This window comes from Castanea sativa, chromosome 3 (assembly GCF_040712315.1).
Source record: "Castanea sativa cultivar Marrone di Chiusa Pesio chromosome 3, ASM4071231v1".
Taxonomy (NCBI): domain Eukaryota; kingdom Viridiplantae; phylum Streptophyta; class Magnoliopsida; order Fagales; family Fagaceae; genus Castanea; species Castanea sativa.
Window position 1 is genome coordinate 8,890,317 of NC_134015.1, and position 72,089 is coordinate 8,962,405.

Below are 72,089 nucleotides of genomic sequence, written 5' to 3' on the forward strand. Positions count from 1 at the left end.
CCTTGTAATAAATTGCAATATTTAGTTATTTTATAGATAAAATAGAAATCACACTATATGTATGAATGTTCACAAATTGAAAATTGCATGATATAGTGGTTAATAGATAAGCATGTTTCATGCCTACTAAAAAAATGCATATATCCTTCAATTTTTTTTTTTTTTTTACATTCTTGATTATGTGTTACTAATTTTTTTCCCTTTCTGTTGGACATTGCTTCAATTGTTGCATGATATAGTGTTTCAATTGTTTCTCACATAAAATAAATTTTTTTCTCATATAAATCTTAGAAATATTATATTAAAATTTTATTATGCTATAACAAAATAAATATATTTATTTTATTGTACGTGCGTGCCACATACACACATATATTACATGTGACTGAAAGAAGTTATGAAATTTAAAGAACTAAGATTTATTTTAGTGAATTCACAAATATTTAATTTTTTATAGCTTTTGTGTCAATTGTTGTTAAAGCAACTAAACATGAATAAAAATGTTATATTCTAAATTTATTATTATTATTATTCCAACTAAAAATTATCTTATATAGAGTTTATAAAAATAATCATAAAAATTCATTTGATATAAATAATTAATGCACAACTATAGATAATTAATAAATGCATTTACTCTATTGGCTAATTTAATGAACTAATACTTTGATATAAATGCAAACTTTGTTAATTTAGAACCCTAAATAAAGAAAACTTCAAAAAATGTGTCACGTGTTACAATCTCATACTCTCTAACATGAGGCATTTGCTTTATATATATATATATATATATATATATATATATATATATATATATATATATATATATATATATATATATATTGATATTGCTTAGCTAGGAATGATGTTGAATGCACAATAGGCTTGTGGGATATTCTTCCTTTGATTTCAAGTCACCAAGACAGACTTCAACACTTCACAGAATCAAGTCAAGAAACTCCCCCAGACCAATCCTTCACCCTACAATTCCTTAATTGCATCTTTGAATTATTATACGCAGAATTGATACCTTCATGCCCCCATCCTAAACACTTCTACTATCTGCATATTATTTAACTTATTAATTTTTGTTTTGTAGGCAGGTAATTGATTGAAACAAATCTAAGAAACATTTAGAACACAAAATATCCTCACAAGGCATCCCAATACATATGGGAATCTTCTGGTTTCTTTTTTCCCTATTGGATATTTTTTTTTTATCTGCGTTGAACATCTTGCTAAGTACAGGTTCTGTTACAAAGCACAGTTTAATACACCAAGTTGCTGATCATATTTGCATTTTGGAGAATTGTGTGAGTGTGGTTTCTATGATAGGTTACTTTCCCTATATTAGTATATTGTCTTAGAAGGATATTGAGTACTTACCTTAAAGTTGACTTTAACGGAGTCCACTTCAAAGATGTATTCACGAAAACAGTACTCTTAAATGGCCATAAACATTTGGAGTCAAAACGTTTGCATCACCTTTGTGATTGTGGGATTAGAGTTTTCACTTTGTTGTTTGTCTCCACTTCTATCAAACGTTCTGTGTTAGTGTAGATTGGTACCCGCACGGTAATTGGATTAAAGTTTTTATTTTGTTGTCTATTAGCCCTAAGTAGCCATATGTCTCCATCAAAGTCCCTCAAACGGTGCCTTAAGCAGTAAACTGTCTGTCTTAGTCATTTTTAGCCTTGAGATGTATCCCAAATTATTTATTGAGTTGTTTTGAAAATTCTTTGGATCCTTTGTGATATTTTTTCTTAATGGGCACGTCCTAAACTATTGTAGGTGCGATATTTTCCTCAAATTAAGAACTTTTAATTAACTGCAGACTTTAAATCTATGCATCTTATGTCATGTCACTACTATTTAAGCACAATGAGCTAAGGACAAAGAAATCAACATTGAGATCAGTGTCTAGGACATTTTTCAACAACCATGTCGATGCCTTAGAACACGGTTAGTTAATTATTTCCTGAATGTAGCCTTATATACCTCATTAACTTCAATAATTTCGTTGATTCTCAAAAAAGTTCTGTAATTTAGTCTTCTTGTGAGGTCCAATCTGTGAAATAATTGCTTGCCAAGTTTCAAAACATGGTTATATACATAATACATTTCGAATTACCACCAAAAAAAAAAAAAAAACTAGTAATGCTTTGGGTTTTTTGTCTATTGATCTCATTCAAAAGGAAGGTGTTAACTGCAATTATAGCATTTGGAAAATCAAATGTGGAGCAATAAGTTATTTAATGAATTTTTGACCCAAATTCACATGCTTAAAAGGGAGATCAAAATAGGCCGTGGAAGGTTTTAACACAAAGTGAAAGAGTAAAAACAAAGGTAGCTTAAAAGCAAAAACGGAGGGAGATTAAAAACAATGAGGTTTGTCTAAAAAACTATTTTAGTTTAAGTTTTAGAGTTGGGTCTTACCTTGTGATATTTAATTTTTAACGGAACTGCATAAAAACAATAATTTCCAAATAGTCTTAGAAAAATAGTCTTCATGATACTTGTGTGAACTTACTTTCGAAGCAGGAAGACACTATAGATAGATGACGTAAAATATTATTATTTTTTTTTTTTTTTTTGAGTGTGTATTTGCATGTGAGTGTTTGTGTTCATTTATCAAAAAAAAAAAAAAAAAAAAAGGTCTTGGTGTTTAATGATATGGACACCTGTCACCGTTTTGATTACTATTTTAACCACCAGTTGCTCACAAGTTACCTGTTAATTTACATGTTTTTAAGCTGGATTGTTTGTTCAAGTATTTCTAACTTTTAATTATAAATAAAATGAGAAGGCTATGCTAAAATATTTTTTATATTTTTATTTGGTTGTGTAGGTTGTTCATATTTTCTAACAGTTGATTACGGTATATCTATTAAATTGCAAGTTCAACAGCTATAAAATGAAAAGGCTATGCTAAAATATTTTTTTATTTTTTCTTTTGGTTGTGTAGGTTGTTCATATTTTCTACCATTTGATTACGGATTATCTGTTAAATTACAAGTTCAACGGCTGGATTATTTCGTAAAGTATGTCCAATTTTCAATTAATGAAAATGCTATTTTAAAATTGAGATTATATTATCTTTTGGTGTGCTAAAATAATTTTTATATTATCTTTTGGTTTCTACCAAATTATAACGAATTATTTATTAAATTGCAAGTTCACACAAGCTGGAATATTTCTTTAGGTCTCTCCAAAATGAAATGCTTTGCTAAAATAGTCCTCATATTATTGGTAGGGTGTTCATATTATTCACCAATTATTTGAAATGATCTTTTACTATAATAGCGGTTAGTAAATGATGGTTGGTAGGTACTATAGAGTCACATCAGCAGCTAGGATGTCTATCTTTCAATATGAAATTTTATTGAATTATATTCCCACGGTTCAAAAGAATATAGAACCCAAACAAGTTGAAAAAATGGGGGAATTTTATAAATTAGAAATTTTCTAATTTCTTTACAACCACATGATATTCAAATTTTGAGATAACCATTAGATGAGATTGTAAATTAATTCAGTAAAAAATCCAAATTCTTTAGAACCACCTGATATTCAAATTTTGAGATAGCTGTCAAATAAGACTGTAATATTTTCACAAGTTAGATATTTTCTATTGAAAACATGACTAGTGCAAAAATATCACATAATTTTTATTTATTTTTTTATGTTTTGCAGCCACAATGCTTAATATTTTATTTGTATTCTCATTTTTAATGCAACTGTATAAAGGTAGGAATCTCCAAATAGTCTTAGAAAAATGTTCTTCATGTTACATGTGTGAACTTCCTTACCAACCAAGAAGACACTATAAATAGATGACAGCAAAATGAATGCACCCCAAAAAAAGAAGGCTAAAATATTTTTTATATTATCTTTTGGTTGTGTAGATTGTTCATATTTTCTACCAATTGATTACAGATTTTCTATTAAATTGCAAGTTCAAAAGCTGGGTTGTTTCGTCAAGTATGTCCAACTTTCAATTATAAATATAATGAAAAGGCTGTGGTAAAATCTTTTTATATTATCTTTTAGTATGCTAAAATCATTTTTATATTATTTTTTTGGTTGTGTAGGCTGTTCATACTGTCTACCAAATTATTGTGGATTATCTAATACTAATCTCTATCTTCAAAGGAATAGATCTTTTTTATTATTAATATTTATTTTTAAAAAAACTTGCAAGGACTTAATTACAGTCCTCTGAAGTTTTCACCTAGCATGACTCTAACTTGAAATTTATAAAATTCTTTCTATCTTATTTTAAGTTAATTAAATTTTACTAACTTGGGAAGAAGGTTGATCAGCTCTGGAGTGACTACAAGGCCAAGTATGGCAACTAAGTAAGGGCTACGGTTAAGAGCTTTCTGAATTGAAATGAGTAAATTATAGTTGTATCCTTTTCACATCTAATTCCAAGACCAATACCTCCTATCATCATGAATCCTACAATATATTGATCATACATATATAATGCAGCTTAAGTATAGTAATACATTAAAAAATATTCAAAATAATAGCACAATCATAAAATAAAATAAAATAAAATAATTTATTACACGCAACGCGTAGGTCCGCGACTAATTTATTTAAAAGAAGTGTGCATGTAACTTAAGCTAAAGTAGAAAAAAACTTTAAAAAAATAAGGATAAAGAAAAAAAAAACAAAGAGACACCAGTTCTATTAAAAAAAAAAAAGACATACAACAGTGAGAGAGAGGAGACATCACAGATTAAGAAATAAACTCAGATCTGCTATAATCCGATCAAATTGAATGGAAACAATTAGTCATATTCGAGGCAATAACCCTCCAAGAACAAGTAGAAAGGAAAGGATTTTTAGGAATAATATTTGCTTGCCTCTTATTTCACCGTTCATGGTTTAAATACATCAACAGGACTAATCCAAATGAAAAGATAACAATCAACCTTATCACTTATCCTACCCAGGAAACAGAATGAATCCTATCTCTAGGAAGTTTAATCCTATCACTTATCTTCAACTGCTACTAAGTTGTATTATTTGTTCCCTTGGTATGCACATGCTCTGCAAACATAGCATTCCCTTCCCTTAAATATTGAATCTTGTCCTCAAGATTCAGGTAAGGAAATTGACGTTGTAAATCTGTGTAGTGCTCCCACGTGGCATCCTCTTCAGCAAGGCCAGTCCACTGCACCAGCGCTTCCTGCAAAATCTTCTTGCCTGACTTAATCTAGCGAAAATCCATAATTCTTTTAGGTTCAAGCAGCACCCTACCATCCTCTTTGATTGGCGGTAACTCTGGCACAACATGATCAAAGCTTCCTGATTTCTTGTTCAGCTGGGACACATGAAAAACAGGATGTATCTGTGATTGCTGAGGCAAGGCCAACCTGCAAGCCACCTTCCCAAGCCGCTCCAACACCTGGTAAGGCCCGTAGAAACGAGGCAAAAGCTTCATATTACTCCTGGTGCGAATGGTGAGTTGACGAAAGGGTTTTAATCTGAGCTAAACAAAGTCACCTAGTTCAAACTCCAATTCACAACGATGTCGATCCTCATTAATCTTCATTTGATTTTGTGCCATCACCTAATTTTCCTTCAAGAGTTTCAATATTTCATCTCGTTCCTTCATGGATTGCTTAACCTGAGCTACTATAGTGAATCCGTGTTCATAACTGTGAACTATGGCAGGTGCTCTTCCATAAACCGCTTCGAACGGAGTCATGTGAGTGGCAGTGTGATAAGAAGTGTTGTACCAATACTCCGCCCATGGTAGCCATCTGAACCACCACTTTTGCTTGGTACCTACAAAACAACAAAGGTAAGTCTCAAGGCAACAGTTAAGTACCTCAATTTGCCCAACGCTTTGCGTATGGTACGTCGAGCTCATACGCAATTAAGACCCTTGCAACCAAAAGTACTCTACCGAGAATTGGCTCGTGAAACCAGGTCTATATCCGATACAATTGAGTGTTGCATGCCATGAAGGCGCACAACTTCCTTAATAAACACTGCAGCTATTGTTTTTGCCGAATCAGGATGCTTCAAGGTGATAAAGTGTCCATAGTTAGACAATCGGTCCACCACCACCAGAATAACTGAGAATCAATTGGACGTTGGCAAGCTGTCGATGAAGTCCATCGAAACATCCTCCCAAATACGGTCAGGTATTGGCAGTGGCTACAACAACCGTGCAGGAGAAAGTGTGTCGCTCTTATTCCGCTGGCAAGTATCACAACCCTGAATGTAATCTTGAATATCCTTTTTCATGCCAACCCAATAGAAATTGGATGCAATTCTCTTATAAGTTCTGAACATACCAGAGTGTCCTCCCATGGGTGTGTCATGAAACTCATGGATCACTACCATTTTCTAAGAAGAGTTTGGCAGCAAAACTAAACGGTCTTTGTTCCATAATAACCCATCTCTTTCTACCAACCCCAGCACACTGAGTCCCCTTTTGCATAGCCTCCTTAATGCTTGACAATTTGGGATCGTGGCATGCTTCATTGCCACGTTGGTTGTTAATAGGTGATAGCACCCACCTCTCCATGCATCCTGGAGAGAGCATCTGCTGCTTTATTCTCTCGCCCAGGTCAATATTTGATTTCATAATCGTATCCCATGAGCTTTGCAACCTACCTTTGCTGGTCCATAATGACAATCCGCTGTTCTAAGAGATATTTCAAGCTGCTATGATCAGTTCGAATGCCAAAGCGACGCCCCAACAAATAATTACGTCATTGATGGACTGAATGAACAATTTCCATGAGCTCTTTCTCGTATGTAGATCGTCCTAAGCCTTTACCCATGATGGCCTTACTGAAGTAAGCCACAGGTTTGTCTTCTTGCATGAGAACCGCACCTAAACCACTTCCTGACGCATCCTTTTCAACAATAAATTGCTTAGAGAAATCTGGTAAAGAGAGCACTAGAGCTTGTGTCATGGCGAACTTGAGATTGAGAAAAGACTCCTCTGCTTGTTTTCACCATCCTTCTTCAAGAGCTTGGCAAGAGGGACTGGAATGGTGCCGTGTCCTTGAATAAATTTCCGATAATAACCGGTCAATCCAAGACTCCACGTAAAGCGATGGTGTTTGTCGGAATAGGCCAAGCCTTCATACTGCTGATTTTTTTAGGATCTGCAAAGACTCCTGCTGTAGTAATGATATGGCCTAGGTACTCCACTTCCCGTTGCCCATTTAGGCACTTAGATTGGTTGACATACAATTGGTTATGCAACAAGATGGTAAAAACTTCCTCAAGATGAGATAAATGTTCAACCCAATCGTTACTATAAACCAAAATGTCATAAAAAAATACTAGCACATACCTCGGTAGTAAGGCTCGAAATCTATCATTCATCAATGATTGGAACATGGCTGGAGCATTGGTGAGTCCAAACGGCATGACAAGAAATTCGTAGTGACCGTCATGAGTGCGAAAAGCAATCTTGTGAACATCCTCAAGTTGAACCCGGATCTGGTGGTACCCGGTAGGGATGGCCATGGGTAGGGTATGGGTATACCCGATCCATACCCGACCCGAAAAACTTACCCATGGATACCCGAATATCAATATCCATTAATATCCATACCCGAATTTTACCCGAATTATTATCCATGGATATCCATACCCTACCCGAAACCCGAAACCCATTTATTTATTTTTTTTTTATAATAATATCCATACCCAAAACTTACCCGAATCTTACCCGAATCATTTTAACTTAAAAACTAACCAATAGCTTTATCTTAAAAAAGAAAAAACTAATCAATAAAAAATTGATACATCCAACAAATTGATTTCAAATCACAAACATATAATAGTAACTCCATATACTAGATATTTATTGAACCCATGACGGGTGTGCCTATTAAGTTACAGAAATCATTTCCAAATTCAATATGTAAAGACATCCATCATCAATGATAAAATAACTGGGAGAACCTAAAGGTATGAACTATACACATACCCACCACCATGTACCATATAATACTCTTTATCACCATCAATAGATATAATAATCTGGATTTTACTTGAATTTTGCAACTAATATTGTGTTGGGAATACGGTGCTAGTTACTTTTTCTAGCAATGTTTTTTCGGGCTATCCTCTTAAGTCTGAACGATGAATATATTCATACAAGTTTATATTGACCAAGTAATGGTGGCAAGATGAAAATTAATAACTTAAACTACCCTATCTTCCTCTAGATTTTAACTCGATGCGTATACGGATACGACGAATAAGCAAGGACCAGAATTCTTATTTGAGCTACACCTTCTTTATATTCATACTGGAAATCACATTCTTCCAAAAATGCATTTGGCAAGAGATCAAAGGTGAACAGAACATCATTAATTAAAGACACAAAATTCAATAAATAAGCCAAATAGACAATGATCAACTACGCAAAGCTTCTAATCCTCGTGTCCTACATTATCACTTCTCAAAACTCAAAAGCTTGAATTGATTCAGCTTTTCTTCTACATTTTCCCGGCAAACAAACAAACAACCTAAGAAAAACAACAACAACAACAACAACATTTACGAACTAATAAAAATGCATCCTAAAAAAAATACAATCATAATACTAACAAACAAACAAAAAAAAACTAGCAAAACACAAAATTAGATCTCATGAAAAAGAGAAAAAACACAAAAAACAAAAACAGAGAAGCGAGATCGTTGGCTCGAAACATGGCCGAGTCGAACAGAGAGAGAGAGAGAGAGTGACAATCCCAACAAAACCCATTTCGAAATTAATTGGGCTTGCTCGAAATTATGATTTTGGAATCGAAATGAAGATTTTGGTCGCCGATTTCGGCTCCACTCGCGAGTCGTAGAGTCGCGGATCGCGAGTTGCAGATCGCCGAGTCAGAACAGAGAGAGAGAGAGAGAGAGAGTGACTGTGAGGAGAGAAACCGTGAGAAGTTGGGTCTGAGTGTGAGTGAAACTGTGAGAGAGAGGGGTCTAGGGTTTTTTTTTTTTTTTAAATGCGGGTCGGGTATGGATATTATCCATACCCTACCCTAATCATTCGGATAATATCCATACCCTACCCAGTTAAGCTTTACCCATTAATGACCGGGTATTACCCGGAATATTTGGATCGGGTAGGATTGGATATCCATTACCCAATGGGTATGGCCATCCCTAGTACCCGGACTCAAGATCCAATTTGGTGAAATACGACGCACCATGCAGTTCATCAAATAACTCATCTATGGCAGGAATCGAATATCGGTCGTTAACAGTCACACGATTTAAATCTCTGTAATCGACACAAAATCGCCATGAGTCATCCTTCTTTTTCAATAATAGAACAGGGGAAGAGAATGGACTCGAGCTTGGTTGTATAATCCCAGTGGAAAGCATTTCCTTCACAGCCCTTTCGATCTCGTTCTTTTGAATGTGAGGGTAGCGGTATGACCGAACATTTAATAGGTCCCCTGCCTTGTTCCAAGATTATTTTATGGTCATGGCTTCGTGGTGGAGGCCAAGTGTTAGGAATGCAAAATATGGGCTAGAATTGTTTTAATAATACCTCAAGTTCTTTGGTTTGGGCTTGGGCCAAGTCCACCTTAGTATCATAGATAGGCCCATTGATAGTCATCACGTAGGTTTCCAATCCACTAGCTAGCAGCTTTTGGATGGATTGAATAGTGTCGTGTGTCACCTTCCGCGTATAGTCTCCTTGCAACACAAACTTTTTGTCTTCATTCCAAAACTCCATAGTAAGATTACTTCCAGTCATGCAAAACTTTTCCAAGGCTTTGTAGCCATTGCATTCCCAAAACAACATCTGAACCTTGATAAATCCAACAGATACATGTTGGTTTGAAACTGGAAGCCTTAGATTTCCACAAGTACTGCAAGGTAAACTTCTTCGCACTGTAGTTTCTCTCCATTAGCAACCATCACTGGAAAGCTGCCATCGGTGCCTTGCAACATTCCATTCGTCTAGTGAACTTCCGCCCTACAAAATTGTGAGTACTTCCACTATCGATGAGAATGTGCAATTGCCTCCCTCTAATTACGCCTGTCACTCGCATAGTTCGGGGTAGTTGCTTATTCTTCTTCCTCTTTAATTGCTTCCTCCACTTCAACAGATTCCTCCGCATCCACTACTGTTTCCCAAATAAACACTTGTTATGTCTTACACCTATGTCTCGATCCAAAATTTTCATCACAATTGTAACATGATCCCTTATTCCTTCGTGCCGGCATCTCTGTCCAAAAAAGCTTTTTAAATGAGGGGCTACTAGAGGACGGTGATGACCCTGCCTTGCTCCATCTAGATAGGGGACTTGGCAAAAGAACTGGCTTGGGTGTTGGTAGTAGTGCAAATTTTGAAGAAAATGATTCACATTTAAGCCTCTGCAACTTGTCTTCTTGCAAACGGGCTAAACTGGTGGCGTGGAGAAGGGTGGTTGATTGGAAAAGTTGGACTTCTGAACGAATTTCCTTCTTAAGTCCGCTGATGTAACTTCCAACCAACGCGCTTTGAGGCCAATCTTGTACCCTTGCAGCTAATTGTTCAAACTGCGTTTGATATTCTCGCGGTCCCAGTTTGTCACACTTTGGCTAGAGCTTCATCAAAATCTTCATAGTCAAATGGTCCAAAAAGGACACGTAAAGCTTGCTTAAATTCCTCCCATTGCACGTTAGGCTGTGTCTTTTCGTACCATTAATACCATTGCAAGGCATCATCTTGCAAGTGGAATGAAGCCAACACCACCCTCTCTTCGACTGGTGTTCTTTGATAGTGAAAAAAATTGTTCGGCCTTGTAAATCCACCCAGTCGAGTCTTCCCCATTGAAGTGAGGAAAATCTAACCGAGAGAATCGAGATTATATGCCTCCTATAGGTCCTCCAGTACTACCTTCTTCGCAATTTCAATTGACGGAACCAATGACAGAGCTAGGATTCTAGTTTAGAGGGGGGAAATGAAATAAAGAGTAAAAGGCAAAATCAATTTCAATTTTTTTAATTAGTATAATTAAAAAAATACTTAACTAATTAATCAAAAAATTTGATTAGCATATAAAATATAATGTAAGTGTTAAGTTGTTTCTTTTTTTTTTTCCTCATGTAGCATTAGATTTTTTATTTATAAATAGATTGTATGGCGTTTTTTATTTTTAAATCATAAAAGGATTGATGTTTATTAATTCTATGCTATATTGTGTTTATCATAAAAGCATTATAGAAGAATTAAAGAAAGCAACATTAAATTTTTGGCATATTGGTTGGAGATGTTGTGATAATATACCATTTTTTAATTTCAAGATTACATAGAGTACATATAAGAATTTTTCTCTTCATTATATTAGAAGAGTTTGAAATATTTTCAAAATAAAATTTCAAGTCAAAGCTATTATTACTAAAAATGATATTTTTAGGGGAATATAATGAGCTTCTTAATAATCATCAGCCAAGAAAAGTACATTACAAGTGAAGCCAAAAGTGACAGCCCCGTAGCACAATATTATATGCAGAATATAAGCTTAAAGCATACAGAAACATACACAAATAAAATATAGGAAGATATATATTAAGGGGGTGTGGGTTTGGGTGAGGTCAGGGGGGCAATTGCCCCCTCTCGACCCCCCCTAGCTCCGCCTCTAGACGGAACCATCCCCACGGTTGTCATTCTGGTTGGTTTCATTGGTCTGCTCACCCCTTGCTTCGAGCTGTCGACCCATCTTTGCTACAGCATTGGAGAGAGCATCTATACTCTCACGTATTCCAGTCAATTCTTCCCACCGGCCATCGACTTGCCTTCGAAGTGAATGGCTACTGACTTCTAGAGCAGACAGTCGATCATCGTTGGTAGTTGATCATGTGGATGGTGGTGGGTTGGGAGTCATCTGGCTCTGATACCAAATGCTATGACCAGATCAATTGAATGGAAACAATTAGTCGTATTCGAGGCGACAACCCTCCAAGAACAAGTAGAAAGGAAAGGATTTTTAGGAATAAAATTTGCTTGCCTCTTATTTCACCGCTCATGGTTTAAATACATCAGGACTAATCCAAATGAATAGATAACAATCAACCTTATCACTTATCCTACCTAGGAAACAGAATGAATCCTATCTCTAGGAAGTTTAAATGATAACAACAACCTAACAACATCCTAATCCAAATTATTCAAATACAAACTATCACTTAATTCCATACCTTAGCCAACTCAACTCATGTGTGAGTGTTAAAAGTAGACCAAGCTGAGAACCTGCAGCAGGGAGCTTGGTGACTAGTTTGTGGATCTGATGTCAAAGGCAGTGAGGAACGGAGGAAGATTGAGAGAAGCGAGACAAAGAGAGAGAAATTAAATGGGTAAAGTTGGGAATTTTTTATTGTTTTGTTTTTGTTTGGACTGGATTTGTGATTTATTTTGCAGTTAATTTTAGTTTGTCTAAAGGTTATTAATGTTGTTCTTGAGGCAATTTCTTTTGTTTAAACTAGAGGATTTTCTAGTTATTCTTGGATCAATATCCAACGGGCAAAAGGCTGGGCCAGATTTTTTTTTTGGTTTTCATGGGTTAATATGTAAATATTTTGGAGGGGGGCCAAAATATATATTTTGAGGTAAATTTTTATTTTTCTCGTTAAATATATATATATTATATACTATTCTATATTTTTTTTCATAATCTGGGGTGAGCGGGGGGCCCCCCTCAGCCCCAACGTAGGTCCGACTCTGATTAGTCCACCATAGTGTCTGCCTATGCCCTTTAGGGCAAACAGTACTAATGACAATTGACAACCAGCTTTCATGCATGAAATGATCAATGATGCATTGAGCAGTTAGAGAAGCCACTAAAATATATATCTCATAAGATGAGAAAGTTAATAAACAATGAAAACCTATACTTCACTCGAATAATACACTTACCTCACACGTACAAAGTACAAACTCCAAAATTTTGGTTACAAGAGCAATATTGCACTAACAGCCATATAGAACTAGATAATTGAATTTCAGTACATGTATTCATGAAACCCCAAGGGGTTTTCCTCCTGACCAACAAAAACCTGATATCTTATTTCTATCACAGGAAAGAATCGAGGGTGTTTTTATAGTATAAAATGGGAAAATATAGGGAAGGAACAAAAATATGTGAAACAAATATGGATCAAGGAAAACCAAATCTAAGTAATCACTATTCAACTAGGCCTTTGCAAATTTTCAGGCATCATCGGTGTTTTCACTTGAAGGCGTTCCAGCAAGCCAACCCCACATGCCGCCTGAGCCCTGCTTCTGTTTTGCATTCAAGGCAGCTTGTTCAGATGCAGCTTTTTGTCGCCGAAGGAGTTCCAGTTCCTTCTGCAATGTCTCCATTGTTTGGAGCTTCTGCCGTAGCTCTGCAACATCAACCTGTTGGTTCAAAGAGTAAATTAGCAGACGAACATATTCCCGAATTTGAACTGAACAATCATACTCCCTACCTTTTCACACTTATTATATCTATGACTTATTCCACTTAATAATTAAATGTCCATGCTAGAGGGGCTCAAACAACCAATCTGTTAATTGAAACATTATTTTTACTGTTTCATTTTTTTTCTAAAATAAAGCATGTCTGCATGTTCTGCTCATTTTTATATTTACAATTTCCAGTAATATAATATTCTTTCAGAAAAATTTATTTCCCTGAATAAATAGCAAATTAGATTAGGTAGAATGCCAATGCAACTAGCAAAGTGATCAAACTCCTAACAAACAAGTAAAAGACAATATTCTTTACAGGATTTATAGGGATAATCTAGTGCAACTGAAACAACTAAAGGCATGCATACCTCTAGTTTGAAACATCTAGACTGCTCAGCTGCAAGTTGACCACGCACAGATTGGAGCTCCTACAATGCAAACACAATGAATTGAAGGCATAATTAGGGAAGGGGCAAAAGATTACAACATTAAACTGACAACGGGAAATAGTATTGTAAAACAAATAGGAGCAATTTTTTTTTTTTTTTAGTAGGAAAACACAAGACGCGCACCCATACAGGCTTGAATCCAAGACCTTCCTTGCGGGCCAAATAGCATTAGCAAAAAGTTTTAGTTTATAGGTTTTTTTTTTTTTTTTTTTTTGTCTAAGATTCCTAGTAACCTGCGAAAGCCATGATTTGCCCTCCTTGATAAAAGACAAATTTCAGAAATATTTCCCGTTATAAAACTAAATGCCATGGTATAGTTGCTAGCTAGTGTTTCACGTGTTTTCTCTTGCCTTATCTTAGCAAAATGCGTAAAGTGAAAAGTATAATGAAATTCACTGGATTGCTACCACCATTAGAACCAAACAATTTGACTAAAAGCTCCAGCATTTTCAATACAATAATCCCCAATTATACGTTCATTTTGAAAGGATTTTCACCACAAAACACAGCTTGATTGTTAAATTCAGCATAACTAGTGCAACCATCCATCATCAAAGTGGAAACTAACTGGGTTCAAGCATTCTCCATGCTATCTTCTTCCATATTTAATAAAGGATAATGATTCCTGCCAGACAGCAATTAGAGCTGCAAGCTACAAGGAAAAGTGCACCACCCCCCAAAAAATCCTTTCCCTCAAAAAAAAATCTTTATATCACATACCAAAACGAAATTCATTATTGCTAATGGAATCCATTTCACACAGTCAGAGTCTCCAAATGCATTTCCACCAAAAGTCAAAAAAATGTATCATCTTGTTTCATAGAACACCATTCCTACACTACTCTTTCCTCTCATTTTCAAAGGGCAATTTTGAAAAAACAAATGATACTAAGTGTGCATCATACTGCATTAAAAAAATCTCCTTAAAGATTCTGCATTTGTCAAAGAAGAAACTTAATAATAGACAGAGTGAGAAATTATATAAGCAGTTAAGTGCTAGATACCTTGTATAGTTCAGTGCTACGATTCTCAGCCTCTGATAACTCTTGCTTTAATTGAAGAGAGTGCATATTCTCTTTGCTGAGCAATGATTCTAATTCCTCTTTCTCTGACTTGAGGGTTGCCACAAGATGTATATTGCTTTGCTCACCATTGGATTTCTGCATGAAAACACAAGTTTGTATCAAAAGTGGTAACATGAAAGCATTGCAAGCAATACACGGTTCCTAAGCTTCCCCCCCCCCCCCCTCCCCAAAGCCCCTTTCTATAAAAAAAAAGTTACTACAAGGTACACATAAATGAATATTAGGAATTGTTTGGAATTCAAGAGTGGCATATAATTATGTGTACTTTGCAGGATTAGAAAGGAAATGATAAGCCAGTGCTCATGAGAAATGTATCTAGCAAATTGTTTAAATATTCAAGATTGGATCTGCAGTATCATGGAGCAATTAATTTCAGCTCTTATTTGGATTTTTTTTTTTGATAAATCTTATTTGGAAAAATATACAATGCAATAATTTCACTATCTTTCAGAATTAGTTTGCCATATTCATTAGACTTATCCTGATTATAGTCAAGAAGCACTAATTGACAGAATGCATCATATCTAAATTCAGTGGAAACAGTGATATGTATAAGTGTGTATCTTTTATGCAAATTTGTAATCCCCATATCTAGCAGGATATATTCTCCATGTTGCCAAAAAACATGGCAGATAGCATACCAGCATATTTTCAATATACTAAAACAAAGGCCAAAAAATCAACATAATTTGCTAGATTACATACCACAGGCTCTGAATCAACATTGTCCATAACAATTTCCCTAATTTTCCCTTCTTGGCCTGCCTCAAACTCAGACTCCGGATCTCTTGTAGCATTTGTAGCATTATGCACAGCAACACTGTCTGGGACAGGAGTTTCTATTATCTTCGATTGCAAGGTTGATTTGTGGCTTGGTTTAAGAACATTAACCTAACAGAAAAAAGCAAAATCAAGAAAGAAAATTGAGCAAGCGCAGAAGAAGCGACAGCTACAACTTAAAAACTGCCTTCACCTCACTGTTGTAACGACCATTATATCCTCCAAAAGAAACAAGTACGTCTTCGCCATTGAAGGAGCTTACAGCCAAACTCAAACCCTGCAATAGAAGGCAATTATAAAGCAACAAGGGGTCAGGATGACTTCCCTCCAAACAGGCTAAGATTTTTGTCAAAACCCGTTCAAATTATTTAATGTCAACACATGTAGAACAACATGCTCTTCAGCTTAAGTAATGAGCGCAAAGCAAAGTACCTCACTAGCAACTGGAACTCGTCCTTGAACAGTTGTTACTACTGACCAAACAAGTGTAGACATGTTGAGGACAACAGTTTCAGAGACTCCTGCAAATAGCCAATTAAAGTGAATGGCAAATAAGGGGCACTTCCACAAAAACCACAGATTTTATTCTCTACTTTAATTAGAAACTAAAACATCGATACATTTCAGACCAACCAGATATAACATATAATCAATTTAAACCCATTTGCTCCCCATCCCCCCGCGGAAAAAAAAAAAGAAAAAAAAAAGGCAACCATCATTCAATGGAACAAGTAAAATCAGTAATTTTTCTGATGCTGGGGAAACAAATACAAACTATTATCAGGGACATGAAAGATTCAATGCTCAGATGCTCTTCCAAATTCTTCAATGCTTAGGCCATTAATTTAAAAATCTTATCCCACATTGAATGCTTGTCTAATTAGGCTGATAATTTTCAAGTATCTAAGTTAACTCATTCAAATTGTGCTCCATAACAATAAATCAGATTTCAATCAAGTTTTATGTCAAAATGTCAAACTCATAGAATGCATACCACTCTTATTGTCGCCACCACCAACAATGAACCAATTCTCCCCAACTGTCACACCTGCATGTCCAGCCCGTGGAGTAGGTATCTCACCCTGTTGTGTGGGTCTAGACCATTCCATCTACACAGTTGAAATATATGAAAGATATAGTCTCAGTAGACAACAAGATAGAGACAAGGGAAGGACAGCCATCTTACAGCTTGCAAATCAAGGACATGCAGATCATTGAAGCAAGTGGCATGTGAACCACCACCAAAGATCAGAAGGTAACGCTCAGCATGTACTGCAGCAGCATGATCAGACCTCGGAGAAGGAGGCACCCCCCTGCATAAAAATTAGATATTGATAAGCCCAAAATTTTATCTAAATAAATATATACTTTTATATTCTATTTCAATCTAGAGAACAGAAGATAAACTATGAAACAAGATGTATAATGCATGGGGAAAAAGATTTTTTTTTTTGATAGGTAAGAAAAATTATATTCAAGAAAACTGCTAGATGCAAAATAGCATCAGCATATCAGAAGATCAAAAAGGAAGGGAAAGCAAAAACATAAAAAACATAAATTACAAAGAAAGAGAGCTAAGGAAAAGAGGAAGAGAGTCACTAGATGTGAGTCTCCAAGCCCTAACCCAATCAAAACGGGAACCAAAAAGAGAGCAAGCATTTGGTCCTCGGATCTATCCAAATCCTCAAACGTCCGCCGATTGCGCTCCTTCCAAATACACCACATCAAACACAATGGAACTAAGTTCCAAATATAAGAATAATACTTCCCCAGCCAATTCCACCAACTAAAAAAAAATCTGACACCGTACGTGAGGGAATCCATGAAATCCCAAAATTCCTAAAGACAAAGCACCACAGCCGATGAGTTTTTCCACAATGTAACAACAAATGATCCACTGTCTCACCACAGCAATGACACATAATGCATCAGTCAATAAAGTCAAAACCCCAAAGCCGCAGGTTATCTCCTGTGAGGATCCTATCCCATGCAGCTGTCCAAACAAAGAAAGAGACACGACGCGGTGTCTTAACCTTCCAAATGCCTTTCCAAGGAAAAACAACAGAAGAATAACCATGTAACTTATGATAATATGAACGGATGGTAAAATCCCCGTTTTTTGTCAACCTCCATTTCACACAATCACCATCAGTCCCTGAAGGTAAATTGGATGCCAAGAGACGAAGGAACTCGTCCACCTCATCTACCTCCCAATCATTAGGACCACGATTGAAACGAACATCCCAAATTCTCCTATCCCCTGCCCCTTGCCCCTTGCCCCTTGCCAAATCAAAGATGACCCTGTGGAAGCCTCTCTGTTCGCAGCAAAATTGTACTGGACTGAAAAAGCCAATTTGAGAGGAAGATCTCCACACCACCTATCATTCCAAAATTTCACTCTATCCCCCACTCCAATCTTATACTGAACATTTTTGTTAAAAACTTCCCAACCCATTCGAATACTTCTCCACAAATCACACCTATGGCCACCCCTTCCCAACTTAGAGGTCCACCCCTCCCCCTCTTCCCCAAATTTCAAAGCTACCACCCTCCTCCAAAGCCTATTCCAAATGCCTTTTCAAGGAAAAACAACAGAAGAAGAACCATGTAACTTATGATAATATGAACGGATGGTAAAATCCCCGTTTTTTGTCAACCTCCATTTCACACAATCACCATCAGTCCCTGAAGGTAAATTGGATGCCAAGAGACGAAGGAACTCGTCCACCTCATCTGCCTCCCAATCATTAGGACCATGATTGAAACGAACATCTCAAATTCTCCTATCCCCTGCCCCTTGCCAAATCAAAGATGACTCTACGGAAGCCTCTCTGTTCGCAGCAAAATTGTACAGGACTGGAAAAGCCAATTTGAGAGGAAGATCTCCACAGCACCTATCATTCCAAAATTTTACTCTATCCCCCACTCCAATCTTATACTGAATATTTTTGTTAAAAACTTCCCAGCCCATTCGAATACTTCTCCACAAACCACACCCATGGCCACCCCTTCCCAACTTAGAGGTCCACCCCCCCCCCCCTCTTCCCCAAATTTCAAAGCTACCACCCTCCTCCAAAGCCTATTCTCCTCGACCCCAAAACGCCAAAGCCACTTCCCTAGTAATGCTTTATTGAAAGTGGTCAATTTCCTAATACCCAAGCCACCTTTAGCCATAGGCATGCACACCTTATCCCAACCCAATAAATGTGTCTTAGTGCCTCCCCACAAGAAGTCCCTTTGCAGCTTCTCAATTTTGTTTGGCACAGGTGTAGGGATGGTGAATAGAGATAAAAAAATAAGTGGGGAGGCTAGATAATGTGCTTTTAAGCAATGTTAGTCTACCACATTTCGATAAATACAATTTCTTCCACCCTGCTAGCTTCCGATCAATTTTTTCCAAAATAGGGTTCCAAATAGAGGGGGACCTATGGAACGCCCCCAACAGCATACCCAAATAAGTCATTGGCAAGGCCCCAACCTTACAACCCAAAATCTCTGCCAGAGCGTGCACATTATTTACCTCCCCTATAGGCACCATTTCGCTTTTAGCCACATTCACCTTCAAGCCAGTCACAGCCTGAAAACAAAGCAGCAGCAGTCGAACACGAAGGACTTGCTCCACCTCTACATCACAAAACAACATAGCATCATCTGCAAAAAGCAAATGTGAAACACATTCCCCTCCTACCATCCGCCCTAAAGCCACTAAGTAAACCTGCCCCCTCCATTCTCTTCACCATCCTATTAAACACCTCCATCATAACTAAAAAAAGTAAGGGAGACAATGGATCACCTTGCCTCAAACCTCTAGAGCTACCAAAGAAGTCAGTTGGGGACCCATTGACCAACACAGAAAACTGCACTGTAGAGATACAGGTTCGAATCCAGCTACACCATTTCTCCCCAAATCCCATTTTCTTCAACGACTTCAGAAGTGCCTCCCAATTCACATTGTCATAAGCTTTCTCAATATCTAACTTACAAATCACCCCTGGAATCTTACTCTTCGTTCTGCTATCAACACTCATTGGCAATAAGAACTGAATCGAGGATCTGCCTACCTCCCACAAAACTATTTTGAGATTCAAATATCAGTTGATCTAACACCACTTTCAATCTATTTGCCAGGACCTTGGCCAAAATTTTATATAAACTCCCCACCAAACTAATAGGTCTAAAATCACGAATGTCGGAGGCATCATTCTTCTTAGGGATCAAAGCTATAAAGGTAGCGTTAAGAGATTTCTCAAACTTACAGTGTTGATAGAACTCCTCTTCAAAGACTGCTAAAACATCTCTTTCTACTACTCTCCAGCAGTGATGAAAAAATGCCATAGAAAAGCCATCTGGACCAGGAGCTTTATCCCCTTCTATATTTCTGACCACTGATAGAATCTCATCCTTCTCAAAACTCCTCTCCAATTAGCCCCTCTCCACCTCCCCTATTTGATCAAACTCCAGTCCTTCCACAACAGGTCTCTACTCCTCAAACTCCTGATATAGGGTTTTATAAAATTGAATTACCTGAGCAGCCACTTTAGCTCCATCCTCATAAATCACCCCACCCACTTCTAAGATCCTCAAATGGTTATACCTTCTATGAGAATTGGTCATCTTGTGGAAGAACTTCGTATTATTAGCTCCCTCCTTAATGCATAGCATCCTTGATTTTTGTCTCCATGAAATCTCCTCAAGGGAAAGAAGATGCTCTACTTGCGATCTCACTTCAACCTTCTCATTTCTCTCCGTCTCAGTGAGTCCAAGAACCCCTTCCTTAGCGTCTAGTAACTCTAGAGCCCCCATTAATTCTTTCTTCCTGCGCCCAACATTGCCAAACTCTTGGCAATTCCACTGAATAATGTCTTCTTTCAAAGCTTTCAATTTTTTAGCAAACACATAACTAAGAGTACCTAAAAAGAATGGCGATTCCACCATGAATCTACTCTATCAACAAACCCGTCCGATTGAAAGAATTTAAGAAAATTTGAACTTTCGCACTTTAGACAATTCCACTTACCTAGTAGGTAAAATATATAACTATTTTGAGTTTTTATTTTATTTTTATTATATATTATGAATATTTCTATTAGAAGATGTTATATATTATATTTGAAACATGTTTGCTTCACTTCATTCAGGCAAATGCTTGTCCTTTAAGCTTTGTGCCTACAATTCAAGAGGCCTATGTGCTTAAGTGTGCTTGACTATTTAACCAACACTAGGAGTGTGTTTGTCTGAGAAAGGAACAGCTATCATTTTAATTGTTCTAAAATCAAATGATTATGATCACAATTTGCCTTTTGTATGGTTGCCATTAACAAACCAAAAAAAAAAAACCTCCACTGCCTTCTAGAAAACAAGGAAAAAATTGGTTATGAAATTTCCAGAAATTGAATCATCTTACACTGCATCTATTTCAACCCAGACAAAGAAAACAAAAAAACACCCTTCCACCCCTTTAAAAAAAATAAAAACTGGAAGGAAAAAATTGGTTATGCAATTGCCATAAATTGAATTGTCTTACACAGCATCTATTTCATCCCAGGTCAAAGTTTCTAGGTCAAGAATATGAAGATCATTTAAGAGAGTTCTCTTCGCATCTTGTCCACCAAAAATCACTAAGCTGGTCCCAAAAAGAGTCACTGACTGACCTCCACGTGATACCTGAAAAGCATAAATAGAAGTTAGACAATATTTACAACACATAAGAGAGCACCATAGTTTCAAAAACTTCCAAGCACATTCTTGTGATTTACAATAAGGAATTACAAGTACAATCCAACACTTCATCATACCAGTTTCAAAATGCCAACCAATCTTGTTAAAACCAAAATGAAGATTAGAAATTTTATTTTCATAGTTTCTTTATAAACAATCAATTCTGAAATGGACAAGAAGCCTTGAATTATTGAATTTCCAACTGGTTTGGGACTATCCAAAAACCATAAGCTGATTTTAATCCTTGAGGAGAAAACGAATAGCAAACAGCAGCCAATCAGCAACTCTCCGATTTGAGATTTTGAACTACAGCAAGTGATTTCATAATGTTGATTTTCAGAAAATTATCAAAGATTGGAAAAGAAAAACAGATACATACCGGAGCTTTGCCATAAGTCTTTAGTGGTGACCAAGTATTAGATTGCAGATCAAATGCCCTCACTGTCATGAGAACAAAGAATTGTTTAGAAATGGTATGATGAGGAGAACAATAGTGCATGTCTTCAGTATTATTGTACCGAATGGCTTGCATAAGTTTTGAGCTTTTTACATCATATACTATATAATAAAAGTTGCATTATTATGTTTTCTTTCTTTCTTTTTTCCTTGCAATGTGGCACATTTTGAGCACATCAAAACTATTAATATAGTTTCCTCTAAGTGAAACTTTATTTCCAAACTTATAAGAGGTTTAAAAGTACTACAGCAAATTAGAATTTTTTATTTTATTTAAAACTCACTTTTTGTGTTATATTATTTTAATAATCTACCATAATCTTTTTTAATAATAAAGTTGGGTTTTATACATTGTACTTTTACCATGTGTTTCAATGTAAGCATTACACACAGTACGAAGTGATTTTGGAACGTGAGACACTACAAGTATATAAAAACTATTAACATAGTTTACTACTCAATAAGGAGTTTCATTATTGACAAAGTTTTCAGAAATTTAAAATATTTTCATGAATAAAATTCAATAATTTAAGGCATCGAGAGATCTAAAAGGCGTTTTATTGTTTATTTTAATTTATTTTTAAAAAATTATTATAGTTTTTTGTTTTGACAAAAACTCAGTCTAACACTGTGCTTTCACCAAGTAACTTAAAGTTTATTTTATAATTTCATTTTTACTAATTATTTTATTGTGTAATTTAAATTATATTTTTGAAGTATTTTCTTTATCTACATATGACTTTTGATCAATCTGTGTATCACACATGCCAATGATTAAAAATTTTATATTACTTTAACCGTCATGAATCTCAGTAATCCATACCTCTTTTTAAAGGTGAATCATGCATCGCAATAGAATTAGGTCAGAAATGGCAGAATGTTCCATTTTCTGGCCATAAATGTTTCTCTAACTTAAAACTTTCCACAGTTTTTCCACTTTTATGAGTATGATATTTCCACAAAGTTCACAAACTCAAATGAATCAAAAGGCAGTAATTGATATTGACTTTTTTTGATAGGTAAATGATATTGACTTATACCTTGTATACTTTCAGCTGGATCCTTTGTATGTCCAGCAATAGACAGAAGCTTATTCTCCCATGGTATCTACAGAAATAACACAAGATGATAATTTCATCACCAGTTAAAAGAATTCATTACTGATACAAAATATGCTACAACTTACAACATATGCCAGTAGAAACAAATAGATAATATTACTGAGAAAAGCTTTCTTCAATAAGTCCACGTAATGAAAACATAAAACTGCTCTTTACTAACCAAGGAATGACCAGCACAAGGAGCAAACGTTACTGGAGACGGTGACTCCAGGGACTCAGCCCCAGCCTTTGCCTCAATCTTTGACCAAGTCCAACTTCTCAAATCCAGTACCTGCATTATTACTCAAGTTAGGGAAGGTGGAAAAATCTGTAACAAAATCAATGCAAAGGCAAAAAACAAAAGAGTTTAAATGTAAACCAAGATTCCATCTAAAAAATGAACACACAAGAAAATAAAGCTCAGAATCACAAAAGCACAAAGCTAAATATTCAAAATTGCCCAGAATAACTCTTTTACTTTTTCTTGCTATTTATTGTTCCTTTGTTTGTTGTGAATTAGTAGCAACTTATTGAACGTATTAAAAGAAAAACAGAGAACTAATGAAAGCAAAGGAGACCAATTCAAATACCAAGTAAACAGGAGACAACAACCAAAAAGGCAGTGCCTTAGCGATAGCCCAAGGAACAAAACAAAATGGGAGATGTTATTTCTATATCGCATGAGGCCATCAACATATGTATATGTAAAGAAAATTTTCTTACATGAATATCATTAAGGTAACGACCATTGTGGTTTCCGCCATATATGTACATCTTGTCTTGCACAACTGCTGCACCATGCTGAAAATATTTGACCAATGCTTTGTTCAGAGAAAAGAAGAAAAGGCCAGAAACAAATTCATACTATAAAAAAATAACAATACCTCATATCGGGCTTTTGGGCGCTGACCAGATATTGGAGGTGCAATCCATTGATCATACACGGCAACTGAGCCAAGGCCTTCCACGACAATATCTTTATCCTGAGTTTCTGTCAGGCTCCCATTTTCAGTGGAAATAGTCTTTGTCTCAGGAAAAGAATTCCCATTCTCAACCACTGGCTCAACTTTTGAATTATGCTATGAACCGTCCAAAAAATTACACAAAAAGACAAAGAAAAAGTGAAAAACACAATAATCATAGTAAGAACAAAGATGAAAAAGAGCTAGATTTATAGCCCATGCTATACTTGCAGAATTAAGGTATAATTACTACACCTATGGCTCTCAACAACACAATACTTTGATCACTTAGAGCTCCCTCTTTTCCAATCCCAATTGTAAAAACAGACCCATAGTGGAATATGAGAGCACTTTATTTTATTCTTTGGTAAGTAGTGGAGTGTGAGAGCATACAAGAACAGATACATTAGAGAACAAGAATATTTTCTTTTTTTAGTGGCATTTTCAAAAGCAGAAGAAACATGAATGTATTGAGTGATCCACTTAATGCATAGATAATTTACCAACAAAAAATAAGGCAGAGGATTAAAAATAGATGAAATGTGATGTTGGTTATGTAATTCAAGATAACTGTGTAGTGGTGGTGGTAGGAGGGTCGAAATCAGGGGATGCCAGTGCAACAGCAGTGATTGGATAGGCAGTGGTATCGTGACAGTGGTATGATAATGGAGGCTTAAGTGAGACATCATCACTTTGGTTGCAATGCTTTTTTGTAAATTTATGGTGCCTTGCTAGTAGCATCAGTGTAAAAAAGATGGTGTATTTGCCATAATACAGTGCCAGCAACAGCAGCAGATTAGAAGTAATAGTGATGGGTAACAGCAGTGGTAGTGATGAAGCATAAATGGTAATGGTGGAGCAGAAATCAGAGTGGTAATGGTAATGATGAAGCATATATGGTTATCGGCAGAGATATTTTTCACATTATTCTGTACAGTTATCTATTATGACAAAATATGAAGATGAAATTCTTAACTGACATTGATAAAGTCAATCAAAAAAACAGGAAGAAGAAGAAGGAACTACACAACATAAACAAGTTCCATGATACTCACATTCATTTGCACATCTACTACAGGCTCTGCAACAAAATTAGAAGCTCTTGAATACCAACTTGGATCATCTTCCTACCCAAAAGGAAAATTTAACAAAAATCAATTACCCAAGTTTCTACACGACATTACAAGAAAATGGCCCTAAAAATCTTAATTGCATGGACCTCCAATATTTTCACAAAGAGACGCATAGCTTCTGTGGGAGACGTGTTTCCAAGCCCGCTCCAGCTGCATAAATAATAAAACCCTTTAGAAAACCAAATCCAGCAAAGGTTGCAGATATCAAATAAAGTCCACAAGTATACCATGTGCCATATCACCAATGATGTAACAAGGATCCCATTCATTAATAACATCATCATCATCATATTTAACCAAATTCCTCCACATCCAGCAAACTCATATCCAACTCGCCACAGAAAATATAAAATGATTTGGTAACTGCACAATTTTTTTCTTTTTTTTTTGATAAGTGGTAACTTCACAATTTTTTAAATGCTAACATTTCAAACTTCTCCCTCAATCACTTTTCAGCTTTCCTCATCCCAAGGCTTCAAGACCACTTTTTTCCTAATAGCATGTGTTCATTATAAGAAGCTACACACAAAAAAAAAAAAAAATGGTGTTCAACAAGATAACTCTCAAAATTCCCATTCCCAAGCAACTAGATGACTAAAGCAATGAATTCCCTAAGCAAAGCTCAAAACCTAGGCTCATCAGCTCATGTATGTGTTCTAAGGTCTGACAATCCTTTATGCCATTTCCAAATATCACCAACTCATTTTAGAATACTCTAATCAAAATATTATGCTACAAGTGCAAAAATATGCACATATTTGTGTTTAACACATACACATTAGCATATGAAATGACAGTGCAGGAGAGCCTAAGAGCACAAACCTCTTCCATTTGGTATGCTCAAAAACTTTCCAAGAATTAGGTTCCGGTATGTTACAAGCTCCGACTGTCGCCTGCAACAGAAATGAATAGCAAATTCAGAAATGAAATTCTTTTTAACAAAAATCTCAAATCAAACAAGTACTCTCTACAAATAAATTCACGAATCAAATACTCCACACATAAATACTTAATTTGACATGTAGCTTAATCCCACTGATAAAGAAAACAACAAATTCATTTTTGAGCATCTCAAATCAAACTTAAAATTTCCCATTAAAACTAGAATTCATGATTCAAGTTTGTTCGCCAGAATTTCAAAGTCAAAAAATCAATTCCTCATAAATTAATTCCAAAGATTCACCAATCAAATACTCATCATACAGATACTTGAATTCACGAATCAAGTTTGTTCACCACAATTATGAATCAAATAAACAATTCCTCATTAAAAAAATTTTAAAAAAAAACTCTAAGAAGATTCACCAAGCAATCACTCTGACGCACACTGATACTCATCAAACAGATACTTGAATTCACGAATCAAGTTTGTTCGCCACAATTGCAAATCAAACAAACAATTCGTCATTAGAAAAAAAATAATAATAATAATAAAACACTAAGAATATTCACCAATCAAACATTCCACACACACTGATACTCAATTTGACATAAAGATTAACCTCAATTCACTACAACCAACTATTATTTGGTCACCAAGAAGCTCAATTCTAGTCCCCCCCCCCCCAAAAAAAAAAGGGAATTCTCATTCACAAAAGTCTAAAATTCTCATCCCACATTTTCCCAGCAACCAAACACAACCCCAGATCAACCATTCCCAACACCCCAAAACCCCAGATCTACCTAAATCAACACCCAAACCGCAACCATTTAACCACGAACTACCTACAACACATTGCACACAGCAACAGCAGTAACAATTTCCCATTGATCTCACTCAGCACAAATCAAATTCGCGCAATGCAAAAAAAAAGGAATTTGATTGGAAACGAAATAAAAACGCAGCGGATCGAAGAGAGAGTGGGAGGCAATACCTGTTGGTACAAGCCGTAAAGGAGAGCAGCGGACTCTTTAGAGAACTTAGAGGTGAGAGATTTTAAGGTGGAGTTGGTGTCGCCGTCAAAACCGGCGTATGAAGCCGCCGCATAGAACCGCTCCGGGTATTGCAGCCCAGAGCTCGCTCGAGCCATAGCCATCTCTCTCTCTCTCTCTCTCTCAATCAATCAATCAGATCGATCAGACTCTGATTCTCTTCGTTTCTGCAATTTTTGTAGACTCAGGTGATAGAATATGAAATATGTTTTTTTTTTTTTTGGTTTTTTAATTATGGGACGTGGGTTGGGGTATTGTTTTTGTTTATGTTGTTTTTTGTTTTGGTAAGTCGTAGCTGTCTGGTGCTTCTCTCTCTAAGATTGGATCTGTTTTTTTTTTTTTTTTAAAGGAAAACGGAGAAACGTGTCAAGTTTTGATTGGGTGGGATGGGAAACATGTTTTGCGGGTAAAACTACGTTAACTTTTCGTTACAGACCGACACGACAGTTTTATGTTGGGAATTTTTACTAGTATTTATAAATTTTTGTTTTACTTTTAGTAAGTTTTTTAATGTGTATATATATAATTTGTTTTTCGAGGAATGTGAGTCATATCTTCCTTCACAATTTCTTTCCTATGATTGTGATTGAGAATTGAGATCGATTTTAATATTGACTTACATTTCTTTAAGTCAAAATAAAAATTATATCCATCAAGTTTGGAGAATTGTTATTTTTCCGTCGTTGAAGTTATTATTATTTTAGTACTTTTTTTTAGAATGTTATTATTTTAGTACTTATATTTTAATATTTGTATTAAGTTCATCTTTTGTCTTTTGTAATCTATTAAAAATTACCATTAGCAGAGGTCAGTGGTAAGATGTTTTTGTGACTCATTACAATTGCAAGTCTAAAGGTTGTGAATTCGAGCAGTAATATGTTCTATAATCTTATATTTTATGCATAATTTTAAATTATAAAAACTTGCAATTTAAATAATTTATTTTTTGAGAGAGAGTTTCAACATATGGCGTCCGCTCCTGATGATAGCTCTTTATCATTAGACCAAGACACCAATCAGTTTTTGGGTGTAAGCGGGGATTGAACCTCAGATCTCTTATACAACTATCAGAGACTTTACCAGTTGAGCTAATTGGAACCTACGCAATTTAAACAATTTATTGATGGCATAGTTATTAATTTTTAATTTTCTAGAAATTTTGCACGTATGAAAGATATTTAAAAAAATGTAATCCAATTTTGTAACTAAACTTTATCCTTAAAAAAATCTATAAACTTACCATTAGGTCTAACAAAGGTGCAATGCACAACACTTTCCAATTAAGTTTAATTCAAAAGATAATGTTATACTTATTTGCTTTTTATTAATCAATACATTCATGCATTTAAATTTAATTGAAAAGTCTAATGCATACACCTAATGAATTAACTTAAATTTTACCCGTTCAACAAAACTACGACGTATTATGTATATAAATAGTAATGGATGAAATGGCCGATATGTAATGAACCAGACAAAGTATGTGATATAGATATTTGATTTTTATTAAAATAAATTTTTGTAAACCAAAAGTGCCAATGTTTCATTTACCCTTTATATTTCAAAACTTTCATCTTCATGATGAACGAAAATGAATGGTCAAAATAAAATTTTGAAATATAATAGCCAAACGGGGAACTAAATCAAATATGGAAACTTAAAATGAAAAAATGTATGAAACGTAAATAGTCAAAATAAAAATAAAAATAAAAATTTCAAAGGTTAAAAGTGTACTTTAGTGTAAAATTTTCAAACAAATTATTAAAAATTATCTTGAAATAACAATACGTAACCTTTCAACTTTTCATGATCTATCTAGAGTTTAGCACCATCTAAGTATCAATAGAGTTTTAACTTCTTCTTTTTTTTAAGTTACAGCGAGCATTGGGTAAATTGCAATAATAAAATGGTTTGAAATTATAACCCATGTATTTAATTCTCAAAAAAAATAAAATAAATAACCCATGTATTTAATACTTTTTTTAAAAATAATTCAATAGTTAAAAATAAGAAAATTTAAGCTATGAATATATCTGTTGAAAGCAATAGGATATGCTAACTAGCTAAACTACAAGCTCTTCGCCCTTGTATGTTATTACCTATTAAAGCAACCACCGACCACAACTACACCAAAATTCCACCAATTGCCACCCTAACTTCATCGTTGCCATTGTTACCGCCCTAAAAATTCTATTAACTATTTTTTTAATAGAATTTTATTCTAGTATAATCTAAGTGTATATATATATGTAAAACTTCCTCTTAGAGACTTGAATTTCGGTCTTTACCCCCCACACCCCACAAACACTTATACTCGTGAGTTGACTATCACGTCAAATATTCGTGATTTTTTTTTTTTGGAGAGAGTTTTGCCTTGTAGTGTCTACTCCTAATAATGATTATTTATTATCAAACTAAAACATCAATCAGTTTTTAGTGTGCAGTGGTTATTAACTAATGTTTTAAGGAATTCAGATCCTCTAGATTTCATAAAATACTCTACCAATAGATTTCTTTAAATTCTAACCACTCTTTAATGATTTAAGGGTCTAGATTTTACTATGTCAGTATTCCACTAACAGTACTCTTAAAATAATGTTGCAAACAAAATAATTAAGATTATTGTTAGTAAAATACTGACATGACAAAATCTAGACCATTACATCATTAAAAAATGGTTAAAATTTAAAAAAATTTATTTGGTAAGTACCCTAAGAAATCTAGAAAATCTCAATCCTGATTTAAGAGGCTTAAATTTTGTTAGCAGAAATTGTCAAAACATTTGCATTAAAGAGCTTTAAGAGATCATTTAAATTTGAAAACAATTTTTTTGATGAACGAAAGGGGGGGGGGGGGGGAAGCGGGGGCAACCATATGTGGCTTACCCCCTAGGGCGTGACCTTATAGGGGCACCTCCCGCTAGGGAATGTTGGATTGAGCCATAACTACTGTGACCGGGGTGCCACAGACCTTACCCGCCAACGGATAGGCGCAATGCATGCTAAGAACCCACCCCCCGCATGGTACCTATCACGACTTGAACGAGGGACCTCGTGCATGCATGCACGCGGAATCCTACACCAACTAGGCCACCCCTCCTAGACGCAAAAAAAAAAAAAAAAACGAAAATGATGTACAAAACCTTTCTTATATATAGTACTATATATGCAAAATATATATACATATATACATGAAATGAAAGAAAGGAATTGAGATTTCTATGTGCCCACAACGGAACACGAGCACCATCACAATGCGGCCGCCCTGCTCTCTCAAAGGCATCTAAATTGAAAACAATTTTAAGGGTAAGACTGAAGACATCTTCAATACAAAAGTTGAAATTCAGAGCTTTTATTAAAAAAAAAAAAAAAAAGGTCTTATATTCATTATTCATAATTCTTAACTTTTAAGCATTGTAATTTACCAAATATTCAAAATGCTAAAGGCCTTTTCAGTTAAATTTCTATATACAAAAAAGCTAATACTACTCGAGCTTTATCTTTAAGTAGGTTTCCAGTTTTTAAGGGTGTCCTTCTCTACTTAACAAAATTACCAAACATGTGGCATTTTTTTTGTAAGGTTGTGCTAACGCACTAGTAGACAAGCACTCAATAAATAGTTCTTATTATCCACTAAGAAAGCACCGTTTCAAGGTGGAAAATAAATTCAATTACAAGAAAATTATGTAGAGCCTGAAAATGAGGTTCCCTTTTCCTTTTATTTATCTTTATATGTTTATGATAGAAATCGAAACTGTTGATTGTTGTGCCAACACATTATTAAGTTAAGGTACTAATTAATTTTTATTTTATTTTTATGTAGCCATAATTCAAACATAAGTCTCTCACAATACAAGTTGAAGGTTTTTTTTTTTTTTTTTTTCTATACAAGATAGAATTTTTACTCTAACTTAATTTAAGTGTATATGTGTGTGAAACTCCCTTCTAGAGACTTGAACCCCGGCCTTTACTCCCCACATCTCACAAGCACTTATACCTATGGAATGACCATTGCACCAAAGGTAAGCGGTGGTTAGAAGATGCAAGTTAAGTTAATTGGAACCCACTAATAATTAGTTTTAACTCTCTCTCTCTCTCACATCAAGAGCCTTGTAGCTAAACTAGTTGATATTTCCTGATATTTTAAAGACATCTAGGTTCAAACTCTCCCTCCCTTCGTCATTACTATAAAATTATAATATTAAAAAAAAAAAAAACTCACTATCTGTCTCCCTCTCATTTCAATTTTATATTTAAGGAAGCTCAAGTCTCTCTTTCTCTCAAATATAAACACATTTTTCTCCTTTAACCGCATATCTATGACAGAAAAAATAAAGAATAAAAAGAAGAAGGAGAAGAAGGAATATAAATAAAATAGTATTTAACTCGTGTTGTGATTATGAAGATTGTACCACAAATATTTGAGAAGTTACACTAACCTCCACTTAGATTTATTTAAAAAAATATATATATATATATATATATATATATATCTGTAATTGGATTAATTAGATGTCTTAAAACTAAACATGATCCATGCACATTGTCGGTAGGATTGAGCTCTCTCTCTCTCTCGGACCTGTTTGATTTCAAAAGTAAAAATGACCCAGCAGACTAGGGAGGTGGGACTGGGACATAGTACCTGTCAAGGAAATAAGGTTATGTCTTTACACTTGGACAAAAAAAAAAAAACAACAAAAAACAAAGGGCGTGTCTTCACTCTTCACACTTCAAATTACTAGTCCCTTAAACTGATCCAGTAGTCCAACCCACCTGCCCAATCAATGACAATTTTTAGGGAAATATTCATTTTAAACTCTATACTTTATAAGGTATAACAAATTAATCCCTATAATTTCAAAGACAACAACTTGAATCTCAAGGTTTTAAAAAGTAAATAATTAAGTCATATAATTAAACCTTGATTTTTTTTTTAAAGATTACAAATTAAACACTCATTGACTCATTGTGTATTTAATTTGTTATTTTTGAAATGGTAGAGTTTAGTTTATTACATTTTGAAACTTTATGATTTAATTTATTATTTTTAAAACTATTGAATTTAATTTGTTACACCATGAAGTTGTGGAATTTAATATAAAAATTTCCATCATTTATATTATTCTATGTTTTAATGTCTGGGCTGTAGGCACTTGGGTCCTTGAACTATCTATCAAAAGAAAGGAAAAATAAAAAGTGATATTACACATTAGCATTGGGGTGTAAAATCCTCCAAATTGTTATTTTAGTAATACACCTGCTCAAATTGAGCTTTACTCGGTTGTGGGTTGCTAAAATTTTTTGGCAACCATGAATAGTAAGTTTGTGTATATACAACCTATTATTCATGGTTTCTAAACATAAAAATAAATATAAAAGCATATAAAAGTACAAAAAAGATGGAAGAGATAGATGAGAGAGAATGAGTTGATAGGGTAGTTTATATTATTTTAATGAGTTGTATGTAAAAACAATGACGGAACTAAGATTATTGCTTTGAGAGAGCCAAAAATTGTACTCAGTATTGGTGTGATTTCTCTTTCAATGTACAAAATCAAAGAATCTTCTAAAAAAAAAAAACACCTTTTATTTTGTTGTGAACCTAGTTTTGACAATATATATGACTAAAAATTATTGTTTCATAATTATAATAAAAATTGAAAAACTAGATAGAAGTACAACTGTTTTGTATAATGTTCTTCTTGGTGAAAATTTCAATTAGTGTTGCTATGTAAACAATTAAGACATACGAACACATAGACAAAAGATAACAAACACTCAAACAATCCTTTAGGTCAAAATATAACACATCACTCAAAACTCAAAGTCTCAAACTTTGATCTTTAGGTCCCAAACATCAAACAAGCAAATTAAAATATTAAACAAATATAAGTCCAATGATTATTTTAGATTTAAAATTTTTGGGTCAATTTTCAATTTGAAATGATTAATTTTATATTTTGGGGGCCAAATATATATTTTATGTATCTAATCTTTTTAACATGTGTGCGTGTGTGTTGGGAGAAGGGGGGGGGGGGAATAAAACAGGTAAAAAACGTGTCAAAACTTGTTACTTTTGCTCACACAATTAATTTGAAAATATGAGATACTTTAATACCCTAAATTAAATGGAAAGAATTAACTGGAGCTGATAGAATTAACTTTAAGTGTAATTATGCGAGTATGGATGAGAAATAGCCTCAAAGGGCTTGTATTGAGCTCCTTAAGTTTAGTCCGAGGTAGTGATTACAATTGATTTGAAGTTAAAAAAATGAATTCTCATCCTCTAAGGGCTTCTTTGCCTTATATAATCAACTAAGGTGTATCTTAGCCCTACATTTGGAGGGCCTGAGATCAATTCCCTTAATACTTGTCCCATCAAGGCCTTACTAGAAGGCTTCTACATTAGACTATGAGTTGTGCTGACACTATTCATGGGTTATTTTCTCATTAATGCTGCCAGTTAAGTGAATGCAAAGTTTTGAATGCAGATGTGATAGATGTTTTATCTACCTTCTTCCCTTCCTAGTTTAATGAAAAATCTTCCTTCTCATCCTCAATTTGTGCTCGACGATCCTTAGCACTGGTTCTCGGCCCTCCGAGGACATGTTGGTATCCTCAAGGTCCCCAGGCATTATAGTCTCCTGTACCTGTAAAAGGTTGCTCATATTTTCCTGAGGTCCGTACTCCTGACATTGTCCCTGACCCATTGGTCCATATTCTCGGATTCTCGTCCTCCCATAATATATATATATATATATATTCTACAATAAAAAAAAAATCTAGGGGGGTCCACAGCCCCCAAGGTCCACACATACCTCTATTTTTGTTTAAAAATAAAAATTGAGATGTTGTGTAGATTGTAAAATGGGTTGATAAAATAGATAAAGTAATTTTTTTGGTGGTAAAATAGATATATATATATATATTTTTTTTAGAAACTAGGATGTGAATGGCTTTTCATTTTCTAGCAAGTGTCATATTATAACTGACAATAATAATCCTAAATAATGGGTTTTTTTGTTTTGTTTTGTTTTTTTTTGGTTTTAATATGTAATAGATTATACAATGAATATAATAGTTTCCTCCCAATTATCTTGTAACTAAATTAGTTGGGACCCCTAATTTTTCTAATAATAGAAATTGGCTGGGTTCGAATCTCCTTTGTCCCAATTATCATATTATATTCTCTAAAATTTGACTAGTGCAATAGACGAGTCAAATCAAAATGAGTAATAAAAATAAGAAGTACTACTTTTACAATATTTTTATAACAAATTATATGTGGTAAGTTATTATTGGTTCTAATTTTTTTATAAGAAACTAAAACCTTTATAAATTAAGAAATAGAAATAACATTATGGATAAGAGTTTGGTTTTGATTTAAATTCACAAATTAAATGATTTTTTTGCCTCGTGAAGCTAATTTCTTGAAGATTAAACATGACGGGGCCATGTTTTTGGACACATGTGAAGCTGCAATAGGTATTGTCAACTGTCATTAGGAATGGAAATCGGGCAGTGATGGCCGTGTTATCAGAAAAAATCTCTATGCCTTCGTCATTGGAACTGGTGGAAATCCTGGCTGGCAGGAGGGCTGCAACATGTGTAGCTAAACTTGGCCTTAACCAGGTCATTTTCCAAGGGGATTCCTTTCATTGTTTACATAGCACTCTAGGAGGATTCCCATCATCTCTCGCCCCTTGGTCACTTTGTAAAAGACTTTAGTCCATGTCGAGCTTGTTTAGAGCTCATACTTGCTCCATACATTTTAGATTTTGTTGTTAACGACTTTACCTAATGTCTTTGAATAATAAAGTGAGGTATTGTTTCTAAATTTTTTTTCCTCATCTATAATATTCAATAACCATTTGCCACTTAAAATTTATTGTGAAAATATTATAAAGATAGCAATTTCTTAATAAAAATTGCCTCAACATTCTCAACCTTATTATTCATGACACTTATTCGGACTTGTATTCGGCCTGTATTTCATCACAATTAAAGGTGTGTTTAGGATCCGCTTATTTTGTTGAAACTGAAATTTTTTATTGAAAGTATTGTAGTTAAAGATAAAAATTAGTTGAAATAGTACTCAAAAAGCACAGTGAGATCATGAATAATAGTAAAATAAACTAACTTTTTAATATGGTAAAAAAAAAAAAAAAAAAAAAACAACTAATCAGGTCATTAACTCCTTTTTTAGAGAAGTGGAGTGCTACTGCTGCCACTTCAGCAAATTGTAAAAAATGCAAATAGAGGAGGAAAAAAAAAAAAAAAAAAAAAACAAAAGAGTTTGTTTTAGAATTTTGCTGGTACCGACCTGGTTGCTGCACCAACACAGTGTCTGGAAAACCCAGAGGCAGAGAAGTTAAAAAGAGAGCAGAAAACATGAAAAGCAAATTAAAAAAAACAGAAAACAAAAAAACAAAGAAACCAAAAGAACGCGGAGACCAAAAGGGTCATAGGCTCATAGCTTATTTGGACTGATTAGCCAGAAAAAACAGAAGAATAACACAATTCTTAAAATTCCCAAATTTCCTTTTGCCCCTTTTCCTTAAAAAGGGTTCCTCGTATTAGTACTTTCTTCTCGTCAAACCCTAGTTTCAGGTACTCTTCTCTCCCATATTGTATTTCTTTCTTTACTTTTTGCTCATACATAATATATATGTGTTTGTTTATATCTCTGTATGTGTGTTTTCTTAAAACTCTATGCCTTTGACAGGTTCGTGCTTCTTCAAGATTGAATCTTTCTTTTTCGTTTTATGTGTGGGTATAAATTTTTTTTTTGGGACAAATGCAGTTTGTTTTAATCTGGGTTGCTGTAAATTTTTGATTTTTTCGTGACCCATGTGATTATTATTGTTGTGAAGTATTTTTTTGTGCGTGCCATTTGGGTTTCTTAATTGATTTGTTTCGTGCATTATGAAGGTGGTTGCAGGTTGCTTGAACGTGAATTCTTGCTTTTTTTTTTTTATGTTGGCACACACCTATTTGTGTACTACGTTCGGCTTCAAAAGAATTTGTTGTATGTATAAGATTTAATTGTAGAGAATGAAGACTTGGAGGATTTGTAAATTTGTAATTAGCAATCTACATGGTCTAAATTTAGGAAAAAAAAAAAAAATTCACCAGCTAATGAGAATTAAGTTTTCTTGGAAATTGAGGTTTGGACTAGTATATTCATCAATTTGCGTTGAACTTCAACATTCTAATTTCTCATTGTGCTTTGCTGTATCATGAATGATTGAAAGAGAAACTACTGTTAAACCCTTCTGAGATTGGCCCCAACTAGTATTTGCCAGTTGAACCGCCTTGCTGCATATAACTTTTTTTTTTTTGGTTGTATCTCATTGTGTTATGACTGGTTTTGGATGCGTTCGTTCTTCGTCTGTTCATTCAGGCTTGTGTTACTTAAGAATTGGTCATTGTTTGTTGGTTCTCTGGTTCTTGGTTTCCTTTGTATGTACAGCATTGTTTGATGGAATTATATTAATTTTTGCTGTGTGTGGTAGGTGTTAAAGGATTATTTGCAGGTTGCTCTTATCAGTCTAATGCTCTGCATGTTATATCACGGTTGGAGTTTACCATAACATGAGTGCAATGGATCATCCACGATCATCCTCTGCAAATGCTGAGGATAATGTTGGAATTCCAGATGATTTGCGTTGCAAGAGGTCGGATGGGAAACAATGGAGATGCACTGCCATGTCGATGCCAGATAAGACAGTATGTGAGAAGCACTACATCCAGGCAAAGAAGAGGGCGGCTAATTCTGCAATGAGAGCTAACTTAAAGAAGGCCAAGAGGAAGTCGTTAGGTGAAAGTGATATTTACTTGGAGAGTAAGAGTGATGAATATGATACACCGCCTGTGAACACAAAAGTTGAAGATTATCCTGTTCCAGCCTCAGGGAAAATGTTGTTTGAGAAGGTATCTAAGAATCAGTTTCGCTATTCACCTGAGACAGCAGCGATTAGGAGTTTGGCCTCACGTAATCCTCCAAAGACAAATGAAAACTCACAAAGAGATGCTGGACATTTTGAAGAAAACTGGAGGTCTCACAAGACACCACCAACTTCGGGCATGGACTCATCTAAGAGTAGATCACAAAGGAGCTTTGATGCTAATGAAGCTATGACGGTGAGTTTTGTTTTAAAATATTTGGCTGCATCTCTTGAGATTTGTTTTTGTTGTTGGTAATAGAAATTCTTTTTCTCAGATTGAATAGAAACCAGTAATTGAAATATTATTACTCTTTTTGATTGTAACTCTCTAGGGGGACCTTAAGTAATAAGTATCATTCCTGTATGCTTAAGTTCTTCCAGTTATGGACAGAATTATCACTTATCCAAACACTTCCCCCTCCTCCAAAAAAAAAAAAAAAAACACAAAAAAAGGAAGAGGGAGAAAATGAAGTTCTGGAAGGATCCTAGAGTAAATTGACTGTTAGAAGAGTGTCCGAGAAGGTGTCTCTTATACTTGTAAAATGTTGATACAAGGATGAAGTTTTCTTCATTATAACTCTGTGTTAATAAAGTATGTCTTACTTTTAGTTGCACTTGCCAGTATGAGAACAAGAGGCTTATATCTGGGATAGAATAGCACATCTTTTTAATGGCATGGGTGAATTCTCAAATGGTTTTTACAGCCGTTACTTTTGAAATTATTATAACCTAAATAACAAAAAACCTTGGCTCCAGCTCTTTTACTGCCATTCTAGCTGGATCAGACTATGAAACAAATGAAACTTGATTACCTTGTTCCCTTTCAATCCTTTTGATACCTTGCTTCTCCTGCAAACTTCAAAGCTAGACTAAAGAATATCATAAGGAAGTTATTGTTAATGATCTCTGATACTGCCTATTAATATCACACACACACACAAAAAGGATATATGGACTGAAGATGGAAACATACCGTATAAGCCATATGGTGTGAGAGATACATCATTGTTGTTTGGTTAAAATTTTCTAATCCCTTTATCAATGAAGTGGAGCCTTTTCCTTAAGAATGACTAATTCAAAATTCAAAATTCAATGTTGATATTTGATTTTGTTTCAAGGGTTTTCTGGGTGGGTCTATCACTTTGTATTTCTACCCTTTATTAATATTTAGGAACCCTTTCTCTACCACTTCTATGTTATCTGATGCCTTGGTTTACAAGTTTTTTTTTCCAGGAGGACTCTGATGGAAGTACAGATTCCTCTGAAGAAGCCGGTGGGCAACCTTGCCACCAATGCCGGAGGAATGATAGAGATAAAGTTACTTGGTGCCTTAAATGTGATAGGAGAGGATATTGTGATAGCTGTATCTCCACATGGTTAGTATTTTATCACTTTAGATGTGAGATGGTATTTTTGTTATAATTTTTACAACTTAGTGATTATGCTTCTTTTATGACCTGATTTTCATGCTTCACTACCTTAGGTACTCAGATATTCCATCAGAAGAAATTCAGAGAAGTTGCCCTGCATGCCGGGGTACTTGTAGTTGCAAAGTGTGCTTGCGTTCAGATAATTCAATAAAGGTATTTCATATATGAGTTGAAGAGGCCACCATTTCTTTACATGATTAAGTTTCATTAATATTGTGAAATATGCTTACCAAGTTTCACTGGGCATGGTTCTTTGATCTCTATTATTATAATTTTTTTTGAGTTTCAGGTTAGAATACGTGAAATACCTGTTCTAGACAAGTTGAAATATCTTCACTGCTTATTATCTTCGGTGCTTCCGGTAGTTAAGCAAATCCATCATGAGCAGGCTTCTGAAGTAGAACTACAAAAAAAGTTGAATGGTAAGATGTCGTTTGTTCATGCTCCCAGTGACGTTTAAAATACTCTCTCTCTCTTTATATTTTAATTTTTTGGGTATGTACCATTTATACATTATGTGACCAATATTTACATAATGTTTGTCATCAGGGAAAGAACTATTTCTTGCCAGGACAAAAGTGAATGCAGATGAGCAGATGTGCTGGTAATTGAGGAACACTATTAAGCTATTTGTGTTAAAGTCACTTAGTTTATAATTATATGTCATTAGAGTCTCAAAAAGTAGTAATGAAACAACATGATTCATTGCATCTCATTTTTTGTGATTTATCTTCACTAGAAAAGGGATAAGATTTTTCTGATTAGTTTATTATGTTTATTTCTGGCTTCTCTATTTGCTGTTGATTTCTGATTTGCCTTCATTCTCTGTTTTTCCTTGTAGCAATTTCTGTAGGATACCCATTACAGATTATCATCGGCGTTGTGCCAGTTGCACGTATGATCTGTGCCTTAGCTGCTGTCAAGATCTTCGGGAAGCATCTCAAAATGATGTTAAAGGAGAATTGGCAGATAATCAGATCCGTGGCAAAAGTCAAGACAAAGCAACTACGACAGGGCAAGTGAAAGTATCCAACCTAAAACTAATTTTACCGGAAAAGTTTCCTGGTTGGCAAGCCAATAGTGATGGGAGTATTCCATGCCCCCCACCAGAGTTTGGTGGCTGTGGTCACTCATCATTAAATTTAAGCCGCATTTTTAAGATGAATTGGGTTGCAAAACTGGTAAAAAATGTGGAGGAAATGGTTAGTGGGTGTAGGATATATGATGCTGGCAGCCTAGAAAATACTGGGTTGGATGATCCCAGACTCTGCCAATATGGTCATAGAGAAGACAGTGATGATAATTTCTTGTACTGCCCTGCAACTCAAGATATTAAATCTGATGGGATTGGAAATTTTAGAAAGCACTGGGCCAGGGGTGAACCTATTATTGTCAAACAGGTGTTTGATAGCCCATCAACTTCAAGCTGGGATCCGGTGGTTATATGGAGAGGGATTCAGGAGACAGCAGATGAGAAAACAAAAGATGAGAACCGAGTGGTGAAGGCCATAGATTGCTTTGACTGTTCCGAGGTAAGCTCTACTAGCTTTTGCTTATTTTTTCTAAGGCTTTTCTGTGTTCTCTCATGTCTCTATTGATTGCAATGAATAATTTTTATATTGAGTAAATTATTACTTGGTTGAAACTCAATTAATTAATTTTATATTTGCTTTCTGTGGTTTGACATGATGGCAGGTTGACATTGAACTTGGTCAGTTCATCAAAGGATATTCTGATGGACGAATTCTTGAAAATGGTCAGCCAGAAATGTTGAAGTTGAAGGATTGGCCTTCCCCCAGTGCATCTGAAGAGTTCTTATTGTACCAGAGACCTGATTTTATCAGTAAACTGCCCTTACTTGAGTATATCCACTCCAAGTGGGGTCTTCTAAATGTTGCTGCAAAATTGCCTCATTATTCCTTGCAGAATGATGTAGGACCTAAAATTTTTATTTCTTATGGGACCTATGAAGAACTTGGTAGAGGCAATCCAGTGACCAATCTTCATTTCAATATGCGTGACATGGTAAGTTATTATTCTTCCCCTTTCTCATTGACCTATTGTTGATGATGTTAACTTTTTAGATATACTTTTTTTGTACCAAACTGTTGCATTTGATTGGCAGTTTGTGTTTGAAAATTTTTGTAAGCTGTATCTTCTGTATACTCCCCCCCTAAAAATATTAAGCATATCAAATTAGAAAAAATGCTAAAATATTTCTTTGCACAATTGTTAATCATGTATGCAGCTCAAGTTTTAACCTCTAATTTCATGGTTCTCAAATTGTGTATAATAATACTGTATTATACATCCAGTATTATAAACAAGCACTTAATAACCATAGAACCTGATTGTTATTCTTATTTAATTTAGGTTGCTTCAACTGTTATAAATATGTCATAATATAATCTACAATGCTGTATGGGTTGAAAACCCTTATTCTGTTTGTTGCTGGAGTCTAACATCATGAGCTTTTATCTTATTTTTATCACCCATTCTGTCATCTGATGTAAACCAACAAAGTGATGAGTCAAATCGAATTGACATCATTGAACTATGGTCAGGTATACCTATTGGTGCATACTTGTAATGTGAATCTACAAGGCCAGCCGAGTGTAAAGATTGAAAAGATACAAAAATCCTTTGAGGATTCTGAGATGAAAGAATCACTGGAGGATCCACAAGCAGATTTGGATGAGGAAGGGTCCCCTGATATATTGCTTGGTAGTCAAAGTGTGCAGAATGAATGTGGTGCAAAAGTGGATGAAAATGAAAATGAGTCAATGGTGGATCAGGGGATTGAAACTGCTGATGTTAAAGAGAATAATGTCAATGGTGAAACATCAAACAGAGAGGGTGAAGATGTCCCTGAAAGGAGTGATCCTGGAGTTCTATGGGATGTTTTTCGCCGGCAGGATGTCCCAAAGGTGACTGATTATTTAAGAATTCACTGGAAAGAATTTGGGAAGCCTGATGGAGTATCAAATGATTTAGTAAGTTTTTATCTTATAATCTTAGTAAATGTAGTTTTTTTTTTTAATTGAATATACCGTAATTGGCTTGCTTAATGTGTGCTCCTAATAACTTTTGGGTTTTCAGGTGAAAAGGCATCTTTATGAAGAAACGGTATTCCTTAATGGGCGTCATAAAAGAAAGCTAAAGGAAGAATTTGGTAAGGATAAGTAACAATTGATGTTCCTAATTATTGATCAAGCTTTGGAGACAGAATACTTCTTTTGACCTAAGATGTATGTTTGAGATGTGTAGAACTTTTCAACATGACTATTTACTGGATTATTTGGGGGAATTTTTCCTGCTATTAACTGTATTTCTCTGAGGAATTTTCCCTGAAAAGAAAAAAAGTTAAATGTAATACTGGTTTTATGTTTGTCTAATATTCTGATATATTTCACGTCATTTCCAACTAAGCATGTTGGTTGTTTTTGAAATGTATATGGCACAGACAAAGTTATGGAAAAGCTAACCACTAAGAATGAGTTTTGTTCAAACCTATCAAAAAAAAGAAAAAAAGAAAGAGTTTTGTTCAAACCAAATTTGACAAAAGGAAGAAGCCTGTGGTTTGAAAAATTTGCAGCAACACCAATCTTGCATTTAAAACTAAGCTGGCATTTTTTTTTTTTTTTGGGATTCTTGCTAAAATCTTTTCTCTATGTAACAGCTGCCCTTTCATCCAATTTTTGTGCTGATGTTGAATCATAAGTACTTTCTAGGGAGTTTAATGAAATTCGTGTATCCTTTTACTAAAAACTTATAAAAATAAATAAATTAGGAGAACGCTAATTTTGCATTTAAAACCAAGCTGGCTTTTTTTTTTGGATTCTTTCTAGAATCTTTTCCCTCTATAACAGCTCCCCTTTCATGCAATTTGTGTGTTGATGTTGAATCATAAGTACTTTCTACGGCATTTCTGAATGCTTGTTTAAAATCTAAAGAGCTTTCCTCTTCCTCAGGAGTTGAGCCATGGTCATTTGAACAGCATTTGGGGCAAGCTGTATTTGTCCCTGCAGGATGCCCTTTCCAAGTGAGAAATCTCCAGGTAAGTTCACCATGGTTGATTACCTTCATGCTAGTATAACTCTAATTTTTTTAGCGAATCCAATATTACATGTTTTTACTTAAATTATTGAGTTTGAATGAAATAATGTTTCTCTTGACTCGTGATTGGAATATTGCTTTAAAATTATTGATGAGAGACTGAAGGGTCTATATGTTATATTCGTTAGAGGAGTGTATCTGGACTACTGGAGTAATGTAGACATTGTCTTATTAGAAGCTTAGACTGTTGTCTTTCGGAAGGGTTATTTCTTTCTTGTTTCTTTAATGGAAGGATGTTATTTTGGTTATCTGCAAGAGACGCACTGCTGGTCATGTTGCTTAAGATGTTAGTTGCTTTAAAACTTTCTTTGTGTCTTTCATGAGGATATATATCTTTCCTCTTGAAGAATTTTGGCTTCATCTTTGTTCTTATTCGCAAGCCTTGCAGTTAGGAAGGTTATGGGAATTTAATCTTTTCATAATCTTGAGTGAGTCCTGGCTACAACATTAAATCGTGGGCCAAATGGGGAGCTTTAAAACCCCACTTTCAATGTTCATTATAAATTAAAAAACTCATTATTATTATAGTCGCTAAAATATATAGTTCTGTGCACCTGTATATTTATGTCTATATACATGTGTGCGTGCGTAAACCATTTCAAATATATATGTTTTTATAATTCTCTCAGTAGTTGCAGTAGATGGTTTCCAAGAAGTTCTTTATCAGTATTTGCTTGCTAATGAAGGAGTGAAATTTTTAATGAAGTTTGGACTGCCCAATTATTGAAAGTTAAGAGGAAATTAACTTTTGCCACAAAAGTTCTGTCTTCAATTAATAATTTATATCACATGCTTCCGTGCAATGTGCTTCATGATGTAGTACGGCCCTGGGTGGAAAGCTGAAGCAGACTCCCTGTTTGTTCTTTATGAAACAACTTAAATTAGTAGAAACTATTTTGATAGATGGTTGAATTAGTAGAAAATTAGACACTGAATTTAGATGTGTTGAAAATTTTAGAAAGTAATTCCAGATTCTTTGTGAAATTGGGTTTGTAGCACTAGATTGATGTTTGCTTTCCTTTTAAAATTCTCAGTCCAATGTTCAGTTGGGGCTTGATTTCTTATCTCCTGAAAGTCTGGGGGAGGCTGTAAGATTGGCTGAAGAAATCCGCTGTCTCCCTAACGACCATGAAGCAAATCTGCAGGTGTTGGAGGTCAGACAAAGGAAATTTTTCCTAGAAGTATTCATTTCCTTCCTTTTCCTTCTGTCATTCTTTATTTTTGGCAAAACTTAGATACAATACCTTATATTTAGTACATTAGGTTTCCCAATTAAATTCAAACACCTGGGTTTATTGACACAAGCAGTGTTGTCATTTCCAAGGACAATTAAATTCAATATACATTTTTGTGTTTGAATTTAATTGGAGAACATAATGTACTGCACAAAAGGTATTGTACCTAAGTTTTACCCCTTTAGTTTATTGCTTGAAATTGTTTAATTCCTTCCTTCCGCTCTCCCCTCTATTCTGTCAAACAATTCTTGTTCTCTTTATTTTGGCTAGTTCTCATTTTCATATTGGTTTCTGACCCAGGTTGGAAAGATATCACTTTATGCAGCAAGTTCAGCTATTAAAGAAGTCCAGAAATTGGTTCTTGATCCAAAGTAAGCAAATTAAGTCTTAATTCTGTTGTAGTACTTGTTGCTTGCCTCCCCACCCCCACTTCTCTTTCTCTCTCCAACATTCTTGTCTCTTCCATAGAAAAGAACAAAAATAGAAATTAACGCCTGACTAATGCCATTGTTGCCCAATGGCATTAAGCTGCATCCCTGCAAGGGTCTGCAATTAAGCCTAGTATTGTGTTTTTTACATAACGAGGAGTGGTTGGAGCCAAGACTATGGGGGTAGTCTGAGGTTTTCCTAAATACTACTATTTGTGTTAATATTTGATTTCTCCTTTGCAGACTCGGCGCAGAGCTTGGATTTGAAGATCCTAACTTGACTGCAATGGTTTCTGAGAACATGGAGAAGATGATTAAGAGAAGACAGATAACTTGTGCTTGAATGTGTACAGTAATTGTAATTTAGGTATAGGAAATCTAATGTTTAAAGAGCAAATATCAATTATATATGTATTATATGTAATTTTTACCCATCCCTACAACATAAGCTGGTCTGATTTTAGACATTGGTGCTGCATTTAATGAGAACCATTATAGTTTAGAAGAAAATGAAAGCAAAATATATTATTGAATTAGTTTTGTAGTAGTCACAAGTCTGAAGTCCAAACTGTGTTTCTTAATAAGATTACTTTTATCTCCAATACACCATCTTCTCAGTCACAGTCATGGTCCTCATACCATCTCCCAACCCACCTTGAAAAGAGGAAAGTACTGGGAAAAATAGTCATGGAAAGGTACAGGCAACGAGGACAGGTTGCAAGAAGTTTAAAAACATCCCTGTTATGGAAAAATTGCATGAAGAAACTGTAGTGTCCTCCTCATTATCAGAAGGTGAGACTAAATGAATGAGCAATTGTTTGGAAGTCTGATTTCACCTCTGGCCAAGCTGATTCTGGTGCCTGAGCATTCAAAGTAAATAGTCTACCACCACTAGAACAACAAACTGCGACATTATGCCGCCGAAATGAGGGGCTCTCAACTCTGAATTCAAGCTCATAATATTTGACATTTTTTGTAGGATCCTCTCTTAAAACTGATTCTATCAATGTCCCTTTAACATCAGGGCGTTTGCTAGATCCTGTGATGGTCCGAACCACTGCTTCTCCCACCTCCTTTGGTCCTCCGAATGCCTCAATCCTATGAAGAGAGGTAAAGGATTAGTTCCAAATTCATGGGTCATTTTTTGGTCACATTTAGCATAGTTAAGGCCCTTTAGAGCTTTAGCGACCAATGATTAACAACTAGGTTTTGATTTGACAATGTTGCTCTAACTAGTAACTTATACTAATGGGACCATTTGTAATGGCATGAACATGTTTGTAAAGTTCAAAGTTTGGGTGTATAACACTACTTGCTAAGCACAAACTGTCTCATTCATGTAAAAAATTTACTTGCACTGCACTAGTATTTTTCTATAGTCCCAGAAATTAACTAATGCCAATTCCTTGTATTGCACTACAAAGTTAACCCAAAAATTGAATTACTTACGAGAAGTCTTTAGAAACTGTAGACACAATGACACTAACATTGAGCTCGCCGCTTGTGCCAGGCGGACCAAAGGCAACAATTGGTTCACTAATGCTCCGCCGCCGGTTGTTGGACATGGCAGTACTTATTGGAGGTGGATCAAGTGCTCTTTCAAACTCTGTTTTCTCCACAGCTCTATACAACAGTGTTTGATCTCCAACCCATTTTGCTGGGTATATGAATTCTGTTCTTTGCAAAGCAAATACAAAATTAAAGTAGCATCAATGTTTTTCTCTCCCCTTCTTTGGATAAAGAGTTGTTTAATTAATGTACTAATACTATTATTTTGAGAAAGACTATTAAGGAATATAAATACTTAATACACAAACACACATCATGATTACTAACACCATTTGAATCAAAGACCATTGACATTAATTCCACTTATTTTAATGTCATATTGATAATCGTTTTAAGAGAGTGAACAATCATACTGATGGTTATTTTCTTTGGCTTTAGAGACAAAACAAAGACTAACACAAAATTACAAAGAATTTTGATAACATTATAACATATGGCATTAGGACTTACTAACCAAATCCTTCATTTGTCTCAATGCAACGACTATAGCCTTTAATAGGATAAAGCACATCCAGCTTAAGACCCCTCCCACTTTCTGGTGATAACCCAAGAAGAAAACTAGTTATGCCACCAAAATCTGCACCAATAGCCACTAGTGAAGCTGAGCCAACACCAACTAGTAGCCTCCGCCTAAATGTTGTTGCTAGTGGTGCAAATTGCTCTGCCGGAGACCTCCCCGGCTGGGTTTTTACCTCTTCGACACTCCCTTTCGAATCACCATTTGATTTTGTCATAAAAATCCGGTGAATATGTGCATTTTTGCATGCATTGTAGTACATTTGCAATGCCATTGTCTTTGCTACTAGCTATGTTTTTTGGGGGGGGGGGGGGGAGGGGGGCATAGCTCATAATGTACATGGCACATGTTCCTCTATGTCCTGTACATGTCACACTTTAATGGACTACGCGGCTGACCAAAGGCAGTGTGCCACGTTGCACAATTTGGATGGTTTAGTCCATCCGAGGAAATTGAGGTAGTGTATGGCTAGAGTTTTTTGAGAGAAATTTGTGAGGCGGTCGAATTCTATTGGTGGTTCAAATGACTTTTACGTTGGAGACTGTCTAGGATATCTTGCACTCTTCTTGCATCCTCAATATTCCGTGATAATATGCTTATCTAGTTTTGGTGGTTCTCATTGTTTTTGGCTCAACGTTCTAGAACGACACCGTTTTCTTTCATCCCCACGGCCCCGCAAATCATCTCTTTCTTTGGGTTAATAGTTCGGACTCGATTTATTTATTTGAGATATGAGGGTGTCCATATTACTTGAAGCATATGACTATTTGCTCATGTCCTTGTTCCACTAACACATACTCTCTCTCTCTCTCTCTCTCTCTCTCTCTCTATATATATATATATATATATATAATATAATATAATTTGATGATCTCGGTGGAATTCACATCTTAAATATCTTTGATGAAAATAACATGAGATTTTAGTTGAGATATAAGATTGTTGGTTACATACAAAATATTTAATTGTTTACTATTCTTGCATGTATTTTAAAATGTTTCTTGTAGACACATCATTTTCTAAATAGGGTTTTGATTACGGTAGAAGAAATTTAATTAAAGTCGAGTTCTTGACTTGTCTACTAACTTCTTTAATCAGATTGTTTTTTGTTAAGAATCCAGTGGTTCTTAAAGGGGATAAATGGAAATTATATGAAAATAGATAAGAGTTGCATGAAATTTGACTAAATTTGAGATAGTCATCCTCCAAAGAATTATTAAGAGAAAAATACGTAGAAGGATTAAGAGAAAAATAACTAAGCAACAAATATGTTATTCTTCATTTAATGCTCAATTGTGAATTGCGATTATGTATTTATGGAAGAATGGTCTTAATCTAATTGGTCCACATGACTCAAGATAATTAGCTAGTTAATCTCTCATGTGCTCTTATCAATTCACGTTGTAGGGAAATGGGGTCGGAGACCATTGTTAGCTCACTTAGGGATAGGCCCAGCTCAGTATTCATAATATACAAATATAGGATCAGTACTTGGGGATAGGTTGTTGTTATTGGACTGGGCTCGGCCCGATGTCAACAAATGGGCTAGGGACGACCGAAGAGTCAATAGTCAAATATGGGGTCTGTAACCGAACGTTGTTAGTGTCTTGGGGGAATCCGCTACCGAACATTGTTTGGTGTCTGTTGTAAGTTTTTAGAGAATTTTCAAAATGGACCAATTTTTACGAGGGATTTTGGGCAGAAGTGGGGGCCACGTGGGAAAAGATGGAGAAGTAATCATTTGGGTCCCCACTAAGGGGAGACTATAAAAAGGAAGGGAGGAAGAGTGGAAAGGGGATTGGAAAAACAGAAAAGGGTGTGAGATAACAAGAGAAAAAGAGGGAGAGAGGAGGAATCTTAGAGGGTAAGGATTAGGCTTGTGAGGAAGAAGGTTAGAGGGTTGAACTGTCAACAAATAAATTGAGAGCCCAAATTCTCCATCCCTAGAGGAAGTACCACTGGGTTTGGGTAACACACACGTGTTTATAACTAATCTCTCATGTGCTCTTACCCAATTAGGGTATGCTCAATATAATTCGATTTCTTATTTAAAAACCCATTCCTTTTAATTTGTATTCAAGATTTGTTAACATCCTCTTTATAATTGGAAAGATAGTTAATTCATTTAATCTTTTTTGTGACATATTCAATCTTTATAAAATTTTAATTTTGAATAGGGATGACAGCGGGATGAGCTAGGGTTGAATCATGGCTTCCTTGATCCCACTTAGGGTTGGGAATGGGGATAGTCGTAAGAGAGCGGGGGTGGGGTTAGTTAGAGGAGGTGTTTTACTATTTTTAATGAGGTGACTTTTACATTTGAAAGGTAGGTATGAATGGGAAATGGAAGGGATAGTTGTGATAGTCTGTACAATATACACACACAATTTTAATATATAAATATATAAGCAATTGTAATATTTGTTAATTAATTTAGTCTTTTTATCATAAATATAGTTCATAAACAGAAGCATTTACTATTTTCCTATATTTGTAATTTATTTTTTTGGGTTAAAATCTATTTTATGCTTATACATGTTGTAAGTGCAAGTTAGATCTAAGAAAAGAAAAGTGTAGGTGCTTGTATGATCTAATCCCTAAAAGTACATATGGGTGTCATTCTTGTAATGAGCTAAAAATGACATTTTTATAGTGAAAACAGAAAAGGAAAACATCAAAATAAAGTGAGCAAAGAGAAACAAAGCGTTTACATGGAAAACCCTACAAATAAGGATGAAAAACCACAGGCGGATGGAGGACTTGGTGTCGTTACTAAATTGAGTGCATAATACAATTACCTCTTGCTCATTCATCAACTCTATCAATCACCTAGACTTCGGATATAATACATACTTTAAGATTTCAAGAAAGCTATTTTAGTGCAAAGTTAGTAATGAACCTCACTTTTTTTTTGGCACAAAAGTGAGTGAAAATAGCCACATTTGTTTTTTTTTTTGATTAACTTTCTGTATTAAATTGAGCCTGATAAATTCAAAACTTTTTTTTTTTTTAAAGATTTGTAACGTTAATCTAAATTGCTTTGTCACAACTCCAATATGCCTCACTCTTTACAAGAGACTTTGGTTCTTTCATGGGTAATGTCATTTGGGCACAAAAAAGTACGTAGGAAAGAAAATATATAGGAAAAATTCATTACATCAAGGACTAGGAAGTATTTTTCTAGCAAGATACTGAAGCAATTTGAAAAAGCAGCGTGCCATCAGCCAATAGCCATGTTGAACAATTTGGATGGTTTAGTCAGTCTGAGGAAATCGAGGGTAGTAGAAGGCTTGGAGGGTAGAATTATGAGAGAAATTTGTGAAGTGGTGGAATTCTATTGGTTGTTCAAGTGGTTTGTGAAGTAGTTTCACTGACATGATAAATGCTATCTTAGTTTTGGTGGTTCTCATTGTTTTGGGTATAACGGACTAGAACGACAGCGTTTTCACACTTTTCTGAGCAGCATCACACATGCCTTATGAAATATAGGCCATCCCTGCCTTTTAGCTCAATGGACTCATTACAACAATGTCTAGATGAAGTCCAAATAATGAGTCAAGCCCAATAGGAGAACGATGGGATTAGTGGTTTTGAAAGGTTTAAAAAGGCTTTTAGGCAAACTTGCTTTAGGCACCATGCAATGAGCTGAGAGTAGGTGTTCAAATTCTATCAATTCTCTGTTGAACAATTAGTAGCCAACACCAACCAGTAGCCTCCGCCTAAATGTTGTTGCAAGTGGTGCAAATTGCTCGGCTGGAGACCTCTCCGGCTAGGAACGCTCCCTTTTGACTCACCAGAGAATTTTGTCATAAAAATCCGGTGATTATAGTATTGCACTTGATGCAATAGTAATGAACGGTTGAGATTGAAAAATATTTTTATAACTTTCAATCTCAATTATTAAAAAGAAGTAAAAAATTAAAATTAAAAGATAAAAATGTAAAAAAATTTGTGAAAAAAATGGGATAATTGCATGGACCTGATCTCAATCTGTGAATATGTGCATTTTTGCATGCATTGTAGTACATGTGCAATGCCATTGTCCTCGCTATTAGCTATTTTGTTGGGGGCATAGCTCATAATGTACATGGCACATGTTCCTCTATGCCGTGTACATGTCACATTTTAATGGACAATGTGGCTGACCAAATGCAGTGTGCCACGTTGCACAATTTGGGTGGTTAATCATTCCGTGGAAATTGTGGGTAGTGTAGGGCTAGAATTTTTAGAAAAATTTGTGAAGTGCTCGAATTATTATTGGTGGTGCAAATGACTTTAATGTTGGAAACCGTGTAGGATGTCTTGCACTATTGCATCTTCATTCCGTGAGAATTCTTTATCTAGCTTTAGTGGCCAGTAAGATCAGTAGCTATATTTTATTGACTACCTTGACTTTCTTTTTAATAGTAATTTAAATTATATACTTATTTTGATTAAATACTTATTTTAAAATTTAGATCATCTATCCATTATGACCCCTCATTAATTATAACTAATTCTTTAAATGTTGGATCGTAATTAATTAACTAGAATCACACGTGTAATCTTAGTTATCGGGATGTCTATCAACCGTTAAAACTTGATTTGGCTGCAACTTTTGATCCAATGATCCAATTGGAACTCTTGACACATCATTTTTGTCATTCTAACTGCAAGATCTGTTTCACATGGAGAATATCGAAATCTAATGATGAAATTACGATTTACCTCTTAAGATGTGAAAATACCATTTTTACCCATATGAAAAGATGATGTTTATGAACCGCTTGAACTCGAGTCAAGAAAAAGCTAAATTATGTTAATTTATTTAGCAAACAAGCTCAATTTTAAAACCAACTATTAAACAATCTAAGCTCAAACATAATAATATATTCGTAAACATTAAAAAAGATATATCAAATAGTATAGAAACACACACTCTTACACACATTTTGCTACAACTAATATACATGTCAAGTGGTAATGGGATTAATTTTCACAAGAACCAGTGGTGGTTTCCATGTGTATAATGTGTTGGAGTATGTGTCAAAATGTGTGTTCATAGAGGAATTCAAGATTCATAGTTCATTATAATTGATCAGTCCATTCATAGTAAAATTTGAATATGACAAAAGTTATTAGTAATATAATCAGTCCATTCATTCAAGGTATAATTCTCGTGCAGTAATATTTTGTATTTTGATATATGTTGATTTCAACTTATGGCAACTTTTGTTAATCCCATAAAATGATTATATTATAATAAATTTTTCAAAGCATTATTCCCATGATTATATCAAAGTTCAATAACTATATATTTCAAATATTTAAATTTCAAGCTTTTGTATTTTAAAACTATGCATAAAAGACGAGTTTATAAATCGAATGATAAATAACATCATATTGGTATGAAATTTGACATATGTGTTAAGAACATAGAATTTTCAAAATATTAATCCAAAAAAGTTTTATTAGGTGTTATAATATTACTTAAAATTACATTAAGTATAATTTTAACTGAACTTATGAGTTATTGATCTATGATTCACATCCTCTTCAAATCCTTTATTACTGATCTATGTTCCCATATACTTTTAAGTAATTTTTTATTATCATTTTCCTCTTTTTATATATATTTTTCAAATGAGTAAGAGAAATTTCATTTTACATAAAAAAAGGTTTCGAGTACAACTAGTTAATCACCCTAAGAAAGAACTATAAATATTTTTTTTCTTTCTATACCATGAATAAAGTATTAAATGACAATATAATTATTTTTATTTTTGATATTCTTGTTATAAGTCTATAATAACCTATGATTTGAATTAATTGATCATTAAATTAGTTCTAATTTGAATATATTTTGAATTTATAATGAATATACCTTTTATATATGTATATCTATATATTATTTTATAAAATTTATTAAGTATATGTGCATTTCAAGATACATGATACGATATGATAAAATACAAGATAGAAAAAAAAAAAAAAAAGATTCACGATACGATTCATGTTTTCCATACAACAATGTTGCAATTAGATGATCATAAGTGTTGGGTAGGGGTGTCCAACAGAAACCGAGACCCGACCCACCCGCCCAACCTGTTTGATCCGGCCCGAGAACTGGCCGACCTAACGCCGGTAAGGGTCGATGGTGGGTCCTCGCCTCCAAAACCCAAAAACGGCGGGTCGGTTGGCGGGTTTTCTCCCCAAAACCCGAAGAAATCGGACCGAACTGAGATATGGATAAAGCGAATCAAGTCTCACCCTCTCCTCTCAGTCTCACGATCTCTGCTCTTCATCGATGTCTACCCTTCACCGATCCTGCTCGCTGTCAATCTTTGCCTCTCCATCGTCGATCTCTGCCTCTTCGTCGTTGATCTGTGCTCTTCGTCGTCGATCTTCGCACTTTGTCCGCAACATCCCTAGCTCGTCTTCTCCTTCATCTCTCAGATTCGATCTTTCTATGTCATCTCTTAGGTTCAGTTATCTATGAAATTGCTGTCTATTGTTGTTTTTGTTCTTTGGATTTGTGGATTTGTTCTTTGGGTTTATAGATCTTCTCTTTAGGTTTGTAGATCTGTTGATTTTATTTTTCAGGAATCAAACTTCAGTGTTTGATCTTTGTATTTTGGTCGAAATCAAAGCTGACCGCCGACCACTCGAGCCCAATTCGACTCGATCGTTGGCTTTTCGCGGTCGGCGGCGGGTCTGGAACTTCTCCACCCGTTCTGATCAGGTCAGTTGCGAATTGGGCACAAACCCGACCCGGACCGACCCGTGGAGAGCCCTAGTGTTGGGCAATGACTTCAATAACAAAAGAGCTTTAAGCTCGCTACTAATATTGATTTCCAAATTTTGTATATCAACAAGTACTTTGTTATAATCATTCAGGTAGTTATACATAGAAATTCTTGCATGGCACTGGAAACGGAAGAGATTTTTCTTCAAGTATATGTGGTTCCCCATGCTTTTGGTCATGTACTTGTCCTCCAATTTCTTGCAAAACTCTTTAGCCTTTGTCTCCCTTATAACAAAACGACTCTGATCCTTGTCTAGACACAAACAAATTGTGTCCCAAGCTTGTCTATTAATCTTGTCCCAATCTTTGTTTGACATCTCCTTCTTTTGTCTTCCAAAGCAATATTTAACTTTGGTTGAATTAAGAAATCCATAACTTTGCTTGCCACATGCCAAAGTTGTTTATTGCATCAAATTTTTCCACTTCAAATTTGGCATTATAAACCTTAGTTTTGCACAAGACTCTATCAAAACTTTTGAAGAGGACTCTGCAGAGGACTAAAAATCTCCAAATAGAAAAAATCAAGATGCCTAGTAGTGAACCTCGCTTTGATAGCAGTTTATTGTAATATCAGAAGCTCTATTGCTAAATTGTTGAGGAAAAATACTTCCGGATAGCATTCCCACACAAGATTATTGTAAAAATAACATGAGCTTTTCAAAAAGATCTCGCCAAATAATGATTGAAACAAAGAGAACTTGATAAATCAAAAAAAAAAAAAAAACACAAATACATACAAGAGAATACCTAAGATTTAGGTTGTTCGACTTTTGGCCTATGGTTATTGGCCGCGATTAGGAGAAATTTGACTCACTAATGTGGTGTAATGACATTCTCACTAAACCCAAACTCTAGTACACCCAATGTTAGTCCCTCTCTCACGTATACAAAATTAACAAAGGGAAGTTATTTTCCTTCTCCGCGATTGCCGCACCACCACAATCTTGCACAAATGTATCTGCATCTAAACATATATACACACATATATATAGAGCGCAAAGCAAAATTTCTGTTCATGTGACCTCAGACATACAAGAAAGTCTTGCTAGGCTTGATATTTCAAGCCACCTAGTCTGAAAAGAGAGCCATGCTAATAGTGCTGGAAAAAAAAAATTCAAGCCACCTCTTTTGATATCAACCCACCTACCGTCACTACCGATAAGGTGATGATAATTTGGACATTAAAAAATTAAAAAAAATTGTAAACTCTTGGCTTGTGTATAAGAGAGAAGCAAGTAACACCTTCCTCATCAAATGTTTTTGTGTCTCTAATTTGACGGGGTCCAAAAACTTATGGTTTCACCAATTCAACTGCCCTGTCTTTAGGCTCCTTTTTTCCCTTCTCGCTTAATTCACATATTTTCTTTTATTATGATTTTGCTATCAGCATGAAGATTATTATTTCCATTGTCATAAATTTTATTTACTGAATATTTTCTTCTAATTTTATTGACGTGGCAGGTAGAAGGATGCTCTTTGTAGCCAATACTAATCACTTTCGTGAAAGGTTGCCCATCTTGACTACCTTGAATGAAAATCGCATTTCTTGTCAAATATGATGCAATTGTCAACTTTCCCACTCACCAAATTTTTTACATTCTTAACTTTTATTTATTTATTTGATATTTTTAATCTAATGGTTTGAGATTGAAAGTTATTTTTTCTTTTCAATTCTCAATCTTAACCATTGATTATGCTCTAAGTGTTAAGGTTCCTCTCACCTTTCCTCTTATATCTAATTAATTAGATGTCAAAGTTGCCACCGACATGTCCAACAAAGTCAAAGCCTCATATGAGAAAAATGAGATACATGCATATGTACTACCAAAGTAGATTTTTCCTTTAGTTTTCTCTTTGGTTTTAGTTAATTCAATTGGTAAAGTATTTTTTTTTTAATGAAAGATTTGGAATTCAAATTCTCCCTATATCAAAAACCAATTGGCACCACCGCACACCCTTGGTGTGATGGTCACTCCACAGGTATAAATGCTTGTAGAGTGTGGGAGGCAAGGGTCGGGGTTCAAGTTTCCAGGAGGGAGCTTCACACACATATACACTTAGATTAGGCTAGAGTAGAAATTCTATTTTGTATATAAAAAAAAAAAAAACCAATTGGCATTTTCATCTGATGATAGAAAACTATTATTATAGAGTGGATGTCATATATTACAACTCTATTATATGTGTGTGTATATATATATATATATATATATATATATATAATTTTTCCCTCTCCCTTTTTAATTTACTTTTTATTTATTTATTACCGAATACTTTTTTTTTTATTTAAGAAACAATTTCCGAATACTTTTGTTTAGTATTGTTAAATATATTTATTAACAACTAGAAACTTTACTAACAAGACTATTTGTGGCATATGAACATGTTTGTAAGTTCAATTTTGTGGGTTGTATAACAGTGCTCACACTATCAAAAAAATGTTATTAATGGAAGTAATTCACTTGCACTGCACTAGTATATAGCACTATAGTCCCATAAATTGACCATTGCCTATTTCTTATGTTGCATTACTTAGCTCAAAAATTGTACTTACTAGAAGTCTTGAGGAACTTAAGACACAATGACACCAACATTGAGCTCACTACTGCTTATACCTGGTGGACTAAATGCAACATAACTGGTTCACTAATGCTCGGCCTCCTGTTGTTGGACTTGGCAATGCTATGGGTAGGGATGGAGGGGTGTACATGGTTCGGTGTGGTTGGTTTTGGAGAGGTTTTTTGCACCATGCCTATAGGCTGTGGTTTCACCCTATACTTGACCGCAGCTCATTTTTGGAAGGTAAGAACCAGTCTACACAAGGTGTGGTTAATCTTAGTGGCTCGGTACGGTTCGTTCTATTATGTGTGCTGGGCTTTTAAAAATTATTATTCTAAGTTTTGGGCTTTCGGGTCTCTAAAAAATAGCATTTGAGACAATTTTGACTTCCTTTTTAACTGAGCTTTCTTTATAGAGGGCTTATTTTTCCCCAAATACTTGAGCATTTCTTTATACATGCTAGGCTTAACATTAAACCCTTATAAATATAGAATTTATAAAACATGTGAATTATAAAATCTGAAAAACACAGTAAACCTGAAACATATGAATTATAAAATCTGAAAATCTTAACATGTCAAACACATTAATAAAATTTTAACTTGTCACATTAAGCACTGAAAATCTTAATCTGTCACAACATTCCAAATCAAATACACAATGATAAATTATCAAGTTTCGACAAAAAAGACTAATGCTCTGTTTGTTTCGACGTAATATAAACATTTTCAGGAAAAAGTTTTCAAGTGTTTGGATTGAGCTCAATACTAAAAATTGCAAGTTCAAACCGACATTTACCAACCACCACATACCCAATCGCCACAGTCACCACTAGCCACCTAAATCACAAATTGGAGAGAAAATATCAGCAAAAGCCAGCCAGGCACCACAGCCCACCTAGCCAGCCACTACCCACAAACCCACCTAGCCACCCACCGCAACCCCCAAGCCATCCCAAAAACCCAAAACGTGAAGAAAAAAAAACCCACACTCACTCTTAGCGATTCCAGATTAGAGATCTTAGCGGCGGCGTTTCTAGTGAAACCAAATTTGAGCAACGAGCGACGAAGCGGCGGTGACAAGGCTCACCAGATCCTTCAAACAACAGAGACCCAAAATCCTTCAAACAACAGAGACCCAAAATCCTTCAAACAACTGAGACCAAAATCCATCAACCCAAAAACTATTCAATCTCGATCACTAGATCCACCTTCAACCCACTAAAAGCAAACTCCGCCGCAACCCAAACTCCAGAAACCCATCTAAACAATATTGAAGAGGGAACAAGATTGACGATGGCGCCGAAAGAACTTGAAACTGGTGGTGGCACTGACGACGTGGAGCCGGTGATGGGTGGCAACGATGAAGGGAGAGCTGGTGATGGGTGGTGCCGAAGAGGGTGGATTGGAACCGGTGATGGGTGGGAGAGAAGAGCTGATGGTGGGCTGAATTGTGGAGAGTAATTTGAGAAAGCGTAAAGTTGAGAGAGAGAGAGAGAGAGAGAGGCATTGCATCGGGGCTGTGAGAGAGCAATAAATGTAAGATATTTTACACATATTTCAAGCGTAAAATATTTTACATAAATTTACCTTAGTTAATTTGGTTGATTGAAGATATTTTATATTTATTAAATATTTTATTTTAAAATAAATATGGTAAAATGTAAAAATATTTTTTGAAAAATATTTTTCATCAAAACAAACGGAGTGTAAAAATCTCAACCTGTCAACATTTCAAATCAAATATACAATGATAAATTATCAAGTTTCAACCACAATAAAACTAAAAATCCCAACTTGTCATAGGACTCACAACATTCCAAATCAAATACACTATTATAAATATCAAGTCTCTACCATAATATGACTTAAATCTCAAGTTCTCAACCTGTCAAATTAAACATGTGTTTATTAAATACATTAACACATATTAATAAATCTAAACCTTTTACAACATTCCAAATTAAACACACAATTATAAAGTATTAGGTCTCAATCATAATAAGAGAATCCTAGCATGGCAACAACATTAACATTAATATTTCTAGCATAGTAATAAAATACAAGCAGTAGCACAGCCACAGGGCGGAGTAGTATTACAACACTACAAAGTAGTCAAGTAGTGTTTGAGAAGCATTATACAAATATACATAATGGATGTAGGACGAGAATATACAGTTGGTACACTACACAATTACATATTTTTCACAAAAAACAAAGGTAGTCTAGTCTACTAAGACTAATAGTCTAATAATTTGTAAGTGTGTGTTTAGTGCTTGTGTTGTCATGTGTGTATCTAATAAACAAAAATAAAGGAAAGAGTAGCAATAGAAGCATCAAGCTAGCAACTAGCAGCCCAAACACTCTTAATTTGGTACTCTCCATGATTAAGTCAGCAAAATATCCACAAAAAAATTCCTGCAATCAGCTTGCCAACAACTCCAACTCCAAGTCATCATATAAAAAAAACTCCACCCCTACATGTCAATCCCCAAAAAATAATGTGACGTAAAAAGTATAAAGCAATACATGCCAATTAACACCATTACAAACAGTAACCAACAAACATAAGCAAATTACATAAAATTTTTAAGTTACCTTATGTCCTTAGCTAAGTCCAAAAGAAAAAAAAAACCCTGCTTTCCCAATAAATCTAGAATAGAATCTATACCCATAATGAGTTTTGGTGCAAGCTCTAAAAGGGGGAAAAATGTATATAATGTCGAGATGCAGAGTGTAACAAGAGTCATAATTTATGGTGCAAAACGTACACTTGAAAGTTTAGAATGCAAAGTATAATTAGATGTACAGTTTAAGATGGTAAAGTATAATTTCTCTGAATTTTTTAGAATTCATTTTTTGAATTGGTCTCTTATCCTATCTTAGGGAGATTGATGTGAATTCATTTGAATCAGAAACCATTGACATTAATTCCCCCTTACACTCCTTATAATGTCATTGAAAGTGAATAATCATATTGATAGTTATTTTCTTTGGCTTTGCAGGTCAAAACAAGGACTCTAACATCCACTCATTATAATGTCATATTGATAGTCATTTTAAGAGAAAATGAACAATCATATTGATGGTTATGGTTATTTTCTTTGGCTTTGGAGGTCAAAATAAAGACTCAGACAAAGTTCCAAAATTTTTTGACAACATTATAACACATGACATTAATTATGACTTGCTAACCAAATCCTTCATTTGTCTGAATGCAACGACCATATCCTTCTAGGATAAAGCACATCTAACATAAGATCCCTCCAACTTTCTAGTGATAACCCAAGCAAGAAAAATAGTTATGCCACCAAAATTGGTTATAATGATTGACCTTCTTGCATTACTTAGAAAATCAGTGAATTACTTAGAGAATATAATGGTCGATCTTTGGTACAGGTTCGAAAATAATATATATATATATATATATATATATATATATATATAAATGAAAAGATATTTTGATTGAACTCATAATATTGTGCCATTAACATCAAACTATTTTACACTATTATTCTAAGAGTTATTTTAGAATCACAATTTTTACTATATTTTTTTCTACGTCTATTATATGTGACAAATTATGATTGGTTGCCGGTCACTTTCCTATAGACTCATCACTTTTTCTTCATCACTCATAATTAGCAACATAGGATAGTTGTGGAAAAGGGCTTGGTAAATATGGTGGTCCTAAAATTATAGTTATTCTTATATATATATTTTTAGTTGAATTTAAATTTTATTATATATTTGAACCATTAGAATTTTGACACATCACACACACACACACATAAATGGCAAAACATATAGTTCAATATACAAACACAATCATAATAAATGCCTAATAGTTGAATTTTTAGTTCCATAATAATAATAATAATAATAATAATAATAATAATAATAATAATAATAATAATTTTAAAAATTAAATTAAATAAAAACATATATTTTTAAAACTAGGTTCCACCTAGATGTTGGGGAAAATGGGCATTTGCCCCTAATTTACAAACTATGCAGCAAAATTTCCCTTGTTTTGAAACTATTTAGTAAAATGCCCATGTTTTTTAAACATGTTTTTTAAACTTGATTTTGATAAAATCATGCAAACTTAAACAGGTGCCTATGCAGACTTAACGGGTGTTGTCAGCACCTGTTAACCAAAGTCTATAAACTTTACAACATGAGACTTATAAAGATGTATCACCAATTACAAAAAGTAATTTAAAAATACATTTAATAGATTGTTGACGTCTACAAATTATATTAATTGTCACATCAATTTGTAAAGACTTTAAAGTAAAATTTATAATATTTCTAGTATTTTCCTATCTGAATTATTTTTTATAATTAGTGACACATATTTGTAATTTATATTTAATTAGTTGTATTATCCCTAGCATTACTCAATTATTTGGGACTTCTGAAAAATAGAACAAAAATGTAAAACTAATTTTTTTTTCTTATATTTCAATTTTTTTTAAAAAAATATATATCAATTTTTGCTAAAAAATTTGGGGACCTTTCTCCGATAGGGGCCTCTAGATGATGGCCTAAGTAGCCTAGGCCAAGAGCCGGCCCTAAATTCATAAAGAATGAATGATACAAAAGTTATCAAGGTTTATGTTTGATACAATCTCTATAAAATTTGCCCCTCATGTTATTATGGTGATGTTTTGAGACTCATGAGTCATGAAGATTTACCGCCCAATATACAATGATCATCGGTACACAAAAGAAGAACTGTAATATCTGTGCAGAACAAATTGAACTCTAGGTTTCCTTCTCTCATCGTAACTCTATGCAACTTTATGCACAGAATTATAGGGGCTATTTGGATTTGCTATTTCCATAACTCATAACTTTGTTCCATCACCCATAACTCAAATATGGTGGGACCCATGGCTGAGAAGTTTGTTTGGTTTTTGTTTTCATCACTCAATTCTCTGATTTTTGAGTGACGAGTTATGGAAACTGAAAATACATTTTAAGTGTTTTTAGTTTCCATAACTCTGTTTTCAGTGGTATTTTCGTAATTAAAACTACATACTAGGTCCTATGGTCAGACCTTTTGCTCTCTCCAACACACATTATCTTTTTTTTTTTTGTCTTTCATGGGTCTGGGACACACCTTTCTCTATTCTCCTCATCATCTTCTTCTTCTTCTTCTTTTCTTTCCTTTTCACGTTGGTTTCTGGGTTTGGTTGCATTCTTTTTTTCCATTCCTTTTCATTGGGTTTCTAGGCTTGGGTTTTTTTTTTCCTTCTTTTTCTTTCCTTTTCACTGGGTTTCCATTCCTTTTTTTTTTTCTTCTTGAGTTTGTCGAGGTTGTCACCGCTGTTGATGATGATGTTGCTGTTGCTGCTGTTGTGGCTGTGGTGGGTTTCAGAGTTTTTAAGGAGTGGAATGTCGTCGTTTGTCACTGTGGGTTGTAGCGGCGGCTGCGGCAGTGGTTGTTGGACGGTTTGCCATTGTGGGTTGTAGTGGCGGCTGAGGTGGTGGTTTTTTTTTTTTGGGTTTTTGGAAAAGAAAAATATTGGATAGCCTAATAAATTACTGGATAGCCATTTGGTTATATTGTAGATCTGGAAAAAGCATGAAAATAAGGATCATGGTGGGCTTGATTAAAATACGTGTTAACATGGATGAAGAAAAAAATAGGGGGAAACGAAGAGAAAAGCAGAAAAAAATGAAAGGGAGAGGCAGGGGAAAAAGAAAAAAAAAAGGAGAGAGAAAAGTCAATTGACATTAGGTCAGTGTGTGGGTCCTAGTTTTTTTTTTTGGTTGAAAACATAACTGAGTGATGGTGCCAAATGTGTGTGGTATAGGAAATTGTGGTATTTTAAGTGATGAGTGACGAAAATTGAGTGAGGAGTGATGACAAAAAAAAAAAAAACCAAATAGCCTCATATATTCCCGAAAAACTCATGTATATATTAGGCAAAAATGCAAAACTAATCCTCTAACTTTCACCTTTTTTCATTTCAGTCCTTGAACTTTTAGTTTTGTCAATTCAGTCCTGTAACTTTCAATTTTTGTCAATGTAGGGCTCCGTTACAACTCTGTTAGCGGCTGCCATTAGACCCACTAAAATGACGCCGTTTTGCATGTTTTTTTTTAATTCAGAATTAAAAGAAAATAAGAAAAATCTGGAAAAAAAAAAAAAAAAAACAAAACCCATGCTACATCCTTCCTCTCACACAACACCTTTGCCACAATGGAAGAAGTATGCGAAGGTAGACTTCTCCTTCACTAAACACGAGGAGGAAATCCTCCGCCTCTGGACGAAGATTAAGGCCTTCGAGGCTCAGCTGATGGACCAAAGACTCGCCAAAGTACTTTTTCTATGACAGTCTGCCGTTCACCATCGGACTCCCTCACTACGGCCACATCCTCGTCGGCACCATCCTCCCCGACACCATCAAGGACATCATCACCTGATACCAGTCCATGAACGGCTTCCACATCACTCGTCGCTTCGGTTGGGATTGCCATGGCTTGCCAGTCGAGAACGAGATCGATTGCCGGCTCGATATCTCTCTCTCTCAATATCTGTAGCTGGTGATTTCAGTCCTCAACTCAGTCTCTCTCTCTTTCTCTCTCTCTCAAAGTTACACGAGTTAGGGATTTGGGTCTCCTTTGTTTTGTTTTGATTCAAGAGAAGGGGAAGAAGGTCGTCGTTCACCTTAACTTTTTTTTTCCAGATTTTTCTTATTTTCTTTTAATTTCAAATTAAAAAAAAATGCAAAATGGCGTCGTTTCAGTGGGTCTAACAGTAGCCACTAACAGAGTTGTAACGGAGCCCTACATTGACAAAAATCAAAACTTAGAGGACTGAATTGACAAATCTGAAAGTTAGAGGATTAAGATGAAAAATTGTGAAAGTCAGAGAATCAGTTTTGCATTTTTGCATATATATTATTGGGTACACTTGACACCCTTTGGATTCCAGCACAGACAAAATCTTTAGCTGATTTAATGAGCTAGTCATTCAAGCCTCACAAGTCAGCTTTCTCATTTATTGAGAAATGACTTTGAGCAAAGTTATTTTTTTAGTTAGTTGGCACTATAAAAAGTTACTTTATCTATTTTACCTTTTCACTTACAAAACATCAAATAGGTTCTATTCTTTTACCTATTTATTTAAATTTTATTGATTTATTGATTTATTATTTCTTTTACACCTGTCTCTCCCACTCTTGTTTGAAGATTCTGAAGAACAACAAGCAAACCCAAAACCCTAGCCACCTCCACTGCTACCCACAACCCACAGCCACCTCCATTGTTCACATGCCACCATTAACACAATCCAAATCCACCAAATTTGCAACAAAATCATCTCAAAAACCGACCAAAATCACACATAAAAACAACCAAAATTCAACAAACCCACAAATCTAGCAACAAAAAGAACCTAGTGATAACCAACAAAAAAACCCACACCACCGCCATAGCTAACAACAATTGCCCACAGCAATGCCAAGCCAAACCGGCTTCAACCCAACCAATCCCAACCACCAACACAAACCCACAAACACAAACACAAACATAGTCCGATCCCAATCATGACCCCGACCACAAACACAGACCCACGAACACAATCCAATCAACAACCCACCACCACCACCACAAACCCACCTCAACAACCACCACCACAACTTTGATTTAAAAAAAAAAAAAAAAACCACCACCACTAGGCTTGGGTTGCTAGCGGCTTGGCGAGTAGGGGCTAAGGAGTGGTGAGGAGTTGGAGGAAGAAAGAAATAAATAAAAAAATGAAGGGGGAGAAGAGAAGGGTTGGGTTTGGTGAAGATGAAAGGTGAAGTAGAAAGAAAAAATAGAGATAAATTGGCGATCTGAAGAAAAGAAAAGAAAAGAAAAGAAATTATTAAAATATTCCACTAGTGTGAACGCACAAGTAAAATATTGTTTTTTTTTAACCTTTGAAGCCAAAATATTTAGCTTTATCTCCACCAATGCAGCATTAATTTTGTAATTGGTGGTGCTAAAAATAACAATATAGCTTTTTAGCACCACCAATGCTGTTAGGCGTTTCGGCCATGCTGAAGGAAAAAGAAAAGAAGAAAAGAAAGAAACTATGCTCTTAGGCGTTTCGGCCATTTGGTCAATTGAGAGCTGAAGCAATACCAGCCATTCGGCCACTTTGGTGAAGAGCTGAAGTTTAGTTTGTGTGAGAGATACACAGAGAGGTAGAGAGCTTCAGTGAGAGGTGTAGTCCAAAAGAGATAGCGAGAAAACACACTGAGTGTGTGTGAGAGTGAAAAAGAAAAAAACAGACATTTTTATTTGCTCAAGCCACATACAAGGAAGATAAATTAGTGAAATTCTCTCGCAGTTTTTGAGTGCCATGGAGAGTTGAAGTGTTCAAAGGGAAGATTTTGCTATTGGCTTTATAGTGAGATTGTATTTACTCATTGAGATTTTTTTTGTTCTATATCTAATTAATTGTGAACTCAAGTTTATTCTAAACTTAAGAGTTGTAATCTTTATTTCATAGTGGATATTTTTCGAAGTTGCTGATTTTTCCTTTTACATTGGAAGGTTTTTCACATAAAATTTGGTATTCTTGTGTGGTTGTATTTCTGTAATGCATGCTGAAATTTTGTTTCCAATGTATATTGCTATTGCTTGGAAGTCATTTATTTATATTTACTTGACGCTTAGACATTGCGAGGATTTAGAATTTATCCCCAACATATATCTATGAATGAAGGACTATGTTTATAGTGTCACGTGAACAGACACTTTTTTGTTTCATAAAAAAAATATTGTGCTGTAAACAAACACTTAAAAATAACAATAATTATTTAATACTGAGACAACCCATATGGACTTAGACTTATATATATTTAATAAAGCCTAAATCCAACCTTTATGGGACTTGCTGATTCCACCAATTTAAACAATCTTCAATTGGTCGCTTTAGAAGTTAATTTCTCATCTACTCAAATGGTTTTTTGGCAAGTAACACATGACATTAATAGCCAATTAAACACTTGCTAAAACCCTCTTTTTTATCAGTTCATTCTAAGTATGTATAGGCTTCATCTTTCAACTGAAATGTGTGCTAAAGTTGAACCATTTATTTGTTTATTTGAAATTTGTAATCTTCATCCATTTTTGTAAAAATTTTAAACCCTAGTCTTTCTATATATATATATATATGTTTTATGTTTGTTTTCATTTAAAAAGTTGTTTCATGATGTAGAACAAACATCACATGCCTTCTTGGAACAACAGTGACGTAGGAAGTCACAACGCAAGATCAAAGGGGTTGCTTGTGGAGGCCATTGGGCCATTAGTGTTGGAATTGCATGAAATTTGTCAAGTTGAAGGGAAACTGCATTTTGATCCAAACTCATGATAAATGACATGAGCATCGCTTAAATTTAGGCGAATTCCTTCATTAAGGCCCTGAAAATAGTGTTTTTGCTATTTACAGTAATATTTGTTTTTCCTTAATAACTTTTAATTTAAAAGTTAGAATAAGGTCTTGTCTATTTTGGGATGACTCTTAAGGTCAGTAGTTTATGATTCTACATTTAACTTAATTTTACAATTTTTGGTAAATTTCGATATTTTGTCACCTAATCGCGTAATTAGTGCGAATTAGGGTTTTAGATGTTTTGTCAATTTTATTCTTTAGTAGATTCCAGTTTATCATCTTGTGGATTCAAGGAACCTCTCGTGGATTCGAGGTTTACTACACAGAAACTAATAGTTTAGTTTCTGTCTCATTAAGAGAGTATCGTGTGTGCTTTCTTTAGGCTCCTGTGACTTCATTTCTTTAATGGCAAAAAGAAAATTGGGTTACGGAAACTTAACGGAGTTGATCCTATGTAGGCAAAGTGCCAACTTTTGAATCACAGATATGCAAGATGAAAATGACTGATCTTGGTCATTTAACACCAACAGTATCCTTTTGTTCATTAAACAAAAGAATATTAATTAAAAAAAAATATTGTGAGGAATGAGAATGTAACTTTGCTTCACTGGTTCCCTGAGGTTAAGAGCTTCAACACACAATCATGTTATAATGGCATATTTGGAGCACACTGAGGTGTTAATAAACCAGGAGTTAACCCTTTTAAAGCATCCCATTGAAAATGGCAAATGGGAAATGTAAGGAATATTTTGCCATTAGAGCCTTAAACACCCCAGCATTGAAAATTGTAAACCATCAAAATTGTAAAAAAATTTACAATTGAGCTACAGTAGCATCTTATTAATAAGATGCTACTGTCGCTCAATTGTATTTCTAAAAATTAGTTTTTAATTGTCTCTCTCCTCTCTCCTCTCTCCCTCATTTTTCCGTTCTTTTCTCTATCTTCCTTCTCTCTCTCATTCTGCTCTCCTCTCTTCAAACTCAACCCCATAGCCACCACACTATGGCCTAACCCACTGTCATCGACCATGGCAAGCCACCACCCACTCATTATTTCTCTTCTCTCTCTCGTTACAGATCGGTGTGGTGGCGTGGAGATCGGCGTTTGGGGTTTGGCGTAGAGATCGGTGTTTGGGTGTGGTGTGGAGATCGGCATTGGGTTGTGGGTTTGCCGTGGGTTTTGTTTGGGTTTGCTGTGGGTTGCATGGGTTCGGATCGACGTGGGTTTCTCTTGGTGGTTGTTGGCGTGGGTTTTGGGGGTTGGAATGGTGGTGGGTACTGTGATTGGGTAGTGGTTGCTAGCCGATGCCGCGGTGGTTTTGCGTGGTGGTGGCTGGGTTTTTTCGCTGGGTAGGCCACGATTTCCTGGATTTCTTTGGAGATTGGTGGAGTTGTTGTGGCAATTGGGTCGATAGTGGAAGTGGGTTTAGTGTGGTGTGGTGTGGTGATCGGTGTTGGGCGTGGGATGTGGAGATCATCGTTGGGCATGGAGATCATGGGATGTGGAGATTGGCGTTTTTGCTGGGTTTTTGTTAGTCATGGAGATCAGCATTTTTGTTGATTGTGGGATCGTGGGCATGGAGATTTTGCTGGGTTTTTGTTGGTCATTTGTGGGTTTTGTTTTGGCATTGGTGGGTGATAGGCAATGAAGCAGGTGGAGGTGGAGGTGGTGGTGGTTTCAGTGGAAGAGAGACAAAGGAAGAGAGTTAAGAATTAGAGAGAGGAGAGAGATGGGAGAGAATGAGATATATTAATTTATTGGGTAGATATATTATTTTAAAGAGTAAAATAGAAGAATAAAAGTTTTAATGTTGGGTATGTTGAAAAATGGTATGGTATAAGTAATAAAGTAACTTTTTGGATGGTAAAATAGGATAGAATTGGGAGAAACGAATGCTGATGCTCTTAAAGTCAAAATGGTTTCCCAATCAAGTTTAATGAAGCAAACGTAATATTTCAAGCCATGTCAATGTTGGGGATTATGCGCTTTCAAAAAAAAAAATGTTGGGGATTATGCCCTAAAATCTAATTTATTGGCATGTCATAAATAATTAAATTGTTTAATTATATGAGACTATTTATAAATAAACTAATCGGATATTATCATAGTCCTTGAGATGCATTGTATGCGATTTATGTGATTTAGTTACAGAGGATATAAATCACAAGTTTCTTGTAAATTCAAAATATAGTTCGTAGTCGGTGATGAAATTGGACGTTTCATTGGCAAAGACTATAACACATCAATTAAGATGGTTTGTCTTGATCATAGAAATGGAGACTTCTAGTTGATGTGTCTTAAGTGGTAAGAAATACTGAACTGGACCGTTATGAGATTAATTATTTAATCAACAACTGTCACTTGAATGATTAATCTCACCACTTCTAATTTCATAGATTCTCAATCCTGAGAGGATAGTGAACTCGATCATGAAATGTATGCTACTTTGATATATCAGGAGTGAGATCTAATATTGACGGTCAAAACCTCAGTATGTTAGGTAACCACATGTAGTGTCGAGGGAACACATATTCTAAAGATGGAATCCATAATCTCTTTTTATAGAGACACGAAATATCATTTTGAGATAAGTTTAATGGGAACTGGTTATTCAGGGCGCCCATTTTAGTAAGGAGTTACTAAAGTTTATATTTATTGAAATTGGATTTCAATAAATATGAATAACTAAAAGATTAAACCGGGTTCTCAAGGATAAAATAGTTGTTTACAAAGTGACAGTTTTTTATGACTTTGTTCACTATAGATATTTCATGGAGGGGTCAAATGATATTATTAGAGTCTTGGGATATAATTTATTAATAAGGCCTAGAGTGCAATTATATTTATATAGTGGTATTAAATATAATTAATGATAATTTTAGACTTGTCAATAGTTGACAGATAAACCCAAGACTCATTGGAGTTAGAGTCTTATTTGTTCCCTTTGGTTTCATCTCAAGTAACAAACTAAAGCCCAATTGGGTAGGCTCAAAAGGCTAACCCAATTAGATAATCAATTTTTATTTAATAAGAGTTATTAAATAAAGTAACTACCAAGGTAGTTAAGATGTACGTATGATTAAAAGAAGAGAAAATAGTTTCTCTCTACAGAATCTTGGGAATACACTTTTCAAAAGAAAAATCAACGTACGCAATAACTAAATGAGAGACCACTCTTCTCAGGCATCATGTGGAATTGGGATGTTGATTAGAGGTATTATCAAGTCTTGGTTTGGAATTTCACTGTATCAAGGTACGCTTTCTATTCTTTGTTCTAAAATTCAAGGTTACATGTTATCTCTCATAAATGAAGTAGATCCGTGTTTGTTGCTTCCGCTGTGTGTTTTATATGAGATGCAAAACCATATTTTCCACCAGTCAATTCCAATTAAACCACGGGAAAATGAGTTGAATTAAGGAGAGCCTATTTCTTAGGCCCCTAATCCTTGCATAATATTCTGCTGTTAAGAATTCTTTAATGTCAGATCAATAATACAATACTTGGTTGTATTTTTTTATTTTCTAAAAATCTTAGATGGTTAGTAAGTGACACAGGCCAGGAAGTTGGGATTATGGTTTCAATTTTTCTTTCGCTTTAAATCTTTTTTTATAATGTTTTCTTCAGGAATGTTGCTACCTCTTTCACACTCCCTTTTGGATCCCGTGAGGATTTTCTAATAAAAATCTGGTGAATATGTTGCAATGCCATTTCTTTATTGCTACTAGCTATTTTGCTGGGGGAATAGCTCATAATGTGCATATGTGGCACATGTTCCTATACATGTCACATTTTCATGGATTATGTGGCTGACCAAAATCAGTGTGCCATGTTGCACAATTTGGATTGTTTAAGAGAAGAAGATGAGAAGAGAGCACAGAGACACAGTGATGAGAGATGAGGAAGAATATGGATGGTTCAGGTGAGAAGTGAGGTGACAAAAGGGAAAAGAAAATAAATTGAGTAGGTGAGAAAAAAAGTCAATTGCTTTCATGTGGGTGGGTTTGGAAAATAAGAAAAGTGAGTTAAGGAGCTCTCTGGGAAGGTTACTTGTTTACAGTAATTAGTCAAATTGCTTAGCGATAAGCTCAAAACAATATGCTAAAATAGACTGATACAGAAATATTTTATTCCAACTACCAAATCCGAAATGGGTTCTAAAACAATATTCAGAACATTGATATCTATACAAAATAGACATTAAAAAAGAGAGAAATATATAAATAGAGATCACATATGTCCATTAGAATTTTGTTATATCATATTTTTCTTATAATAAAATAATAGATTTTTTTTTGAGAAAAAAAAATTGTAGGCTTGTAGCTGCTTTCTTCACCATTGAATGGTAGAACAGATGTTGCATATACAAATGCATTCATAAATTTTTTTAAACTAATAATTGTCATTATTATCAAATTTTATATTTAGACAAAAATAAAAGATTAAAGTAAAGTTACATTTTATTAAACTTTTCCATGCATTACTCTGTACTCAAGTTACCTACTATTGATACTTTGTTTGTTTCGATGGAAAATCTAATGTAAAAATAATTTTTCGTGTTTTTTAGTATTTTGTAGTATCAGAAAAAATGAGTTAAAAAGAAAATTATTTTTGATCAACATTAAAAACGTTTTATTTTTAGGTATTTTTTTCCACTAAAATTTTTTGAAAAACTATTTTATCTTATAGCAAGCAAAATAAGGGAAGTTAGGAGATTGTTTTTCAACACATTTAAGGTTACTACAAAAGATAAAAAAATGAGATAATTTTATAAAAAAACACTTTCTAGAAAATTATTCATTTTATAAAAAAATATTATCGGCAAAACAAGCAGAGCATTGAAAGTAAAAAAGTACAAATTTTAGTAAAGACGATACCTATGAGTAAACGTGGCAACCCAATTGTGAAAATATAGATCAATCCAACTAGACTGCAACCCAATTGTCTCGCACTTGAACCTCTCATTTTGTCACAACTCCCCTTGAGTTGATGACCGTAGTTGTTATCCAATACAAATCCATTTGATACATTGAGACAAAAAAGGTTGGTGAAGCATTAAAAAAAAAAAAAAAAAAAAAAAAAAGGTAAGTGAATTTAAAAAACTCACTTTCATTCGTTCTTATATGCGAGTCTAGAATCTAGATAGACTTTAAATATTTAGGGTGGGTTTGGAGAGGGAGGTTCACGTTTGCGTTTGCGATTTTCACATTTCAGATCTTTTTTTTTTTTTTTTTTTTTTCTGCGCACAGATTTCAGCTAGGAGATATGACACACTGTTTACTACTGTGCGTGAACAGTAACCACACAGTGGTGCACTTTTCAACTTTTTTTTTTTTTATTAAAAATGGAACCTGTGATATTATTTACATATTTAAAAATTATTTTGTTACAGTATTTTCAATTTTCAGTTTTCAAATTTTAATTTTTAATTTTTAATTTTCAATTGTATTTAAACTAACTTTTAGTAAGAAATTTTTTTTTTGGTGCTACCCTACAAAATTTGTTTATTTCCATGCTTTCTTGACACACTACACCACCCTTTTTGGCTGACATTTATCTTCTAAACCAGCATTAGGGTATTTAGGGAATCCTCGTTTCTTTTTATTTTTTGACTTCGTGGGAATCCTTATATTTATTAAAAGTGAAGTAAAACTGCACATCGCTAAAGAGGCCATTAATTGCTGCTACGTTTACCTAATATTTTTACAATATATAGGTGGTTAGTTATTATTGGTTCAAATTTGAACAATAACAACCAGTAACAACCTGCCACTTAAGATTTGTTGTAAAAATATTGTAAAAATGTTGTGGACATATCATTTCTTTATTTTCTTTGACTATGGGTTGTTTCATTCATTAATTATGATGTGACCATACCTGAATATAATAAGTTGGCTGGTAGGACCCATCATCTATGGGTCCCACTAAGTTGGGAGAGGGCTCTTCTCGTCGATTATTAAATTGGGATAAATTCAGAAAAAAATCTAGACTTATTATGGAGCATCTTTTTTTCAGGAAAAAGATGCATACTGCGTGCTTTACGGACCAACTCGTACTCACTCTAACTACCTCGATATGTACCAACCTACCACTCTCTGTACTTATATATACCTCAACTACTTCTCAATGTTCTCATATACTTTCAATTCACTTTCAAAAGTTCTAAACAGTTCTCTTACAAGTTACAATCTGCAAAAAATGTCGATGCCCGTAGATCTCGTTCTGGGGGCCATGTCAGTCGAGGACTTGATTGCGGAGAGTCCACCCCGAATCGCCAGCGTTTCCATTGTCGAAGGCAGCAACCACGTCCTCCTGCAGCAAACGATACCCATCCTCAACGAGAACCCCAAAGTGTTCAGAATTGACTGCGTGGACGCCCTGAAGGGCAGCCTCACCCTCGTCTCCAAGCTCAAGACAGGCGGAGATCTCGACAGCAATATTCTTATTGGCGAGGTGCGTGTCAACATCAAGGAATTGATGGTGAAAAAAGCTATTTTACCTATCCTATCACAGGCCCATCCGGGGAAGTGACCATAGGGGCCCTCAAGTTTTCTGTTGAGTTTAAGGAGTTGATGATGGTGGATCCTCCTAATGGCCCTACTCTGGCAGACACAGCAGGGCCAAGTGCAGGAACCCCTTACATGGGTCCTACACATGCACAGAGTTATGTCTCGCAACCAGCACCTCCTCCTCCACCATACCCTTCGCCGCAGCGACGCCGTCCTGGTATTGCTCGAAGATTTGCAACACATCTTGGGTTGGCTTATCTTGTTGACTTAATCGAGAATGGTTCCGACTTCGACACTGAATTTGACGACGTTGTTTCGTTGTTCTAAAAGTACAAAGGTAAACAGACAGACTATTTGATTTTATTTTATTTTTGAATGCATTGCTTTAATCTTTTTCTTGCAGGTAATTGATGTGACCTACTTCAATTATCAAACACGAAAGACGCTTTCAGAGAAGTTGGAATACGTACTTTTTGACTTGATAGTTTTCCCTTGTTTGGTTGACCACTGGCATATAATATTTCAAGGATGTGTTTGGTAAC

The 72,089-nt window shown here is 34.8% G+C and overlaps 3 protein-coding genes across 5 annotated transcripts; 1 reads left to right on the plus strand and 2 right to left on the minus strand.

Moving 5' to 3' along the window:
- Positions 1 to 12,813: 12,813 nt before the first annotated feature.
- Positions 12,814 to 27,369, minus strand: LOC142627846 (acyl-CoA-binding domain-containing protein 4-like). Its single transcript, XM_075801738.1, has 18 exons — positions 26,996 to 27,369; positions 25,944 to 26,014; positions 25,208 to 25,271; positions 25,044 to 25,115; positions 23,911 to 24,105; positions 23,750 to 23,827; positions 23,208 to 23,318; positions 22,967 to 23,033; positions 21,850 to 21,911; positions 21,277 to 21,416; positions 16,939 to 17,065; positions 16,747 to 16,861; positions 16,185 to 16,273; positions 15,946 to 16,029; positions 15,678 to 15,863; positions 14,892 to 15,047; positions 13,807 to 13,866; positions 12,814 to 13,384 (listed from the first exon to the last, which is right to left on the minus strand). Exons 1-18 carry the CDS (start codon positions 27,155 to 27,157, stop codon positions 13,196 to 13,198), a joined length of 2,028 nt encoding a protein of 675 aa, XP_075657853.1. The 5' UTR covers positions 27,158 to 27,369; the 3' UTR covers positions 12,814 to 13,195.
- Positions 27,370 to 35,511: 8,142 nt separating this feature from the next.
- On the plus strand, positions 35,512 to 44,744 carry LOC142628113 (E3 ubiquitin-protein ligase JMJ24). Of its 3 annotated transcripts, none has more exons than XM_075802106.1 (14): positions 35,512 to 35,662; positions 36,568 to 37,195; positions 38,233 to 38,375; positions 38,483 to 38,582; positions 38,719 to 38,851; positions 38,979 to 39,033; positions 39,271 to 39,961; positions 40,125 to 40,454; positions 40,994 to 41,422; positions 41,529 to 41,601; positions 42,401 to 42,486; positions 43,580 to 43,726; positions 44,081 to 44,151; positions 44,452 to 44,744. In XM_075802106.1, the coding sequence occupies exons 2-14, from the start codon at positions 36,647 to 36,649 to the stop codon at positions 44,549 to 44,551; spliced, it is 2,907 nt and encodes a 968-aa protein (XP_075658221.1). In that variant the 5' UTR covers positions 35,512 to 35,662; positions 36,568 to 36,646; the 3' UTR covers positions 44,552 to 44,744. The 3 variants fall into 3 exon arrangements, with proteins under 3 accessions (XP_075658221.1, XP_075658223.1, XP_075658222.1); XM_075802108.1 differs by having other exon boundaries at positions 43,580 to 43,699; XM_075802107.1 differs by having other exon boundaries at positions 35,532 to 35,662; positions 36,577 to 37,195.
- Positions 44,745 to 44,763: 19 nt separating this feature from the next.
- Positions 44,764 to 46,591, minus strand: LOC142628114 (psbP domain-containing protein 7, chloroplastic). The gene is made up of 3 exons (XM_075802109.1): positions 46,232 to 46,591; positions 45,658 to 45,880; positions 44,764 to 45,306 (listed from the first exon to the last, which is right to left on the minus strand). Exons 1-3 carry the CDS (start codon positions 46,566 to 46,568, stop codon positions 44,994 to 44,996), a joined length of 873 nt encoding a protein of 290 aa, XP_075658224.1. The 5' UTR covers positions 46,569 to 46,591; the 3' UTR covers positions 44,764 to 44,993.
- Between the last annotated feature and the right edge of the window lie 25,498 nt (positions 46,592 to 72,089).

Excerpts from the sequence above, each read along its gene's own strand:
- LOC142627846 (XM_075801738.1), bottom strand. The coding sequence starts at position 27,157 with ATGGCTATGGCTCGAGCGAGCTCTGGGCTGCAATACCCGGAGCGGTTC. Across the intron at positions 23,034-23,207 it reads CTTGTGCTGGTCATTCCTTG|ATACCATGGGAGAATAAGCT; the intron begins GTTAGTAAAGAG and ends TTATTTCTGTAG. Across the intron at positions 17,066-21,276 it reads TGGGATGAAATAGATGCTGT|GGGGGTGCCTCCTTCTCCGA; the intron begins GTAAGACAATTC and ends ATTTTTATGCAG.
- LOC142628114 (XM_075802109.1), bottom strand. The coding sequence starts at position 46,568 with ATGGCATTGCAAATGTACTACAATGCATGCAAAAATGCACATATTCAC. Across the intron at positions 45,881-46,231 it reads TGAGACAAATGAAGGATTTG|AATTCATATACCCAGCAAAA; the intron begins GTTAGTAAGTCC and ends TGCAAAGAACAG. Across the intron at positions 45,307-45,657 it reads ACAGTTTCTAAAGACTTCTC|GATTGAGGCATTCGGAGGAC; the intron begins GTAAGTAATTCA and ends CTCTCTTCATAG.
- LOC142628113 (XM_075802106.1), top strand. The coding sequence starts at position 36,647 with ATGAGTGCAATGGATCATCCACGATCATCCTCTGCAAATGCTGAGGAT. Across the intron at positions 41,423-41,528 it reads ATGGAGTATCAAATGATTTA|GTGAAAAGGCATCTTTATGA; the intron begins GTAAGTTTTTAT and ends TTGGGTTTTCAG. Across the intron at positions 44,152-44,451 it reads AAATTGGTTCTTGATCCAAA|ACTCGGCGCAGAGCTTGGAT; the intron begins GTAAGCAAATTA and ends TCTCCTTTGCAG.